This window comes from Hevea brasiliensis, chromosome 14, assembly GCF_030052815.1.
Source record: "Hevea brasiliensis isolate MT/VB/25A 57/8 chromosome 14, ASM3005281v1, whole genome shotgun sequence".
Classification (NCBI taxonomy): domain Eukaryota; kingdom Viridiplantae; phylum Streptophyta; class Magnoliopsida; order Malpighiales; family Euphorbiaceae; genus Hevea; species Hevea brasiliensis.
The window spans coordinates 22,389,865-22,461,953 of record NC_079506.1 but is presented as its reverse complement, the minus strand read 5'-3'; the positions used below and the strand labels follow the sequence as shown (position 1 = coordinate 22,461,953).

Genomic DNA, 72,089 nt, shown 5'->3' with positions numbered 1-72,089 from the left:
CATCCAAAGCAAATGAGACAATCTAAGTAGGAGACCCAAATTTTTGCTGCCAAACCAAAAGATTTCTAGGTGACCAAATGCTCCATGCCACAACACTGAAACGGGCCATAGTAATTGAGTCGAGGGAATCTAGGAAATGCATGAACAAAACATTAAAATGCTCAACATCTTGGGGAATAAAGAACCTAGCACTACCCCAACAGCAAATGGCCTTAGGACAAAACAACAAAGCATGAACAAGATTTTCAAAGTGACCACACCCAAGGCACATCCCATTAACACTAACACCACACTTAGAACAAGCTATCAATAGTTGGAAGGATGTCAAGACAAGCTCTCCAAAGAAAAATTTTCACCTTCGAATCCAAAGCTTCTTCCAATTAGCATGAGACTGATTATTTCTAGAAGTCAAAAAATTATCAACCAAAAGACATGCTCAGACTTCACAGAGTAACAGCCTCTTCTCTCATAATGCCAAATTAATTGATCCTCAACGTTTCAGGCAGATAACGAAACTCAAAATGCTGTCAGCCACATGGTCAACCACCCGAATCCTTCTTGTTAGAAATATTTTCTCATGAAAACTAGTGGATACCATGATTTCCCATGAAAGAATTCAATCTTTTTAAACGTGAAAAAAGAATGCATTTTAAAAAAAATAGAAATCAGATCAAAAATCTCATAATTGTATGGGAATTGAATTACATTTTTTTATTGCATATGATTTATTTTAAATGAAGTCAAAATTTACAAAAAAATTAATTTAATTAATTTCTTTTTTTTTTCAATTTTATATTAGGAAACATAATAAATGAATTTAAAAAATAATTCATTTTTAAAATAAATATAAATTAGGCTAAAAGTTATGTAATTGTCTAATAATTCAATTTCCTTCTTTTCTTTTATATATATATATATATATATATATATATATATATATATAACATAATGACAGATAAAAAGCTAGTTTTACTCAAATTTAAAAAAATAAAATAAAATAATAATAATAATAATAATAATAATAATAACAACCAAAACTTAAAATCTACTAATATTCTTTAACAGAAAAAAAAACTAAAAAAATAAAATAAAAAACAGATAACAAAAAACAGAGTCTGCTAAGCCAAATCCGAAACGGTTCAATTCAATCAGCTTCAAAGCTTTCCCAATAAAAAAAGATAACAACACAGAATCGGCAGGCACTTAGAAAACAAGGGAGAAAACTCTGAATAATTAATCCAGCTTTAATTTTTATATACAGAGAAATTACAGAAGAAGAGAGAAATTTGAAGAAGAAAGAAATCAGGAAATGCTTCCCTTGCCAGGACGATCAGCTACTTTGAGAGTCTTGTCAATTAGCTGTCTCGCTTTCCTGCTTCGGATCTCAACCTTCACACTGGAGCTCTTGTCCATTTTTATGTATGGTTTCTTCGACTTCTTCAGTGCTCTCACCTTCGATTTTATTGACTGCACCAGATTCTCCAGCTGGTTTGCCATCTGGGTTTCTATCTCAAGAAGAAGAAACAACCCCACAAGGAAATAGAATTGGATTTGGGTTTTCTCTATGAATCTTGCATTTCCCTTTCTTTTCTTTGTACTGCTCTGCTTTTGTTACCTTCTCGAGTGGTTTCGCAGATCCTGACTCCGGAGTTTTTATTCACATGAAGGTCAAATTTGGATTCGGTTTCTCTCTTTATTACGATTTTGCCATTTTGCCGTCGGCTGTCTCTTTTGACTTGTTTGGGTTGAGATCCGGTGTGTTGTAGGTGTACCTGTTTCTTGGATATTCACAATAAAAAAAAATTCCCATAATATAAAAATATTTAATTTATTTTTATAAAAAGTCAAATTTATATTAAATATAAATTCTGATATCAGTCATATATATGAAATATTCTAAGTGGGAAATTAACATTTTATATAATTTATTTTTCTTTTATATGTTCAATATAAAATAGATATTTAATTATTTTATATGATTATATTAGAATGAAATTATTTTTTTTTTAATAAGAATGAAATTAAAAATTAAAAACATGCAAAATGCGCTCCCCATGGATCATGGAATACACAATCACATGATTTTGGAGTTATGATACATAATCTACTAAATTAATTAGTTTTATATAATTAAGTGAGAAAATTTAGTTCTTTGTTGTGACTTGTGAATTGTGATATAGCACCAGCTCACCATCAACAAAAACATTGACCAGAAATTTGTAGGGAAATTATTATTAGGCCTTTTTAATTTGTTAAGATTAATTATTTAGTTCTTATTTTTTAAAATTAAATTAAAATGATCTTTGGGTATTTTATAAAATTAAATTAAGATTGTAACGCCCTACTTTAACAAGTCCCACCTCATGGACTTACGAAAAATATACGAGATACATATATATAGGCTCAATTATTAAATAACTTGGATTAACTATTTTAGGCCAATTGATTCAGGGTATGAAAGATATTTGAGTCAGTTGAGCCTGGATTGTTCCTTTTAAATCACTACTTATATTATTCATCCCTATAATTTTTATTATATATATTATTTAGGCCTTTGATAAAGCTAAAATAAGTTCATTAATATTTTGTTTTGCAAAAATCTAATAGTTGAAATTAAAAATTTTGATTTTTTTAAAAAACTAAATATGTTTTATTTGAGTTTTTAAAGAATATAGATTAAATAATTAATTTAATAAATTATAAGAACTTAATAATAATTTATCTAAAATTTTATCTTGAACTAATTTACTATGAATTAAAATTTATAAATAAAATTTATATATTTATATCATAAATTTATAATAACATTTAAGTTGTCATTTAAAAGATAAGTATTATTCTTTTGCACCCATCCTGATTAATTATATTTTGAAAGTAATTTAATATTATTAAATTAAAATTTCTTTACTGAATTAAGATATAATTTTTTTTTTATTCTTTCTTTTGTTTGAAAAAACAAAAAGCAAAGGAACACCAAAGCATTTAAAGAATTTGACTTTGACTTTAAATTATTGGTGCATCCTTTTAGCTTAATAACTAAGTATTTGTTTCAGCAAATCTTTCAATTAAATTTATAAGTCAGATTCAAAAAATATATATATATATATATATTATTAATAGTAACAAGACAAATTTTTCGTTGTCATTTAGTGCAATATTCAATGGTGATCAGTTAGAAAGGAATTTAATTGAATATTAAATGATGATGTCATTGCATAATAATTGATTGCCAAAAGATATGTAATTTAAAAAATATATATATGAAATTTTTTGTATAATAAAATATGTAATTTTTATTAATTCTTAATTATTTTAAATTAACTTGACATTTTATATGATAAAAATCAAAATTTTTAAATTAAAATTTAAAATTTAAATGAAATTTATTTAATTTTAAAAGTTATAATTAAATTATCTAACATTAAAAAATTTAAATAAAATGAAAAACCATTTATTTTATCAATATGCTTAATAAAATTTTATATTTAATTATTTTATATTTATATCTTAAATTATATCCAGATTATTTTAGGCTTTTTTATATATAATTTTAGCTTTTTTTTTAAATAGATTTAAATTAAATTATTTTGAATTATGAATTAATTTAAATTATTTTGAATTATGAATTAATTTAAATTATTTTAAATAAAAAAACTAATAATTTTTAAAAATTATTTTCATTAATTTAATTTTTAAATCATTTAAATTAATCGAATTAATTAAAATAAATTAATTTTAGGTCGAATCATACATACTATTAGATTAACTTTCAATTTCATTAATCATTTACATTGAACAAGTGTATCAAAATAAAAATTATCACACCTATTTTTAATTAATTAAAATCTTATTAAAATTTAAACTTAAAACTCATGATTTTAAAAACAATTATAGTATTACTTCACGAAAACTCAATTGACATTACAATGGCTTACTGAATTTGAGAGTCAAAATATTGATTTGTTGATTCACATTGAAGCATAACTAATTAATAAGAAATTACATTGCAATTTCTTTTTTTTTTTTTTTTATAAAGAAAGCATTGAAGGTATTAACAATTATTTTCTTAATCTTTGTGAAAAATCTTAAAAAATATTTTAAATGACACGAAGAATATTCATAACTAATGGTATAAAAACCAGTTTAGATTGTATAATAAACTAGCATGCCATATACCTATGCATTGCGCATGTTTATACTATTAATAATTTATTTTTAATATGTAAAAATAATAATGTTAATAAAGATATTTTTATATATTTTAAATATTATTTTGATCATACAAATTTAGATATTGTGGAATGAGTTATAATAATAATCAAATTATGATTAAATATTAATAATTTTATTAGGTTGAATTGTAAATTATATTATATCGTTTGCATGTATATTTAAGAATTTCATATATGATGATTTTTTTTATATTGAATATTTTATATATCTATATTATAAATGTGTCATGAAATTTTATGTGCAAATATTATTTTCCTTTACAAAGTAATATATTTATAATTAATGTTTTCAAATGTTTAAAAATAATTATTGTTAATAAATTAAGAAAATGCACATGATCATTTGATTTTAATGTTATTCCCTTTATTTCTTGGTATTTTCTTTTGTTCTATAAATTAGTTTGATTAAATTAGTTTGATTAATCTCATATGAAAATAATCAAATACTTTGAAAATTTATTTGATAATTTAAAAGAGGAAAAAAATATTACAACCATAAATTTATAATTAAAATAATGAGAATTTACCTAAAATGCATTACAATCATTATCTACATTAAATTTTATAGAAAGAAATCAGCAACTCCAGTAACTATAAATTCAAGTAAAATTCATAAAATGAAAATAGCAAGGACCCATGATCCTCACTTTGCAAAAAAGTAAGGAAAGTAAGGAAAATTGAATAGGAGTGAGATAGAGATGTCCATTGACAACAGAGGAAAGAATCTCACCTTTTAGTAAACTATCCCTTATTGGCAAAGCAGATTTTGGAACCCTAGGAACCAATTCTCCTTTCCTCAGATCATGGGTTGCACCCAAGCCTTTTCTGTACTTATCTCATTTCCAATTTCAAATATACATTCACTCCTCAACAACTAAACAAAGCAAAATAAATTATAAATATGAATATATACTGAACTATAAAATGTAAAGTATACTCACTCTCGTGCATCAGGGGAAAGAGAGAAACTGAGAAAATTGCTTAAACAAGACCTTAATTTTTGAGTTTGAAAATCATGAAGTGAATCTAAAATTTCAAACTCATATGCAAATAATTAAATACTTTGGGAATTTAAAGGGAAGAAAAAAGGTTACAAACATTAATTATAAGCATTTTAATTAGTCTTATAAGAAAATACTTAAATATTTTGAGAGTTTAAAAGGAGAAGAAAAAACAGTAAAAACATTGAATTATAATAAAGTTAAAATGGAAATTGATAAGTAATTTGAGAAGCTTAAAGTAGTAAATAAATCAATTATAATTAAAATTCACTTATTTCTCTTAATTAAAAATTAAAAATTACTAAATATGAGTGATAAAATTGCTACTACGGGGATTGCAACATTTATATATTAAAAGCTGAAATGAAAATGGAAGAGTAATTTAAAGAGTTGTCAAGTAATAAAAAAATTAATTTTAATTAAAAATCACTTATTTTTATTAATTAAAAGTTGTTAAATAGGAGTGAAAAAAATCAATCTGGATAATCTCATAGTTATTATTTGACTTTAATATTTTTTAAGTTAAAAAACTACTATATTTTTTTTTAAATATTTTTAACGTGAAAATAATAAATAGAAAATAAATTTAAAAATAAAATGAAATTGACTCATATTAATTATTATACTAATTTTTTATTTATTTGATCTATTTTTTTTTTCTGCAAAAGATAATTAACAAGAGAGAGATGAGATCCTTCCTTTTCTTCCCACAGTTTAAGTTTCCTAAAGAAACCCAATTGCTCATTTTATCTTTCTAGTGGCATCAAGAAGAATCAAATTGCTCAAATAGGTGCATTGTTAAATGCAAAAGAAAATAAGAGCTCAAGGGTAACATCTACTACAAGAAACTCAAGCCTGGTTTTTATATTAAGCTCACTATCATCCAAAATTAGAAAAGATAAAAGATGGAATTCAAAGGGTCCTTCAGCAAATTTATGCTAAAAATATTGAGCACAGAAAGTGGAAATCCAATTTTCATGAGAAAAAAAAAAAACTTGTTTTATCTTTTATCTTTTAAAAATTATTTGGTCCAAAATTATTTATTGTTTTAAGAAGTTTAAAGACTATTAATTGTTTTTTTAATTTTAACCTTATTTTTATTAAATACAATAATTATTTTTATAATTTTCTAAAACTCATCTTATCACCCCTTTCTCTCTCTTAACTAGGTAAGATAAAGGGTAATTTAATAAAATTAAAGAGCATTTTATTATAATTTAGGTGATATAATTATTTTCTTAATTATCACATAAAAATCTTAAACAACAAATAAAGTAGACGGAGAAAATAGTATTTAAAAGATCTAAGTTCGAGTGGACATAATATATCATATTTGTGTAGTCTCAACCATTAAATTTATAATCAATTATTGTATTTGTCCATTTTTATCTATCACATTTAGATTTTATTTTATTTAAAATTATTTATTGCATTTACAAAATTAAGGTGTATTAATTTTTTTTTCAATTTCACTCTTTATCTCTATTAATACTAAATAAATATTTGTATAATTTTCTCAATGAAATAAAAAAATAATTTAATTAATTATTAATTTATTTTATAAAAATAAAAATATTTAATCATTTCTTAATTATCATGTAAAATTTAAATTTCACTTTAGAAATGAACGAAGGAAGTAAATTTTACAATTAAAATAAACCTCTACCACCCATTTTGATTTTTTTTAAAAAAAAAATTAAGGGCATGGATCCCTAGAAGGCCAAAGATATATGGTGAGGAAATGCATGTGCCCACTCTCTTTGAATATGGGAAATGAAGGGTCATTTAAATATGAAAAGTTCTCAAAGGGCAAAGGTCAAGAAAAACAAATGGGGCAAAATAATAATGACTTTTAAGAAGCATGTGCAGCACATAAATGATAATAAATTTACAAATATTTATTCAGAAATGTTAATTGAAGCAGCAGATCACGACTGGCAGATATACAACAAAGCTGAAGGCACCGCAAGACTTGGGGAATCTCCAAGTCAACATGTCTTCATCAAGCTTAATGTTAAAATAATGGAGGCATAGCAAAAGAATATATAATACAAAAATATAAAAATACTTATGATTTTTATATCAATGTTATTAAAATTGTCTTTAAAATTATAAAATTTTAAATTTAAATTATAATTAAAACTATATATATATATATATATATATATATATATATATATATATATATATATATATATATAATGGAAGTCAATTGCTTTAGTATATTATATGCAATTAACTCCATAAAATAAAGGTTGGTATGAAGAAAGATGAAGGCAAAGCCTCTCCCAGTAAGTTCATTTTCTACGATATTCTTATTTATAGTATTAATTATCTCAATTCTAATCTTATTAGAGTCATATTCAATGTAAGAATAACCCTAAAATAGGAGTTTTACTCAACCCAACTCAACTAAAACTTTATCTCAAAAATTTTGGATTAGCTATATGAATTTTCTTTCTCTACTCTAAACGATTTTGGGTTAAATCCTCGGAAATGTGTAATGGTTCTAGGTCATGTTATACTACTCTACTTTAAGTCAGTTTAGGTCTATCCTTTCTTTTCTTTCTATCCTCTAATCTAATTTGCTCTACTTGTCTAACTGGAGCCTCCGTATGTTTACGCTTCACATGACCAAACCACTTCAATCCTATTTATTTATTTATGAATATTTCTCCTATTTAAATTTAAAAAAAAAAATCTCTCTAAATTTCATTAAGATTTTGAGTTATAATTCTAGCACTAGAAGGTAGCATGCAAGTCATTAGATTGGAATGCTGATGCAGTTTAATATTACAGTAGAAATTGACAATTCAAATGAGCTCAAACCTGGAGATTTAAAAAGTCTAAATGTTAGGCAGAGACGGACTTATCATAGTTGAATAATACAATTTTCCAATATTTCAAATTCCAAGTACTAAGCATCTTAATTTCCAAAAATAAGTATTGATGTTTTAGTTTGAAATTTCTTTCCAAGTTCACCATAATTTCCATATTTCTTGCTTGAGCAACTTAACTTTTAGCTAGTTTTGTCAAACTTGATCTTTCAATGGTCTAATTTGCAAGATTGAAAAACTCTCTCTTCCAAATTTTAGTCAGACACAAACATCATAGATATAAATATCTGAGCACTTACCAGTCCAAATATTACTAGGGAAGCATAGTTAGAAAATGAAATTTAAATATGACTAAGTAGTAAGTGTGGTTTATTCACAAATGAAATGCAAATTTATGTTGCAATTGTTCAACTATATATTAGACAGTAATATAACACCAGCATTTTACCAGATGTTCTCCTTAGTTTATTCTCTCTTTTTGTCATTGACCCTTTTTTTTTTTTAATTTCTATCAATGCATAACTCCAGCTTTTTTCACATCAAAAGGAGGATTGGGTTACAGGATTTGTACAGAATGCAAGGTGAGTCCAGTTTCATTTCAAACCGTCTGTTTGGTCTTGGCACAGGCAGGATTATCTAGCCTCTTACCAATAGATTATATTCCGAACCTAGCCAAGTTACTCTAGCTCCTTCAACACGAAGGAGGAATATTTTTCTATTAAGTAAAATTTCTATTATAGTGTTATTCTTAAATTGAGTTAAATTTTTAATTAGATTAGAATTGAAAAGACTAGCACTATAAATAAAACTATAATAAAAAAACTCATTTCGCTTGTTCATTGCAATGGCTTTTAGCTCAAGGAGTAAGAGATTTTTGTCCATTGAGGAAAATGACACTTATCTATTACACTAAGAGGGGCTTTACCATAAAGTGAAGAAAGAACATAGAAGGAATTATTGTCCAGTAATGAAGGGCTCTTGCTGCTCATTGTAGTTCCATAAAATCTTAAGATGGAAAAGGGTATAGAATTCAAGGAATTCATATTCATCGATGAGGGGATACTGTTGTTCATTGCAGTTCCATAAAGGAAAAAAAAAAGTTTCATCTTAAAATGGAAAAAAAGTGTAGAATTCAATGAATTTATATTCATTGATGAGAAGTTATTGCCCACATAGTTGAAGATATTTTTTGTAATACATAATGTAATAGTTAAAATAATAAATATATTAGGTTACGTGTAGAGTAGGATGAGAATGACTAATTAATCTATTTACTATATGTTGGGTATAATTGACATGATAGGTAGTAATTATTAATTTTTTTATTAATAATGGTGGAAGATGAAATGTCTATTAATATAATTTTATGTTAAGAGGGTGAATCATGGAAAATTTTAGTGTTTTGTAAGTTTATTATTTTTTTTAATATACACACTTCTGTGATACTCAATAAAACCATATTATATTATGAAGACTTGAAAATTGAAAAAAATCATCTATATAGAAACCTCTTAAATTTAATTGAAAAAAAAATCTTTCCGGTTCTCCAACTTTTGTTATTGTAACATTTGTTTTTTAATCTATTAAGTGTAAGTTGTCCAAAATCAGCTGTGGAATGCTAATTATTTTGATGCTGAAAAGGCATGATGATAAACTATTAGATTAACTTTCAATTTTATATATCATTTAAGTTGAACATGTATTATAAATGTCACGACCCAACCTATGGGCCGGATCGGCACTAGGACCTGGGCCAGTCTAAAGCCCCCGAGGCCCGTAGTAAGCCTTAACTATTCATTTACCCAACTCTAAGGCCCATTTGGGCCCAATTTCAAGAAAACAAACGGACAGAGTCCGGCCATAAAATGAACTTACCAACGGGGAGTTTTCGACTCACCCGACCTGTAAACACAATATATAGTCAATTGGGGAGCTCAGCTCACCCTCCACATACTCATCAACATAATAATAAATGGGAGCTCAGCTCCCTCATCCAATCCATCAAACATGCATATCATTATACGTTTACAGGTCCAACATGATAATAATATTACAGACCATAATCAAATAAATACTCCTAACACATGCGGAAATTCTAGGAGTAAATAAAATTACACAAATATTGATAGACAACCTGCGAAGGAGAAAAGCAGGTTAACCAAAATAAAATCCTCCTGTAGCCTGAAAAAAATATTGAACAGGAGTGAGCGTTCGACTCAGAGAGTAAAATATCAATTTTAACCATAATCTCTATAACTATCTAAAATTAATGCACCCTGTAGAGTGAAATGCAACATCCACATCATTATCACATCATAACATCAAAAAGGTAATTTGGAGCACTCACGCACCCTGTAGCATCAATCATATCATATGGGAGCTGATCCTATCTGACTCTCTTAAATCCAACTTTGGTGCCTGAAGAACTCAAGCCGGACTTTCGCTTAATAAGCCAAATCGAGGGTCCCAGCGAAGAACTCAAGCCGTGACTACCCCTCGAAGGATCGGGTCCCAGCGAAGAACTCAAGCCGTGACTACCCGTCCTGTCCATAGTCCACACCATATCACACGCACACCAACGCACGCACACTGCTCCAAATTACCGCAACAACATCATGGCACTTTAACAGTTATCAATGCATCATAAATCGTGCCTAGAGTTTAACTACATAAATATATGCATATAAGTGATGCATGGGCAGGCTGAACATATAATAATATCGAAATTACAATTAAAATTAATATTTTACTCACAAACTTGACGACAATCACTGTGGCGGCTGGGCGGAGGAAGAAGGCTGTCCCGGCTCACCTGACAATTATATTACAATTATTTAATACAATCTGACTCAATACAAACAAAGAAAAAGACCCATTACGTCCTAAGTCGTGCCGAAAATCCGGCAGAGTCTCCCCTATACCTAGGACCTACCCAACCTGCAAAAGGGTTCAAAACACACTTCTATACTCACAATCCATATATCCACAACTCAATCATATCACACGGCCCCTCCTGGGCCCATCAAATCAGTCATCCATCACAATACGCAAAATTTCAATTTAGTCCTTATTATTGATCATTTTTGCAAAAACTGCCCAAACAAGCTCTAAAAATTATAAAACTTTGCCCCGCGGTCCTTAGCAATATTACTAAGCTATTGCAAAAAGAATCGTAATTTTCTAAGCTACCACGAATATTTTACGGATTTTTAACCCTATTTAAGTACTAGAAAATTATGTAAAAATAAGGTTCGGGTTTACCTTTGCCGATTCCGACTTTGGGGACGCACTCGGGACGTCTGACAATGGGGGGGTAGCCAAAACCTCGGTCCAATCCGGAGACTTTTCCGGTAACGGGTCTGTCTGGCCCGAAATTTGCAGACCCGGTCAACTGTCGAATTTTCGTGAATCGAGGATACCTACACGAAGCCCATAACACGGGGGTTAGTACATAAATTTTTCAGAATTTTCTAAGCTCATTAAATGCTCGGAAAAACACTGCGAAGTCCCGTGGGACCCACCAAAAAACGGTGTCGGAAAAATTCGAAATTTATGTCGTTGCGAAGCTCTCGACGAGTGGAGCGTGCTGGTAGCCTCGGTTTTCTCGTGGGATTCACGGTTTTCGAGAAATCTAGCCCAAAAGTCGAAATGGGCTAAAATCTTCCCGAGCAAAAATCGGACAAACCGCTAGATGGATTTCGGCGTTCTTGGTGTCTATGGAAAGCTCTCGCCGAGTAGATGATTTTGGACACAAGACCCGGTCCAATTGGTGGCCGGATCGGCCGAATTTGGCCGGGGAAGCTGAATCGACGCGCGTGCGAGGCGTTGCGCGTTTCCATTTGTTTGGCGCCGCTGGCCGGGAGGGTCAAGCGGCGGCGTCCGTCGGTGAGGGCTAGGCGGTGGTGGGTGGGGAGGAGAGAGAAAATGTGAGGAAGAGAGAAGGAGGAAGGAATGCGCGTGGGAGGAAGAAAAAGAGAAGAGGACCGGTCCGATTCAATCGGTCCGATCCGATCCGATTCGATTCGGCCGGTTCGATTCGAAATACAAAATTTTTGAATTTTTACTCTGTCTCGGGACCGAAAACGAGGTCCAAAAATTCTGAAAAAATTTCAGAAAACTCAGAAAAATACGTAGACTCCAAATATATTTTTAGTTTTGCCACGTGGTCTTTAAATTAATTTTTAAAAATCATCAAAGTTTATATTTTCGAAAAATCGAACCCGATTTTTAAAATCCGAAAAATCTCAAAAAAATTCCTAAAATTTAAATAAAATTAAAATACCAAAAATGCTCATAAATTTAATATTTTTGGGGTGTTACATTCTTCCCCCCTTACAGAAAATTCGTCCTCGAATTTTACACAAGGCAGAATAAAGCACATGATTATACATTGAACAAATAAGGGTACTTGCTACGCATGTCCCGTTCTGACTCCCAGGTGCACTCTTCCACTGACTGACTCCTCCACAAAACCTTAACCATAGGGATCTGTTTTGATCTCAGCTGTCTCACTTGGTAGTCCACTATGGCTACAGGCTGCTCCTCAAATGTCAAGTTCTCTTTTAGCTCTATCACATCCGGCTGCAGTACATGAGAAGGATCGGGAATGTATTTCCTGAGCATGGAGATGTGAAACACGGGATGAACGTGAGAGAGGTTGGGTGGTAGCTCCAACCGGTAGGCAACTGCTCCAATTCTATCAGTAACCTCAAAAGGTCCGATATATCGAGGTGCCAACTTGCCCTTCTTTCCAAATCTCATGACTCCCTTCATTGGAGAAACCTTCAGGAATACATAGTCGCCCACTGCAAACTCCACATCCCTTCGCAGGGTGCATAACTCTTACGTCTCATCGAAAGTTGTCTCGATCGTTCCCTGATTAAAGGAACTACCTCTGAAGTGTACTGCACTAGGTCTACATCATGCACCTTCGTTTCCCCCATTTCTGTCCAACACAGAGGAGACCTACACTTTCTTCCATATAATGCCTCATAGGGTGCCATCCCTATGTTGGAGTGGTAACTGTTGTTGTAGGCGAACTCCACCAAAGCTAGCTGCTCATCCCATTGACCTCCAAAATCCAAGACACTCATGCGAAGCATGTCTTCCAGTGTTTGGATTGTCCTTTCGGACTGTCCGTCTGTCTGAGGGTGGAAAGCCGTACTAAAGTTCAACTGTGTGCCAAGTGCTTCCTGCAACTTTCTCCAAAACCGAGAAGTGAACTGGGGCCCTCTGTCAGATATTATGGAAGCCGGAACTCCATGCAATCTGACTATTTTTCGAATGTAGAGCCGGGCATACTGTGCCACAGAGTATGTAGTCTTTACAGGTAAGAAGTGAGCTGATTTGGTTAGACGGTCTACAATTACACGAGGCAACCCAGTCACAAAATCCATAGTGATCATTTCCCACTTCCATTCTGGGATAGGGAGCTCTTGCAGCTTCCCTGACGGTCTCTGGTGTTCAAACTTCACCTTCTGACAAGTCAAGCACTTGGACACAAAGTCTGCTATGTCTCTCTTCATGCCATTCCACCAATAGCTATCCTTCACATCATGGTACATCTTGGTGGAACCTGGGTGGACACTGTACAGTGTGTAGTATGCCTCTCGCATGATTTCATTCCTGAGGTTGTCCACATCGGGCACACATATCCTAGAACCTTGCACTAAGGCGCCATCATTGGCAAATCCAAACTCACCACCTTCACCTTGCTGTACTCTTTCTATAATCTTCATCAATTGTTGGTCTCTGTGCTGGGAAACTCTAACTCTGTCCCTCAAGTCTGGCCTCACTGAAAAGTGAGCCAACAATACTCCCTCATCTGAAAGATCTAGGATTAAACCTTGATCCATCAACTCATGTACCTCCTGAATCAATGGTCTCTTCTCTACTGAAATGTGCGCCAAACTGCCAGAAGATTTTCTGCTCAAGGCATCTGCCACAACATTGGCCTTTCGGTGGTGCTTGGATGGTGCAATCATAGTCTTTCAGAAGCTCCATCCATCTCCTCTGTCTCAAGTTCAAGTCCCTCTGCTGGAAGATGTACTTCAAACTCTTATGGTCGGTGTATATCTCGCACACTTCACCATACAGGTAGTGTCTCTAGATTTTTAGTGCAAAGACTACAGCCGCCATTTCCAAATCATGGGTGGGGTAGTTCTGCTTATGCCTCTTCAGCTGCCTTGAAGCATAAGCCACTACCTTTCCATTCTGCATCAAAACACACCCTAGGCCAACTCTGGAGGCGTCACAATACACGGTGTATCCTTCACCACTCACAGGTAGTGTCAACACAAGGGCAGTGGTTAGACACTCCTTAAGCTTCTGGAAACTCACCTCACAGTCATCTGTCCAAATGAATGGAACATTCTTCTGGTCAACTTAGTTAGGGGAGCCGCTATCCTGGAGAAATCTTGTACAAAACGCCTATAGTAGCCAGCTAAACCCAGATAACTTCGCACCTCAGTGTTGTAGGCCTAAGCCAATCGATTCTGACTTCAATTTTCTTGGGATCCACTTGAATGCCGTCACTAGAAACCACGTGTCCCAAGAATGAGATGCTTTCTAGCCAAAATTCACATTTTGAAAATTTGGCATATAGCTGGTGCTCCCTCAACGTCTGCAACACCATCCTCAAATGCCACACGTGTTCTTCCTCGGTCCGAGAGTATACCAGAATGTCATCTATGAATACGATGACAAAACGGTCCAAAAATGACTTGAACACCCTGTTCATCAAGTCCATGAAGGCTGCTGGTGCATTAGTGAGTCCAAAAGACATCACCAAGAACTCATAATGACCATATCTTGTCCTGAAAGCCGTTTTGGACACGTCCCCATTCCTGATTCTCAACTGATGGTAGCACGATCGCAAGTCTATCTTGGAAAGAATCTAGCCCCTTGGAGATGATCAAACAAATCATCGATCCGAGGAAGTGGATACTTGTTCTTCACAGTCACCTTGTTCAGCTGTCTGTAGTCGATACACAACCTCAATGACCCATCCTTCTTTCTCACAAATAAAACAGGAGCGCCCCAAGGTGAAGTGCTCGGACGTATAAAACCCTTGTCCAAAAGCTCCTGTAGTTGCTCCTTCAGCTCTTTCAATTCTGCTGGTGCCATCCTGTAAAGTGGCATCGATATGGGGTTTGTACCCGGCACAACATCAATGCAAAACTCTATTTCCCTTCCCGGTGGCAACCCCGAAGCTCCTGCAGGAAGACATCCATAAATTCTCGACAACAGAACATTTTCCATGCTGACACCTTCTACAGATGTATCTCTCACCAATGCCAAATACCCTTGGCATCCACGCCTCAACATTTTTCTAGCACTAATTGCTGACACTAAGTTATATGGAGCCACGCTCCTGTCACCGTCAAAGCTAAACTCTTTCACACCAGGTATGTGGAAATACACCTTTTTGTTCCTGCAGTCTAAAGTGGCATAATGAGTTGCCAACCAATCCATTCCCAAAATTACATCAAAATCCATTACTGGTAGATGAACCAAGTCTGCTGGGAGAATCTTTCCATCCACTACTACTGGGCTACCCAGAAAAACCATATCTACATCTATGTTGTCACTAAGTGGGGTAGCTACTGACAAAGGGCACTCTAAAGTTGTAGGGTTTCTACCCAACCTCATGGTAAACACAGGGGAGACAAATGAGTGCGTAGCACCCGAATCTATCAAAACACGAGCCTCATAAGAACAGACCAAAAGAATACCTACCACAACTGCATTGGAAGCCTGAGCATCCTGGTGGGTCAGGGTAAAAACCCGAGCTTGACCCCTACCCTAAGTGGCAGAACCCTGATACTGACCTCTACCTCCTGATCTGCCTCTAAATCCACGTCTCCCTTGTCCTCGGCCCTGTTGGCCACTGAACTGACTGCCTGCCATGTTGGAAGTACCCGGATACAACTGGCGAGGAACATTTGCAACAGAACCCTGTGACCCCATCTGTGGCTCACTGAAAACGGGGCATTCTCTAGCAAAGTGACCGGGTTGGCCACACCTGAAGCATACTCCTGATCCCATCAAACAAGGTCCTGAATGTCCTCTTCCACACTGTGCACAAGGTGCCAAAGAGGATCCTGAACTGGACCAGGCTGTACCCGGTGTGACCACTGCTGGATCCGTACCCTGGTCTGAATCCTCGTGGTCTGTGTCTAAAACCACTCTTCTTGTTCCTACTTCTTCCTCTGTAATTACTCTGGCCACCACTGTCTGGAGTACCCATGGAAGGGACACCTGAGGAACCCTCTGCTCTGTTTTTCTTGGCTCTCCCGCTGTCATCCGCAGCATAGCTAATCTCTATCTGTCTAGCTCGATCAACTACCACGTCAAAAGACTGATCAGACATCATGGCTAGGTTCGCATACCTCCTGTCAAGCCCCCTTAGGAATCTCTTCACCTTCATAGTTTCTGTAGCTACTGCTGCAGGGGCATATCTGCTCAATTCCAGAAATTCTGTAGCATATTCGTCTACAGACCTGCCATTCTGTCTTAAGGCCTCAAAGGCCCACTGCTTCTGATCTCTGAAGCTTTCTGGCACAAACCGATTGATAAAAAGTTCCACAAACTGAGCCCATGTCAAACCCTCCATCCGGGGTAACACGTAGTCATTCATCCATTGTCTAGGCATAGGCCCCATGACATGCTGCATACACTCTATCAATCTTCTATCAGTCAACTGTAATTCTGTTCCTGCCTGTCTGCAGGAATCCAAAAACCGATATGCATCGTCTGACACATCATAGGTACCAGGCACCAACTTCTTGAAATTTATGATCTGTTTGTAAGATTCCTCTCTTGGTGCGGTGGACTGCTGCTGCTGTGAAGGGTGGACCATATACTGTGCCATCATATCGATGGTCCTCTGCAAACCAGCTAGAATAGCTGCCATGGGGTCCATGGGACCCTGTGTCATAAAGGACTGATCCTGTACTGGGGGTGGCTGCTCCTCTACTTGAGCAGCTCTAGGCCTCCTACCCCGCCTCCTCGGGGCAGGCGCCTCATCCTGTGCTGACACCTCGTCAGGCACATCTGGCTCTGGTGCAGTGGCAGCTCTCCTGCTTCTACGCATTTTCCTGAAATTCAGCAGCATTAGCCCACAAAATTCAAAACAACATGTTACACAGCTCTATGGACTCATATTTATACATAATTATTTGAAGCAGAAACTAGAAGCAAAGATGACAATGCAAGACGAATGTGGACCCTATTTTTCCGCATGTGACTCCTAGTAGACTCTTCCCAACACTTAGACAATTTTTCCCTAAGAATCTGGAGCCTAAGCTCTGATACCACATTTGTCACGACCCAACCTATGGGCCGGACCGGCACTAGGACCTGGGCCAGCCTAAAGCCCCCGAGGCCCGTAGTAAGCCTTAACTATTCATTTACCCAACTCTAAGGCCCATTTGGGCCCAATTTCAAGAAAACAAACGGACAGTCCGCCATAAAATGGACTTACCAACGGGGAGTTTTCGACTCACCCGACCTGTAAACACAATATATAGTCAATTGGGGAGCTCAGCTCACCCTCCACATACTCATCAACATAATAATAAATGGGAGCTCAGCTCCCTCATCCAATCCATCAAACATGCATATCATTATACGTTTACAGGTCCAACATGATAATAATATTACAGACCATAATCAAATAAATACTTCTAACACATGCGGAAATTCTAGAAGTAAATAAAATTACACAAATATTGATAGACAACCTGCGAAGGAGAAAAGCAGGTTAACCAAAATAAAATCCTCTGTGCTTTGAAAAAATATTGAGCGAGTGAGCGTTCGACTCAGAGTAAAATATCAATTTTAACCATAATCTCTATAACTATCTAAAACTAATGCACCCTGTAGAGTGAAATGCAACATCCACATCATTATCACATCATAACATCAAAAAGGTAATTTGGAGCACTCACGCACCCTGTAGCATCAATCATATCATATGGGAGCTGATCCCCTATACAGCTCTCTTAAATCCAACCTGGTGCCAGCGAAGAACTCAAGCCGGACTTTCGCTTAATAAGCCAAATCGAGGGTCCTAGCGAAGAACTCAAGCCGTGACTACCCCTCGAAGGATCGGGTCCCAGCGAAGAACTCAAGCCATGACTACCCGTCCTGTCCATAGTCCACACCATATCACACGCACACCAACGCACGCACACTGCTCCAAATTACCGCAACAACATCATGGCACTTTAACAGTTATCAATGCATCATAAATCGTGCCTAGAGTTTAACTACATAAATATATGCATATAAGTGATGCATGGGCAGGCTGAACATATAATAATATTGAAATTACAATTAAAATTAATATTTTACTCACAGACTTGATGACAATCACTGTGGCGGCTGGGCGGAGGAAGAAGGCTGTCCCGGCTCACCTGACAATTATATTACAATTATTTAATACAATCTGACTCAATACAAACAAAGAAAAAGACTCATTACGTCCTAAGTCGTGCCGAAAATCCGGCAGAGTCTCCCCTATACCTAGGACCTACCCAACCTGCAAAAGGGTTCAAAACATACTTATATACTCACAATCCATATATCCACAACTCAATCATATCACACGGCCCCTCCTGGGCCCATCAAATCAGTCATCCATCACAATACGCAAAATTTCAATTTAGTCCTTATTATTGATCATTTTTGCAAAAACTGCCCAAACAAGCTCTAAAAATTATAAAACTTTGCCCCGCGGTCCTTAGCAATATTACTAAGCTATTGCAAAAAGAATCGTAATTTTCTAAGCTACCACGAATATTTTACGGATTTTTAACCCTATTTAAGCACTAGAAAATTACGTAAAAACAAGGTTCGGGTTTACCTTTGCCGATTCCGACTTTGGGGACGCACTCGGGACGTCTGACAATGGGGGGGTAGCCAAAACCTCGGTCCAATCCGGAGACTTTTCCGATAACAGTGCATCGCCCGAAATTTGCGAACTTGGTCAATCGCCGAATTTTCGCGAATCGAGGATACCTACACGAAGCCCATAACACGGGGGTTAGTACATAAATTTTTCAGAATTTTCTAAGCTCATTAAATGCTCGGAAAAATATTGCGAAGTCTCGTGGGACCCACCGAAAAATGGTGTCGGAAAAATTCGAAATTTATGTCGTTGCGAAGCTCTCGACGAGTGGAGCGTGCTGGTAGCCTCGGTTTTCTCGTGGGATTCACGGTTTTCGAGAAATCTAGCCCAAAAGTCAAAATGGGCTAAAATCTTCCCGAGCAAAAATCGGACAAACCGCTAGATGGATTTCTGCGTTCTTGGTGTCTATGGAAAGCTCTCGCCGAGTAGATGATTTTGGACACAAGACCCGGTCCAATTGGTGGCCGGATCGGCGGATTGTTGGCTGAATCGACGCGCAGGGGCGCGTTGCGCCGCTTTCCGTGGCCGCCGGCGGCCGTTTGGGGGAAGTGGCGCGACCGGTCGGAGGCTAGGCGGTGGTGGCCGGCGGCTGGGGGTGGGGAGGAGAGAGAAAACGCGAGGAAGAGAGAAGGAGGAAGGAACGCGCGCGGGAGGAAGAAAAAGAGAAGAGGACCGGTCCGATTCGACCGGTCCGATCCGGTCCAGTTCGATTCGGCCTGTTCGATTCGAAATACAAATTTTTTGAATTTTTACTCTGCCTCGGGACCGAAAACGAGGTCCAAAAATTTCGAAAAAATTCCAGAAAACTCAGAAAAATATGTAGACTCCAAATATATTTTTAGTTTTGCCACGTGGTCTTTAAATTAATTTTTAAAAATCATCAAAGTTTATATTTTCGGAAAATCGAACCCGATTTTTAAAATCCGAAAAATCTCAAAAAAAATTTCCTAAAATTTAAATAAAATTAAAATACCAAAAATGCTCATAAATTTAATATTTTTGGGGTGTTACAATAAATTTCCATATATCAAAATAAAAATGATCACATTTATTTTTAATTAATTAAAATATTTTTAAATTTAAATTTATAAGTCGTAATTCTAAAAAAAATTGAATTATAACTAATTAAAAACAAATTATATTGCATATTTTTTTATGAAGAGATTACTGAAGGTATTAACAACCTTCACGCCATTTCTTAATTTAAATATTTATTTTTCTGGAGAATTAATTCAATACGACAACTCAACTCAACTAAGTCTTTATCTCAAAAATTTATTAAGATCGACTATATAGATTCTCTTTCTCAATGCTTAACGATTTTGGTTAAATCTTCAGAAATGTATAATACTTCTAGGTCATGTTATACTAATTTCCTCCAAGTTAGTTAAGTCTACTCCTTCTTTTCTTTCTATCCTCTAACCCAATGTGCTCTACTTGTCTAACTGAAGCCTCCGTATGTCTACGCTTCACATTACCAAACCACTTCAATCTCTCTTCTCTCAACTTATTCTCAATTGGTACCACTCCTATCTTTTCTCTAATACTCTCATTACGGACTTTATCTAGTCTAGTATGGCCACTCATCCACCTTAATATTCTCATCTCCACAAATCTCATCTTAAACATACATGACTCCTTCATTGCCCAACACTCACTACTATATAATATGGCCGGTCATATGATTGTACGGTAAAATTTTCCTTTCATCTTATTGGGAATCTTGTGATCACATAAAACACATTTGGCACGTCTCCACTTCAACCATCCAGCTTTAATCCTATGACTAACATCCTCCTCATATCCCCCATCTATTTGAAGGATTGAGTCGAGATATTTAAAGTGATTACTTTAGGGCAATACCACTCCATCCAAACTAACTCCTTTCTTATCACCAGTTCGGCCTTCACTGAACTTGTAATGCATGTATTTTGTCTTTGTTCTACTTTACTTAAAGCCCTTTGACTCTAGAGTACTTCTCTAAAGCTTTAGCTTTTTATTGACTCATTCTCACATCTCATCTATCAAAATTATATCATCTGCAAATATTATGCAGCAAGAGATATTCTCTTGTATATATTTCATCAATTCATCTAGAACTAATGTAAAAAAGTAAGAGCTTACAACTGAACCTTAGTGTAATCCAATTGAGATAGGAAAATCTCTTGTGTCCCCTCCCACTGTGTGCACAATAGTAGTTGTTCTTTTCATATATATCTTTCAACACTTGTATGTACTTAATAGATACCTTCTTTTATTCTAACACTTTCTATAAGATATCTCTTGGAATACTATTATAAGCCTTTTTCTAAATTGATAAAAACCATATGTAGATCTTTCTTCACATCTCTATATTTTTCCATCAAGCTTCTAATAAGAAAGATCGCTTTCATAGTTGATTAACTAGGCATGAAGCCGAATTGATTGGGAGAGATCGAAGTATCATGACGTAGTCGATGTTCCATAACTCTCTCCTACAACTTTATAGTATGGCTCATAAGTTTAATTCTCCTATAGTTTGAACAACTCTGTATGTCTCCCTTATTTTTAAAAATAAGTACTAAAATACTCCTCCTCCATTCATCATTCATTTTTTTTGAGTTTAGAATCTTATTAAATAATCTAGTTAATCATGTCATTCCCATATCTCCCAAATACTTCCACACTTCAATTGGTATTCTATTGGGTCCACAAGCTTTACCCACTTTTATTCTCTTAAGTGCTTCCTTTACTTCTGAAGTTCTAATTCTTCTAGTGTAGTTCACATTCTTTTTTATTATTCTGTAGTCTATTTTCATGCTATTACCACTTTGACTATTATTAAAGAGATCATGAAAATAATTCCTCTATCTTTCTTTAATGTTCTCATTTTTTACTGACATTTTTCCTTCTTTATCCTTAATGTACCTAACTTGATTGAGATCTCGACATTTCTTTTGCCTTCTCCTTGCTAATCTATAAATATCTTTCTCCCCTTCTTTAGTTTCAAGTTTTCCATATAACTTTTTAAAGGCCTGTGCTATTGCTTGACTAACAGCCTTTTTTGTCTCTTTCTTTGCTATTTTGTACTGTTCATATGCCTCATTATTATCACACTTAGGTAATTTCTTATATCATTCTCTTTTTCTCTTCATTGCCTTTTGTACTTCCTCATTCCACCACCATCTTTCTTTTGAGGGTGGTCTATATCCTCTAGACTTTCTAAGTACTTTTTTAGCTACTTCTCTAATTTTTGATACTATCTATATCCACATACCATTGGCCTCCACATCTAGCTTCCATGCTTCGGACTCGAGAAGCTCATTTTTAAACTTCATTTGCTTTACTCCTTTGAACTCCCACTACTTTGTTCAAGCGATAATATTTCTTCTAACCTTACTTGAATTGTTCCTAAAGTTGACATCCAATATCACTAACCGATGTTGACTTGCTAAAGTCTCTCCTGTAATAACCTTGCAATCATTGCATAGAGCTCTATTTATCTTCCTGGTTAAGAGGAAATCAATTTGGCTTCTATGTTGTCCACTTTTGAAAGTCACTAAATGCGACTCCTTTTTTATAAAGTAAGTATTTGCTAGTATTAGGTCATACGGCATGAGAAAATTCAAAATGCTTTTCCCCTCCTTATTTCGACTGCCAAAACCAAAACCTCTATGAATATTCTCATAACCTTGCCTATCACTTTCTACATGTCTATTCAAATCTCCTCCAATGAGAACATTCTCTTTATTCGGTATGCTTTACATTAGATCATCCATATCTTTTCAAAACTCTTGTTTACTCTCACTATTAGTCCTATTTGTAGGGCATAAGTACTACCTACATTTTTTGTTTCTCCTTCTAGTACTAGCCTTACTAGTATAATTCTATCTCCTACTCTTTTCACAGCTATTATGGCATCTTTCAATGTCCTGTCTATGATTATACCCACTCCCTTCTTATTTCTCTCCTTTCCGGTAAATCACAATTTGTATCCTAAATTATCCACTTCCTTACTTTTCTCTCCTACTCATTTAGTCTCATGAATACAAGCAATATTCACCCTTCTCCTTTCCAAGGTATCCACAAGCTCCATTAATTTTCTTGTAAGTGATCCAACATTTCAAGTACTAACCTTAATTCTCCTCCTATCCTGTCCCTTCCTAATTGATCTCCTTCTATAATATCTTCTATTGTTCTCTATGCCTATTTTGTGTTCTGTTCCACTATCCATTCTACCGTCTGTTCTACTATCTGTTCTATGGACTAACTTTTTGACCCATACTCGTCCATGATGTGGGAACCCTTTCTCATTTAACACCACACTCGAGCTCCAATGTAGCACGTCGTAAGTAGAGGACGCCCCAACATTTATATCATAAGAATACATATCATGAGATGTGACAAAATTTTTACGCTAGTCGTCACCTATTGCAACCCTCCTTTTTTATCTGGGCTTGGGATCGACTAAGCATAAATTACTTAGGCATAGTTTTTAATTCATTACGACAATTGAAATAAAATTTAATATTTCTTTTCTTATAAAATATGAAAAGAATGTCACATCACTTTGTCCTTTAATTTGTTTAAACACAAAAAGGAGAAGTCCAATTTTCAAAAAAAAAAAAAAAAAAAAAAAAAACAAACTTCCATCCATTTTTATAAATCACTCTTCAAAAGTTATTCACAATAATTATGTCATCTTATTATTTTTCTCCCTCCTAATTAGATAAAATAAAAGATAATTTAATTAAATTATAGATATAATTTAATTATTTTTTTAATTTTCATGTAAAAATCTTAAACAAGAAATAAGAATAGACAAAAGATGAAAGGCATTTTAGAAGCTCTCAAATTTGAGTGAACATATATATCATGTTTGTGCAATCTCAAACATTAAATTTATAATCTACTAAATTTGATTATTAAAATAAATCTCAACCACCCATTTTGATTTTAAAAAAATGAAAGGCCACGGGCTAGCATTTGCATCGTCTCTCCCTGCGCCAAATTGATGGTTTTGAACTCATTAAATTGGCCTTTTTGGGAGAGGGTGATACCCCCTCTCTCCTCACTCAACGGCCTCAAATGGAGAAAAACCCAAGTGCCAAAGAACAGTGTGGGCAGCAGTTTGGAACAGCAACTATCAAGTTTCTTGCGTATGGGTAAACTTACAGCAACATTTTGGCCCACGGTGACCGTAAGAAGCTCTTCCAAATTTTTCATAAATAAGTTATAAATGATGGCATCTAGAGGTGAGCATTCGATTCAAATCGAATCGAATCAAATCAAATCAAATCGAATTAAATTATATATTTTAAAAACCGAACCAAATTGAAATAGATGAAAAATCGAATCGAACCGAACAGCTCTTTTTCAATTCAGTTCGATTCAAATCGATCGATTTTGATTTTTATTAATTTTTAAATTTAGACTTGATTTTTAAGTTATTTGATCTAATTTTAACTTTAGTTTGAACTTAATAAATATTAATCAATGAAATTAAATAATTTATACATATATAATTCATAAATTTCCCATAAAAATAAACCAATTCAAAAATCAATTCAGTTTAATTTGAATATATAAAATTACTATTCAGTTCGGTTCGGTTCGGTTTAATCAATTTTTTTTCTCTTCAAAACCGAACCGAATCGAAATAACCGAAATTTTTTGACATCTCACATGATTGTAATGCAATGTATGATATTAAAGTTTGTTTTATGAAAAAAATTCATGAATGGAGCCAATACTGCATGATTTTTTTTTTCCTTATTTACTTATCAACTCATATATTTTAAGCAAATCCACTCTGTAGTGTATGCTAATGCAATATATCCTCTCATTCAATTATGTGTTCAGCTACAATAATTTTTCCAAAATGATAATAGAAGCAATTTTGTTGAAGGGATGGCTTAATATCCTCGCATTCTAGTGTGATTTTCAGCTCATTATTTTTTTTCATTTAGTGATTTTGATGTATTATAAGATTGAGCTTGGTTGGTGATAGGTATTAGGTGTTGTTGATTGCGAAGAAGCGGCCAACCAAGTTTGTGCCATGAAATTGCAAGGACTTAGTTGGCCACTTCATCGCCTGATCAATAACACCTAAAACCCATCACTAACCAAGCTCAATCTTATAATACATCAAAATTATTATTTGCAAAAAATAATTAGCTAAAGATCACACTAGAAGCTGCGGGAATATTATGGCCTTCAACAAAATTGCAGCACATAGTTGTTGAAGAAAATGATATATTGAAATTCTTTCATTGTGTGCATTAGCTTATGCTTCAAAATGGATTTGCCCAAAGAAAAAAGAAGAATGCATTATAGATTGGCAAAAGGCCTTTTCAGTTGCTCAGACATACTTTTTAACATTGCTCAGACATACTCCATCAAACAGCCAACAAACTTCAAAATTGGAGTTTTATGTCCATTCATGAAAATTTTTTTTTCACAAAACCAACTTCCATATTATAAATTGCATTACAATCTTGTGAGATGCCATCATTTATAACTTGTGTATGACAAATTTGAAAGAGCTTCTTACACTCAACATAGGCCAACAACTTGATGCTTAACCCAAACTTAGCTAAGTTACTCTGGATCCAACAAGCCATATAGAAGCCTCTAAAATTTAAACGAATATATATATATATATATATATATATATATATATATATATATATATATATATATATATATATATATATATTGAGTTCTCCAACTTCTGCTGTAAACACTTTTCTTTTAATCTATTAAGTTTAACTTGTCCAAAATTAGCTCTTAGGTGCTAAAAGTTGAAGGATTCAATAAAGTTTAGAGCTTTCAAATGAGTTATTCATAGTAGAAAATGTAAAATACATGCATGGATGTCTTAAAGGAAATAGTTCATATCAGTGAATAAAATGAAGTGAAGGTCCCAACTCTAGCCTAGTTGGTGATCTTTTGGTCTCACAACAGAGACCTTGCAATCAAATCCCATTTTCAGTTAGGGCATTGTTTTCTTATAATTATTTTCCTTGGCTTGTTGTACATTGATCTTGATAAAGGCTTACAAATCCTACAAGGAGCTTTTGAGACCATGGAAGCAGATGGGATGGGACTGGAAATTTACAACTGCTTTTAGATGGTCAACATTAGAAGTGAAAATTAGAAAAATAGCAAACCCTCCAACATATGATAAAGTTATCACAATAAAAATTGACACGAAAACAAAAGTTAGGTTTCAAATATTGCAATTATTTCTTTCTTTCCATTACTTGCACAGCATAATTTGTTGCCTCCTTACTTGAATCATAAACTAAAGCAAGATATCATCTTCTAGTTCTTATAAGCCATTTCCTTGGTATACATCTGAATCTGACAGATGCTAGGAGCAGTGTAAGATGCAAAATATTTGACAAATCTTACTTGTAAATGTATATAGGCATTGGAAAATTGCTGAGCATCAGACCATAACATCAGAGCTGCCAAAAGGGCCATTGTTGCAGTTTCAACACACAGATGAAGTGGTCCAAGACCAACAGCTGTACCACCAGCTTCCATCATCATATCCACCTCTCTCTGTGAAGTCTGAAGTATTGTAATAATGTAATTTACTTTATTTTCTGAAAGTACAAAAAAATCTTGATTGACAGGAAATTTAAGCTAGAACTACAACATATTGGACATGATATAAAAGTTAAACACTTATTTTATCAAAATATCAGAACTTGGGAATATAATAAACACCAGGGACATCAATTCCACAAAAACAATAGATCTTTGAAATCAATATTTCTCATGAAAAATCTTCATTCTTTTTGTATTTAATCAAGAAAACAGAATATGGATATGTCAGGAATGGCATGCATATAAAATCAAGCAAACACAAACATTTTCTATCACATCTACTCAGACTCATAAAATACTCGACTATAGAACATAATAGACAATTCAATTGGAATATGACTTCAAAAAAGAATTTGTTTGGAATGTGACTTCAGAAAAGAATTTGTTTACATTCTCCACAAGTTTAAACCACTTAATTGGCCTATTGATGTTGCTTCTGCTTATGAAAATTGAGGAGAAACTCGAACCTAACTTGAAATACTACTGAAATGAGGAATATATGAGGCGTTGGACAATCTACTAATTTAGAAGAACAGTAAAAGTTGATTCATCTACTATTGTGCCTACAGTAAGATCCCAAGAGGGAAAGATGGCATAGGGACTCTATGAACATTAATACTGTACTGAACACAAATATAATATGATAATATACGAATACTCCATTATTAAAAAGAATGAGATATGATATTCAAGTAGAGATACAAACAAACAAAAACAACAGCGCATATACATGTCTTCAGTTTTTTGTCTAAAGATTAGATGGTGTTTGTAATTTACAATAATTTGAACGTGCAAAAATGCCATTGATGAAAACATGTGCTAGCCTGTCTATGTTTTACATAGGACCATAATCCTTATATGTAACAAGAAGAAAAACAGTCGAATATGAAACATAATCCTTCTATACTGAGAAAGGAGCATTCTAATGAAGTATCCAATACATGTCCAAGAGCATCACTAGAACCTAAAATTGTAAGATAAAATTTTGAATAGCACTACCTTTGCAGTCAAAGGCATTATCAGTTTGGAAGCTACAACACCTAGAAATTAGATAAAAGTTCTCAAAGTAGCAATAATTGTCTAAGAATGTTCTCAATTTAAAACTCCGTTTGTTTTACAAAAATTATTTTCCTGGAAAACATTTTCCAAGTTTTCTAGCGTTTTGAGCACTCAGAAAAATTAGTCAATAGAAAATATTTTTCCCAATCAAAAGGAAAACTAAATTATTTTTAAGGAAAAAGACTTTCTTTTCTCAGAAGAGGAAGTCATTTTCCTTTTTCTAGACCTTGATAATCTTGTTAAAATGTGTAAATACTTATATATACATCAAATAAACATATACTATTAATTTAACATTGCAACTAAACAACGAAAAATATTTTCATAGAAAATATTTTTTTAGAAAACATTTTCATAGAAAATATTTTTTTAGAAAACATTTTCCATGAAAAATACTTTTATATACAAGTTATTTTCTATAAAACAAACAGAGCATAAGAAAAAACTAAAAGATCCCATTCTAGTTAAATAATCATATACTAAATGGGCAAGATTCCTTGTTCCCAAACTAGTCCTTTCTGCCACAATTCTATATTAGAATACTAAAAAATTATACTTTTACTTACATGGGTAATTATAATCTACAACACCAACTAGACAAAGGTTTTCCTTCCTAATTCCTAATCAGTCCTTCTAAATTAAACTATATTACAAACAATTTCAATAATCGTTAATATCAATAGCATGCTATCAAGAAGACCCATCGATCTTTAACAGTGTTTGGGAAACAAAGTGAGGGAGGAAAGAGAGCGGAGAGAGAAAAATGAGAGGAAATTTCCTTAATTTATCTTTACAACTCTTATTTGGATGGAAGGAACATAAAATCAAGGATTCATCCGTTTCTTTTCTCACCACTCATTTTCCATTTCTCCCCAAATTGGAAAAGATCAAAGGATTTACAAGTTTTGGATATTAATGTGGACTTAGTGTCTAACAAAGTTGAATAGCAAAAAATGATCCATATAGCCTACCCCAATTAGTTTGGAATTAAGGCATCGTTGTTGCTGTTATTGTTATTGTTGTTGTTGTTGTATTTCATTTCATTTGATATTTTCCTCTCTTTCCAAACATACAAATATCACTTTCCTCTCATATTTTCCCCCCACCTATTTTCTTTCCTCTTTACTTGTCATGTTCTCAAATAGAGGGCAAGACAAATATTAAATACCAAGACTGACTGAAAGGAGGATGTTAGATATCAACCCTAATTCAACCTCTGGATGCAGAGACCAAAACAATTCTGGAGAATGGAGAGTATATGAGAAGAGAATTAGACTTAGATGAGATGAGAGTAGAATCAGAGAGAGAGAAGTTCCACTATTGATTCATTAATGGAATGAGTGAATACAGATGAGGATCTTTCCGTTTATACAATAGTTACACAACTGACAGTAACTGATTCAATATTTCAATTATTCCCTAACTTCCTCAACAATATTTTCCTCCAAAACATTCTCTACCTGACCCTCATTCTACCTAACATTATTACTTCTTTTCTTCCTTCTGTAGTATGTAACAATACCCCCTCCCCTCTCCTTCCCTCTCTCCCACCCCCCCAACCAAGACAATCTTGTTGTCCCTAAGAAGATTTAAAATCAGGCAATTGGCTCTGAATAAAGGACTGATATTCCTAGGTAGCTTTTGCCCCAGGCAAATTACCCCATTTAATGAGTCCTTGAAGGACTTGCTGCTGTTGCCTGGTGACAGTTCTTGAAGGACTTTCTTAGGAGCTACAACAACCAGGTCATCTTGAAAAGGTGGCGGATCTTGAATCACAACATTAGCACCCCCCACTTTCCTCTTTAAAAGAGAGACATGAAATAGGATAAATGGATGCTATGGGGGGTAACTTCAATTTGCAGGCAACAGAACCCACCTTAGCTGCCACCTGAAATGGGCTATAAAACCTGGCTGACAACTTGAAATTCTTCCTTAGTGCCACAAATGTCTGTCTACATGGCCGCAATTTGAGGTAAACCTAGTCCCCTGCTTGAAAAGTCCTCTTAGACCTTTTCCTATCAACATACTGCTTCATTCTATTTTGAGCCATTAACAAATTCTCCCTAATTAGCTAAGACATATGCTGTCTATTCTGGACAAAATTAGCAACAGTGGCTACAGTAGTGGTATCCAAGGGCAAGAATGTCAAGGAAGTTGGCTTGTAACCATAGAGAGCATCAAATGGGGACATTTTCAAGGAAGTACAGTGGCTGGTGTTATACCACCATTCTGCTAATGGTAACCATTTTGCCCAAGAATTTGGTTGCTGATAACAGAAGCATCTCAAATACCCTTCCAGGCTCTGATTTAACCTTTTAGACTGACCATTTGATTGAGGATGGTAGGCTGAACTATAAGCTAATTTAGTTCCCAGCAGTTTGGAGAGTTCTTTCCAAGCCAACAATGTACTTCCCATAGCTATAGGCCTCCTAGACAAAGCATCTGCCACCTTATTGTCCACCCCTTTTGTACAAAATTCTATATTGCAAACCCAGTAGATTAGAAACCCCTCTGAATTGCAAGTTGGTATGAAGTCTATGCTCTAACAGGTGCTTGATACTTTCATGATCAATTTTAATTAAAAAAAGCCCTTGTTCCCAGTAGTGTCTCCATTTTGTGACAACAAATGTAATAGCCAATAATTCTCTTTCAAAAATTGATAATGCCTTAGACCTAGGACCAAATGCCTTAGAAATAAAAACACAGTTCCCTTACCTACTCCACTAGCATCAGTCTCTATTATGAAAGGTTTTGTAAAGTTTGGCAAAGCTAGTATAGGAGCTTGAGACATAGCAGCCCTGAGTGTCTCAAAGGCCTATTGAGCCTTGTCATCCCATGTAAAGGCATCATTTTTTAACAAGTCAGTCAGGGGCTTGCTAATTACCCCATAATGAGGAACAAATTTTCTATAGTATCCGGTTAATCCCAAGAAGCTCCTAAGTTCCTTTACTAATTTAGGGCTTGGCCAAGATACCATGGCTTGGATCTTGGCAGGATCAGTTGCCACTCCTTTGCCAGTAATGATGTGCCCCAAATAATCAAACTCATGGTTCCCAAAAGAGCACTTGCTAAGCTTAGCATATAGCCTCTGCTGCTATAGAACCTTAAAAAAATTCTTCTAGGTGCTACAAATGCTCCTCACAAGAAGAACTATGAACTAGGATATCATCAAAAAATACCAAAACAAATTTCCTCAGAAATGGTTAGAAAATGTAGGTCATAAGGGCTTGAAATGTAGCTGGAGCATTTGTTAAACCAAAGGGCATAACAGTAAATTCATAGTGCCCATGATGTATTTCTAAAGGTTGTTTTATGAACATCTGAGGGGTTCATCCTAATTTGGTGGCATACAGCCTTCAAATCAATCTCAGAGAAGATTTAAGCACCATGAAGCTCATCTAGAAGGCCATCAATAATAGGAATGGAGAATTTGTTTTTAATAGTAAGGTCATTTAGCCTTCTATAATCAACACAGAACCTCCATGTACCATCTTTTTTCTTAACAAGCAATACAAGAGAAGCATAGGGGCTAGTGCTAGGCTGTACGACTCCACTTTCCAACATTTCCTCCACAATTTCTCTATTTCAGCCTTTTGGAAGTGGTCTGAAATTAACTAGCTGAGCAGCAAGCAATAAGGGAATAGAGTGATTATGGCTCTTGAAAAGTGGCAACACTTTAGGATCCTCAAAAATACAGTGGAACTTATCCAATATTAACTGTAAACCTGTTGGATAATAGGCAAAGGATGAAGTATTTGCCATGGCAGTACCCTCAACAACACATCCCTGCAGTGTAAAAATCTATAAATAGAATAATGGAGTTTGAAAATCCCCTCCATTTTTATGAGACAACTTTTCACCATCCATACAATTTAGAAGTGTAGGCTGTGGAATAGCATCTGTGATTCCCTGCAATGTAATCATTGCACCAGCCTTATGAAAACTTACTGAATAATTCTCAAAATCAAATAAGATTGGATTAAAAGTCTTCATCCCGTCTACACCTAGTATCCTATCAAAAGTCCCCATATCCAGCAATCTAAAGTTAAAACTGAAAGAATAATGATGAATCTTCTAGTTAAAATCAGGACTGATGCTAGTACTGGAAATTCTTCTTCCATCAGCTACTGTTATTGCAAATGCAATCACATCCACCACAGGCACCTTTAATTCCCTTGCTACTTTCACATCTGAGAAACTATGGGTGCTGCCAGAATAAATTAAGATCAATAACTCCCTGTTCTTATGCATTCCTAACACTCTTATAGTTTTTATCCCTTGTCTACCCTCAATAGCATTGACAGAGAGGATTGTTTCATCTGCTACTCCACTTCCATCCCCTTCCATAACATCATGCCACACTTCTTCTCCTTCATCCACTTCCTGCCCTTGCATTTGAAATGCAATTTCATCATTTTCACAAGATTGAATATCCATCACAGATTTCTGTTGTTTTAAATTGATGACCAGAGAAATACTTTTCTCCACACCTAAAACAAGGTCTTGGTTGCCTGATATTATTGGAATTGGATGCAATATTAGTGTTTGGTTTGGTTGTAGGCTAGTTAACAAAAGCTTGTTTGGTTGTAGACACTGGTTTCTGAGTAGAAATGGGCTGTTTTGGGTCATTATTTTGATTAGAGTTGGGCGGTTTGGGTGCATAAGGGTAATTTTGGGAGGTTGGTGCATATTTGTAAGAAAGAGATGATGATTGAATAAAGGAATTGGTTCTTGCACTGTTTTGGTAGGTTCTGGAAAAGGAATTAGGTTTTTTTGTTAAAATTAAGTAATTGTTCTTGAAATTTGGCTGTTTCAAAGGCATGGGCAAGGGATGTAGATCTCATCATTCTTACCATAGGCCTAGTGTCATCTCTCAATCCTCCAATGAAACTAGAAAGGAAATAGGCTTCTCCCAAACTAGGCATCACCCTCTCCAACCTTATTCTAATATCCTTAAACTTATCCAAATATTCTTCAATAGATCCCTCTTGTCTCATCTTCATAAATTCTTCCACAATATCCTCTAGCCCATCCTCTCCAAATCTTCCACACAATTCCCTTTCAAAATCTTCCCAAGCATGAGATCCATTTCCCTTAATCCAATTATGATACCAAGCATCGGCCCTATTTATTAAAAACAGGCTAGCAATTCCTACCATTTGATCTTTAGGTACTGCATAAAACTCAAAGTATTTGATACATTTCCTAATCCAAGCCCTAGGTTCCTTTCCATCAAATGTAACTAACTTGACTTTCGTCAAGATCTTTGACATACCTTCATTCTCTGCTGTAGATCCAGCACTATTATCACCTTTCTACAGTTGATTTCCATTCTCATTAGGTTTTGGCAAAATTCCCCTTCCTTTGAGAACAGCAGCAACAGATCCAGCTACTTCCTTTTCTCCAGAATTATTTCCCCCACTTTTATCCATCATAACAACTGCAAACAAGGATTGAATCTCCTCCAAGATCTTATCTGCACTCTGCTTAATTTCTCCCTTCAATTCCTCCTTATCCTTCTTTGACACCTCCTGCATAACCCTAATTTGTTCCTCCAATTCCGCTATTTTAGCTGAATTAGTTGAATCCTGAGTAACTACTCCAGATCTGTTCATCATGCGACTGCCAAAATCACAATTACAGATCTGATTCCTTCGTAACCTAGCTTTGATACCAAATTGTTAGGTATCAACCCTAATCCAACCTCTAGATGTAGAGACCGAAACAATTCTAGAGAATAGAAAGCAGATGAGAAGATAATTGGACTTAGATGAGATGAGAGTATTCTAGTGAATAGAAAGTAGATGAGAAGAGAATTAGACTTAGATGATATGAGAGTAGAATCAGAGAGAGAGAGAAAAGTTCCGTTATTGATTCATTAATGGAATGAGTGAATACAGATGAGGATCTTTCCTTTTTTAAAACAGTTACACAACTGACTATAACTGATTCAATTATTCACTCTAACTTCCTCAATAATATTGCCCCCCAAAACATTCTCTACCTGACCCTCATTCTGCCTAACATTATTACTTCTCTTCTTCGTTCTATAGTATGTAACAGAGGATGACCTAAAAACTAAAATGATAATCTTTAACACTAGTTACACATATTTTATGTGTAGAAAATCATTCAAGATGTGAAAATGAGAAGCAGAGATGCAGAAGAAGAAAATTGCAAGAGTAGTCACTAACACATGATGCATACTAAACTCCTCCAGGTCCCACTATTATTAATCCACTTGATACTTTCCTAGACAAGGCCAATACACTAACAAGAGGTGTAGCTTCTGCTGATGCCAGAAAAGCTATGACAGAGCAAGTTATGTAACAAGAAACATGGGTGTTTACTTCAACAAACTATAAATAGATGAATATTAAAACAATGATTTGCACATTCAAGGGAACAGTACATATTATAGCAATCCTTAATCTTTTAGCTAACAAAAAATATTAATGGTATGCATATTCCATGGTTAAGAGTTAAGACCGATAAGACATCAGCCTGGAGATCAGCTGGCCTGACCCAACCCAACCAGCAAAAACCCAGGCAATGGCGAGATATTTTTACTTGAGGCCTTGAGCCTAACCCAACCTGACCTATCCAATATGTGCTTGGCTTTGATTGTTAACTTGGTTCCCTTGATTTTCTAGGTAAAAAATGCTTAGCTAGTCTAGCATGCATCACTTCTATTCATTTTGCATTATAGTTCTATATGAAAGAATAGGTTAAATGTACTTATCTCGTTAATTTCAAGACAGTTGTTATTTGTAGCATAATCCTTTCTAGATCCCTTGATTTGCCAAGGCCTAACAGTATTTAAACACTAATTATGATCACATTCCTTATACATGTGTACTTTCCAAGATAAAAGCTCAATAATTAATAGCTTTATTTATGTTTATGGAATTTATCTAAATCAAAGATTTGGAAATCCTACTGTCATTAAGATGTATAAAGATTCTCTAAACAACCCAGTGCATATTTAGTTCTTATAGTTGATTATTATGCCAATTTTGAGGTATTTTGCTGCGTGAGGTCCTCTATTTCTTCCTCTTTCTTTATCATTAACTACTGCTAAATCCCTAAGGTATTATTTTCCATACGGTGCACAGCAATCAATGCAGAGCCAAAACTTATTCCCATGTAAAATTCTAGCCATTGATACACCATCCAAAACCCTAGAACCCTTTACACTCATTCAGAAATTTCCCTTTGTTAGGTATTCAACAGAATGCTTTAAAACCCTGGATTCTGCTGCTGCCAAGATTTCCTATGAACAGAACCAGTTAGTCCTGCCAGAAAATGGTAGATCTTTTTGCCCTCGAACATCAATGAGAATAAGCCCCAACAGGATGGCTACGTTTCCTTGAATCATAATCCCCTTAAATCTCTAATTAACACACCACAAAGCTAATAAAGATAGGTACGATCAAGCCTTTCCTACTTCAAATAAGATAACAGAGAATCTTTAAAGTGTAAAAAGAAGGGAAGAACAACTCACTAGAGGAAAGAGTCCATCAATTTTGTAGGAGGCTTTAGAATCATTCCATGGAGCCGTTGAGCTAGTATAGAGGTATGCATGAAAGAAAAGAAAAGAAAATGAAGTTGAATGAACAGTTTCAGATTAAAGAGCTATATATGAACTGACATGCATTAAATACTAAAAAATCTAAGAGGTTTATATTAAATTGTGCATGGAGAAATTCACTATATTTATTTTTTACATTATTTAATTAATACTAGAATGACATGTTGTGTACATTTTTTAGTTGCTGCTAGAATTACACGTTCCAATCTGTCCACTCAGTTTTCGGAGATTGATGGAGAGTGATCCATCAACAGTGGGGTCACACTGCAAGCCCCCAGCTCCTGGGAAAAGATAAGTGGTAACCTAGAAATTACAAAAGATTGAGGGCTAAAATAATTTAACTTCAACCATAAAATTTTCATGTATGCATTTAGACATACAATGGATATCTTAACAAGCCAGTCAGCTTGAGCGCCTTTTAGAGTAACTAAAGAGGAAAAGGTTTGATGAAGTGTAAAAGAATCTAACAACTTTTATGAACAAATTGCTCAACAAATGCTGCAAATACATGCCACTTCGCAGTATCAGGAAGAGCTACTGCCAGAAAATCAATTCCAGTACGATCAATTCTCTGAATGCACCCTTCTAACAGACCTCCTTTCCCATTGAAGAGCTCTACCCTTGCATTTCATTAATTGGAAAATTATAAAAATTTTGACTAAATGCATGCATGATATCTTTCTGTGATATTATATGAAATAACTAAATTCTAAAAATTTGAAAATACCATATCCCTATTACAATTTATGAATTTCCATGTCCAATCCATAAAAATGAAAAATTGAACTTAAACTGAATAATTTAAAGCCTGAGTTTCAAACCACTAAAATAATATCATTTGCCAGCCCAAATTAGTTCTTCACATTACATTTTAATAAAATAGCACATAAAACTTTTATTCCAGCATTAAAACATTAAAAAATTTAATTATAATAAGAAAGTATTTAGGCTTAAGATGACAATGTACCACATGAACTTCCAGACCAACAATGCAACTACGCAAGTATACAAAAGAACAAAATTTAAAAGAAGACGAAAGAGAATGAGAAGAAAATAAAGAAAAGCAAAAACAATAAGGGTTACTTAAGCATTTGAACAGCCACCATCCAATCATCCAAACCACAAACATCAAGGCTTCAATGGTATCAGTGGCAGCACGGTCAGAAAGTAATCATCATGGATAAAGAAATCCCACATAAACTAATCCCTTTTAAAATGATGGATGCCATAAAGAAGGATGAAAATTTTGATTTTTTCCCCACTTAAAGCACAATAGTGCTTGATATTAAAAAAAAAAAAAAAAGGAGGATTGAATTAAGAAAGAACATTTAATTGAATGATAGAACTAATAACATATCGGATATAAGCAATAGGAAATATAGTCCTTCATTAAGTCAAGAAAAAAATAGCACACTACTCATGAAGTCAGCCCTATGATAAAGCCAGACAGGGTCCAGATTAGACAAATGTTCTCTTTATTAGCTCCGTGTGTGCACGTGGTTGCGCACGCGCTTGTGTGGGTTTGAGAGAGCAAGAGAGACAGTGCATGATTACTTTTTTCTTTCTTCAAATCAAGGAAAAAAAGGGTAATCGTGTCATTCATTAAGCCACTCCCAGGGTAGCGCCAATAATGTCATAGATACAACAAATCTGATTTTGATAGCGTATATGTGTGCACGTGTGCAAGGAAAAACTCAAAAGCAATAATTATTAAGACACATATAATTCGTGCTCATCCTTAAGACTTTAGTCATATGCCAGAATTCATCATCTTGCACACGGACAACGCCACCCTCCATAGTCATGGAAAATAATAAGAATTCCATACACATTTGAGTCAAGTAAAAATTTATTAATATTTAAAGTAGAAGGTTTGTTATCTTCCACAGAACCTTGGACCCTGTGTTGCTAAGACTCAAGCACAACTAGCTACCAAAAATGCATAAGCATAAGTGTCCAAATTGACAATACAAATGATCTTTGATGACAAGTAAGGGAACTGAAACCGTCAAAAAATAGTACAGACAAAAAGATTGGAATTTTGTATACTATACGGGCTACGTTGGATTATTTAACTTGAAATGGCATGGAAATTTACTTTAATTAAACAAAAACTTAGCATACTTGATTTACCTAACCAATGTTTCGCCATTTCATTGAACTATTTGAGCCCAGCATTGATTAGCAATGGGAAGGTAAACCATGTCCAGTAAATCGATGTTATATAGAGTTTATCAAGTAAAGCTTCCATTTTTCAATAGTGAATATCCCAGCACATCCATCCGACACCATTCCATTCTGCCAATGGCTTTCTCATTGATTCCATAATTGATATTCATATTATCATGATGTGCTTGATTCATGTGGCTTCTAATATGGAGAACACTCCTTGATTTCCTAGCTATGCATTTACATTGACAACCATGCATTAGAAACAAAGTCTGATGCAGTAACCAAAGCTAAAACTCCTTTTTCAGATATAGGTTTTATTTCAACTAGCAATACCAAATTGTGCGATCAAACTCCCACTAGATTTGAAATAGCATAGACCTTTGAATAATTACCAAGAGAACTATGATTTTCTAATTCTTCAAGACAATGAAACCCCTTAATCACCTAATAAAGAAGAAGCCAGCCAAAAAGTTACACATTGAGTACTCAAAATAGCACCATATGCTAAAAGGCCAAAGACATATACCAGAAACAACAAATCCACTCAAAATTCACATTGACTAGAATCAACGCGTACCTTATTCTAAATAATCAATTCCCAATTCAACATATAGCAGTAAACCCAAAATAAAAATGAATTGTGCGTTGAGAGAGAGAGTACTTTGGAAGAAGGAAGAACTTCGGAGAAGAAACGAGGGAGGCTGTCACGGGACTGGTTCAAGTAATCTGATGAAGAACAGAATGCAAGGAGGCTCAAAGGTTTAAGCCACTGACGACTCAAGAACTCAGCAAAACAAGGCGGCTTTAGTAGTAGGATTTGCATTTGCATTTCCCAAAAACCCACCACAAAAATTTCACCCACTTGCATTGTCTTCCGGGTCCATCCAGAGACAGCTCCCACCTGCTCTGTTGGCTTGGGTTTAAAGGTCTACGTGTTTTTTCGTTAACACGACATGTCGTGTAGTGCAGTTTTAAGTATCTGCTCCGTATGTAAGCGGTAAATTACTTGATGAGCAAATGCACCTGTTTTAGGTGCATGATGATGTGCTGAATCTACTGATGTAATTACAACAAACACAATTACAAGCTGAATTGGTACTCTAAATACAATTTATAGATTTCATTTGATTTCGTTCTTTCATCATTCATACAGCCAAAAAGAACCAAAACATAGTATTTGCTAGTTTGCAATACCATATGATCCCCCCATATTCACTAGTGATCACTACAAGGAAGGGATCCTTACATTATATATAAGCCCAAAACCCACAGAATCTACTCTTCTCCTTCATTATCATCATCATCAACTTTCCCATCTCCTTCAAACCCACCTCCCAATTCACATATTATCTCCCAAACCTCCTTCGAAATAGGCACAACAGACAACCTAGGCTGCCTAAACAAAGCAAGACCCTTCAACCCTTCATTGCTCTTCAGTTCCTTCAAGTCCACTGGCCTCCTCATCTCTCCAACTGCCTTAACATCCACCACAACCTCATCATCGGCAGTCTTATAACACTCCTTCACTACAGACACTACACCAACAACGCGACGAGCACTGGCACCAGAGTGGTAGAAGAAGCAGAGGTCATCAAGGTGCATGGCCCTAAGGTTTTTCTGGGCTTGCTTGTTTTTGACGCCATCCCAGTTGGTTATGCCTCCATTGGACGCTTGGTCATCCCATGACCACTCCCCTGGCTCGGTTTTGAGAAGCCAGTACTGATTTTCGTTAACCATTTGCTTGTTTTTCTTACAGGAAGGGTTGCGTTGCCTTTCTGTTTTTGTGGCTCTCAAGCGGCGCTTTCAGCACTTTATAGGGAAGTTGGTGGGATTGGTTTATCCATGACGGTGTGAACAATCCCCTGGAATTTAGGCCCAATCTCATAGCCCAAGAAGAAGAGATATTCACACTATAAGAACATAATTTTTTTTGGGTACGTATCCTAGTCATCATGGTCATGGACATGGAATCACCAAAGAGTCAACAATATGTCACCAGAATGGCAAATGTATAACAAAACTTAGCCAACCCACCACTCGTCATTACATCACAATAATGTTTTTTAAGCCATATTATAAACCATGTAAAATAAAGATGCAGCTATGCAAGTTGAGTTGATATAAAACTAAGTTTATCGACTGATAAATTAAATATTTGTATTTAAATTTATATACTCTATATATATATTTTAATTAATTTTATATATAATTTAACATAAATATTTATTTTAACTGTTATTAAATTTATTTTCATATAAATTAAAGTTTATATCGGATACATCCTAAAATCAACTATAATTATATGCACATTATAAATACATTACTATCAGAATCACTCTAATCGGTTTAATCCCATTGTCTCTCAACTCAATTAAGTTTTTATCTAAAAAATTTAGAGTCGGCTATATGAATTCGCTTTTTCCACTCTAAACGATTTTGGGTTAAATCCTTATAAATATGTAATGCTTCTAGGTCATGTTGTACTACTCTCCTCCAAGTTAATTTAGGTCTACCTCTTTTTTTCTTTCTATCCTCTAATCTAATCTAATATGCTCTACTTGACTAACTGGAGCCTCCGTATGTCTACATTTCACATGGCTAAATCACCTCAATTTCCCTTCTCTCAACTTATCTTCAATTGGCACTACTCCTACCGTTTCTCTAATACTCTCGTTACGGACTTTATCTAGTTTAGTATGGCCATTCATCCACCTTAACATTCTCATCTCTACAACTCTTATCTTAGACGTATACGACTCTTTCAGTGTCCAAAACTTACTACCATATAATATAACCGATCGTATGAAATTTTCATTTCAACTTATTGAGAATATTGCAATCACATAAAACTCTCGTGACACGTCTCCACTTCAACCATCCAGCTTTAATCCTATAACTAACATCCTTCTCACATCCCCCATCTACTTAAAGGACTAAACCTAAATATTTAAAGTTATTAATTTAGGATAATACCACTCTATTTAAACTAACTCCTTATCTATCACCAGTTTGGCCTTCACTGAACTTGTAATACATGTATTCTATCTTCGTTCTACTTAACTTAAAACCCTTTGACTCTAAAGTACTTCTCTAAAACTCTAGCTTTCTATTGACTCCTTCTCGTGTCTATTTTGCCACATGGAGAGTTAGAAAATCATCAAGTGCATCCAACATTGCCCGTGCCTTTCAAACCCTAAAATAACAACATATCACCATGCATCATTAGTTTTTTCATTCATTATTAATATTTATCCAATATCTTCTTTATAATGCAAAAAAAAAAAAAAAATAGTTTAAATTTTAATGTCATTGTGCCACACATATTAACTGTCCTTTTTTTTTTTTTTAAGAAATTGTCAATTTTTTCTCCGTAGCAGATAAGTTGGAAAATAATAAATATGGTATTATCCAACATTAAGTAATGATTATTTAAAACAAATAAAATAAAAACAATGAGATAGATTAAAGGGGTAAGAAAACTGAGAAAGAAAACCCACAAATATGTCCAAAATAAACAACATAAAACCCCAGTAAATCTATACCAGAGACCTGAAATTGATAGTGAAAACTAATGAGAACATAAAACTAATTAAAGCTTTAATTAAATTTCATGGCTTGATTTTCTGGGCATAGATATAATCAATGTGATCTGCTAGTGTTCTTCACATCAAGCACTCTTCTTCCCCTACTTCGTGACACCTCTGTTCAACCTCAACCTTCTCTGCTTGATCAAAATCCTTCAAGAAAAAAAACTAAAAATTTCATGATCTATGCAAAACTTGAAAAACCAAAACGTCGTTATATAAGAGCAAAAATAGAAGTATGTAAATCAAGGAAAATAGAGTACCCTATTTCTGATTTTCGCCGGAGTAACACTGTTGAAGCCAGATCCCATAGGTGAGTGAATGAGTTAACGACCTTGAGAGAAGGTAAGCACCTTGGGCACAATGAAGTATCAAATATTTCAAGCAACTAAAAGCAACCTCACATTCACCATTCTTATGAAGCAATTCCTAAATGTCACAACAAATGTTAGCCAGGGACTACAATTATTCAGATAATTTTACTGCTAAATTGTTCAAATGAATACAAGTCCAAGATTGGTACAAGAAATTATTGCAAAATCATTTTAATTTACAATGTGCAAACACATTAGAAATCCAATATTTACAGACATACTCTTTGCACAAAGGCAGAACATTGACACAATATATAATTAAATAGTGTAATTCATACATATGGGGGCAAAACGGTCCTCCCACCATTTAAAATCTCAAAAGAAAACAACACCTTGCATAAAAGAACAGAATAAGAAAGCCCCCCCATCTACCTCCCACTAACGGAATACATGATCCAGTGCCTGGCAGCAACCACGAGGATTGGCCTTATTTCAGCTTGAGCACATATGGTATGGGGTTCAATGTTCTTTGGTATTCTATAAATAATGGAAAAAATGCAGGGAAAAGGAAGTCATGATCAAGAAGAGAATACTTCAGAATAGAACTATGATTTCATAGTATTATTAATTCTACTCAAACTTTTAAGATGCATATAGCTATTATAAATTGTGGAAGAAGTGGAAATTTGATTAACCAAAAACGATACCATTTCTGCAAACAATTGATCTATGGTAGTATTAAGATTGCCATTCCAGCGCCCTTTGTCATTTACTTCTTCTGTCAGTCGTATTCTCCGTAGCCTTGGTGTGCTCAAGACTCCTTTTGAGAAAACCTGCATCTTGGGGCATTGCCTCAGTATTACTTGCGTCAAAGAAGGGAACTTGAATATGTGCTCTGCAGAGCAAAAGCATACAAGGCTTGGCAAACAATGAATTCCCAAACTTTTTAATTTGCAAAAGATGATATCCTTTTTTGATTCATCTCCTTCATTTGCAACTATTTCTGTCAACCCATCACATCCTTTTATACCTAGTTCTGTGAGTTGCACCAGACTTTTTGCTGCAGAGCATGTAACTAAGCTTGACAATCCACTGCAATTCTCTATATCCAAATTTGTTAGATTTTGGAAAGAAGCAGAGGATGGCGCTAAACTGATCAAATTATCACATCTCTTTACTTTCAAAGTTTCAAGATTTTGAAGCACTTGGTCCAACTGAGAGTGTTGGTTCCAAATGTACTTTAGATCAGGAAGAAGATCCAACTCTAAGTATCGTATCTGTGCAAGAGAACTTGCATGTTTCTCCTTATCAACAAGTCCTTCATAAGGGAACAACTCTTCGAAATGACTACACCATATAAAAAGTTTTTCCATATTGTAGAATAATTGGAGGAGATCAAATGGAAAAATTGCAGATTTGTCATGAAAGTAATTTAGTTGCACAACTTTTAGTTTGTGAAAGAGGTCTGCTGGAAAATGTCCTTCCAAAATCATTTTGGCATGCTTGACTATCAACGATAATATCTCTAAGTTGGGGATGATCTGGAAACCAATCAAACAAAAGAAATAGTTGTGATGCATAGCAACTTAATTGGGTAGACATGTCACAATTAGAAACTTTCTATTGAAAATAAAGTTCATTATGACAAGACTCATGTGCAGATATCCTGCAAAATTTGGGTTAAGGAATACATACCTTATTAGGTGAGAATAGTGGTTGTGGAATTTGAATCTCAAGTTGGCTCTCCATATGTGTTTCTTGCAACCTCTTAGTTTGTGATGCAAAAATCTCCAACCTTTCACATCTAGCAGTCTTTCTAGCAATGAACAGTCTAAGATGTGAACTCCTGAGTAGAAACATTTCAGTTCTTGTAATCTTTGAAGTTCCAAAGACTTTAGTCCAGGAAATACAAATCTAGGAGTTGCTTCTCTTCCTTCTTTCTTTGTAACGAGTTCCTCTACTCCACAACCATCTATATTAAGTGTTTCTAGTTGTGGGAGATTTTTAGCTATTGAAGCTGGGAAGAGAGTTACAAGACTTGGACAATTCCAAACATCCACTGAACGTAGGTTGTCAAACAAGACAAGCAAGTCCTAGAGGATCCTCATTCCATACATGCTTCAAATTTGGGAGGTTTCGTACATCCAGAGTTCTCAATTGATTGGCTACTGTTTCTTTGATATTCATTAGCTCTTGGAAATCAAACACCTCTTGAAGTGAATCACAATTCCTCACAACCAAATCCTCAAGATTTTCAAGGTGTCTTAACAACTTGGATGGAAAAATTTTCAGTAGTTCTTTACAGTATTCCACCTTCAGTACTCTTCTTTTGCAAAAGGAATCTGAATGGAATTCATTGTGCCATATCATCTTCAAATTATCCATATTGAGGATCTTCAATTGCTCCAACTTGGGGACTACAACCTACACAAAATATCATTATTTACTATTATTTGTCCAGCTAATGAGATGCACTAGATGACAATGATGATAAATAGGCTCCCAAAACAAATACAGGTGATAATTTCATTCTATCTCAGTTATGTGGTATTGGATTAAAGGAAAAAACAAGGGGGTGTTTTACAAGGAAAATATAACTATGTAGCAGTTTTCCCTTTTTCATGAACAACTAAATATGTACACCAAGGTTATAATCTTCAAAACAATAAGCTTCACATTGGGAACCAATACAAGGAAAAAGACAAGAAAATATGGAAAATAAAGAGAATACCTTTTCATCAAAGAGAGCAGAGCTTATTGCTTGGAGTTCACTGCTGTCGTTCATGTTTGCACTGTCAGAATTGGAGATAAATGTCATCAACCCAGGGCAATTTTGTATGCACAGTTCTTTTAAGGTAGGGCATTCAATTAAATTATCTGTGCAGAATCGCGTGAGTTTTGGGGAGATATTTGAGCTCCAGGAACTCTAGTTGATGGAGTAACATCTTACTCATTATTTCTTCTTCCAATCTTTCCCTGACCATCACTTCTTCCATCATCTTACAATTGCATATGTCAAGTCTTTTCAGATGCATAACTTTTTTAACCATTGATGACGATAATAGATATTTTAAATTGCCACAGCCATCCACAGTCAAGCTTGTCAAATTCTGAATACAAGAAGACATTTCCAACTGCTGAGCATCCCACATCTTCTCAATGTCAACTGATGACAGTTTCAGATCCTCCAAGTTGGGGAAAACAACCTGTAGTGAGAATGTTTTGTTTCATTAACATTTGCACAGATCACGACCATGCAGAGCAAAATTATGGTGCCCGAATAGGTTATAATAAAATTAATTTTCTCATTAATTAGTTTTTATTATGCAACAAAATAAAGGATAATTACAGTAAAATGAACTCATGCACGTTGTAAAAATAGACAACTAACCTTTGGTTCAACAATTTCATCTGTTGCATTTGGTTCTGCTACCCTCAAAAATGAACAAGTAAATGTGCTTGGGCAGTCAATTACAATAATCTCTTTCAAAGATGAAAGATGCAAAGTACCATTTCTGGAATTGAAATTGATTAAACTTGGCAAAGACACGAGTAATGGAGTTCAATAGAGGATATTTGATCTCATCCATAGTTTCATCCTTCACCACATCTTCTGTGATGATTTCTTCAACCATAGCACAACTTCACTTCTAACTTTTGGAGTTGCACGAGGTCTCAGCAGATGCTAGGTGTAAATATATTTATTAAACTGCCACAATTGTGGATTTTCAGCAGTTTGAGGTTTTTGAGGTTCAAAATACCTTTAGGAACCTCAATCCAGACACGGGTCAACATTGGCAGATCAATCAAGTCCAACTTACTTAACTTGCACAAATGTCCAATGATTCCATTACCATTTGACCATCCCTTACTAAATACTTCTTTCACCGAATCACAATTTCTCACTTCAAGCTCTTCCAAATTATTCAAAAATGGTACTAGATTGGATGGAACAGAACTAGAGGAAAATGAACACTCGTCTACCACCAACCTACTTAAATTGTAGAAGAAGTTGGCCTGAAGTTGTTCATGCCAAACTTCTTTTAATTGGGGAAATTCAGAGAGTCTCAAATACTGTAGGCCACTGAATCCAATCCGCAAGAAGCCCAACAATGTATTAAGCAAAAAATACACAAGAACCTAAATATTCACTGGAAGAAAATGAGCTATTAACAATTAGGAAATAGAGAGATTATATTAAAACCTACCTTTTCTATATACAAATGTTTTATGGAGGTATTAAGGTCTCCAATCCAATGCCATTTATCTCTTCCTTCTGTAAAAAATTCTCTCTTTAGCTTTGGTGTGCTTACGGCTCCTTGAGTGAAAGCCTTCATTTTGGGGCACTGTGTCACAACTACTTATTCCAATGATGGGAATTTGATGGTGCAACTTGCTAATGAGCAGAAGCTGTTGAGGCTTGTTAAACAATAAAGCTTCAGACTTCCCAATTTACTGAAGATAATCTCGCTTTGGGAATGGGATTCATCTCCCTCACTTGACACAATTTCTTCCACCATTTTGCTTTCTCTTACACTCATTTTGGTGAGATTGACCATACTTTTGGCAGTAGAAGATGATATTAAGTTCACCAATCCTGCACATCGCCACACATCCAGAGTCATGAGATTCTGGAAAGAAGCCGAGGATGGTGCCAAATTAGTCAAACCATAGCAAGTCACTATTTCTAGAGTTTGAAGATTCTCAAGAACTTGGCCAGGTTGGCACTCTTGATTCCATATTTTCCTGATATTAGGAAGGAATTCCAATCTTAAGAATCGTATCTGCGAGAGAACTCCTGCGTCCTGACCTTTAATACCATATGAGAGTAGCTCTTTGAAATAGCAACGTCTCAAAACAAGCGTTTCCAAATTCTGGAATTTTTGAAGAAGATGGAATGGAGAATTCAGTGAAGCATCATCAAAATATTGCAGGTGAAGAATCTTTAGCTTCTGAAAGAGGTCTACTGGAAACTGGCCTTGTTGTATCATTGTAATGTCCTTTTGGTTTAGCGTTAATTCCTCCAAGTTGTGAATAATCTGGAAATCATTCAAAGAAAACCCAGTTGAAAATTGATGTTCATCAGCAAATTAAATTTATAGGTATATAGCAGCTTTTATGGTCAGTAATGGAAGAAAAGAGGAAAATACGTTTGGATTAAACTAAAAAAAAAAAGGCCAAATTGATAATGTAGTAAATTAGTGGATAATGTTGGCAAATGGCCACCCAATTAAATTTATTGCTAGAATTGAAACAAATGTTAAGTATCATGTAATAATTGATAAAATATCAAAATTGATTAAAATTGAAAAATGCAACTGTAAAACTTAGTAAGCTAAAAATGTTCTAATGGGATGCTCCAATTAATTTCTATGTACCAAACAACTTGGTCAATAAAGCATGTAACTCTCTTTTCTTCTTTTTTTTTTTTTTTTCCTCCCTTCCTTTTGGGTGCCTAGGAAATTATTAGAAGGGATGATAGGTGCCATGGATTAAACCTTAAACCTCATACACTATGAGATAGATACTCATCCACTAAGCTACTAATCTTCAACTTATACAAAGTTGCAATGGTTTCTATGACCATGCTTATGACATAAAGCAAATTACCACTGCTAGGATGGGCATTACTTGAAGTATAGATGCTAAGACTCAAACCTTTCTAAATGAGAAGAGTGGTTGCAGAACTTGAATCTTCAATTCACTCTTTTGCTTCTCCATGTGTGTTCCTTGCAAGTCCTGAGGTTCTGAAGTAAAAACTTCCAATTTATCACAGCGATGCACACTCAATTTTTCTAGCTGTGTACATTCTATAATGTGCTTCTCTGAGTAAAAACACTTTATTTTTGATCTCCAAAGGCGTAAGGACTTTAGCTGAGAAAAAACAAACTTAGGAGTAGGTGCTGTCTCTATTCTTTCCTCCTTTGCAACAAGTTCCTCCATCCCACAACCATCTATGTCAACTGTCAAGTAACTCAAGTTGTGAGCTATTGAAAATGGGAAAACACTAGTTAAGCTTGGACAAAACCAAACATGCACTTTGTGTAGGTTATGAAAAGAGAGAATGCCATGAGGATCCCCATTCCATAAATGCTTCAACTTTGGGAGGTATTTTACGCCTAGAGTTCTCAATTGAGTGGTTGCCACAGCATTTGTTTCCTTTGCTTTTATCAGTTCTTGGAGATCAAACACCTCTTCCACTAAATTGCTCTTGCTTACAATCAACGATTTGAGATTTTGTAGGAATCTTCTCAACAATTTAGATGGAAAAATTTTCAATAGTTCCTTCATATGTTGTACTTCCAACACTTTTAATGTACAAAAGGAATCTGCTTGGAGTTCATCATACCACATCATCTTCAACTTATGCATGTACAAAATATGCAATTCCTCCAAATTAGGAAAGCAAACCTAAAATATAAATTTCAAGGTGTTAAACATCCTAATTAATTAACTCAAATATTCAAAGGTAAATATGAAGATGAGAAAGATTAATGTGATGCCAAATTCATAGACTTTTGACAAGCCAAAGAAATAAATAATAAAAATAATAAATGAAGGTTAAAATTTAAATGGTAATTTAGAAAATTTTTTAATAATAAACTTTTTGGAGAATAAACACCAGAAAATATATTTTTTTTAAAAAAAGGTCATCACCTTTTCATCAAAGAGAGTTGCACTTGCTTGTCCTGCTCCACTGGTAATTCCCAAATTTTTGGTTATAGAACTAGAGATAAATGTTTGCAGATGAGGGCAATTCTCTATCCATAGCACTCTCATTGAGGGACATTCAATTAAGTTACCAATGCAAAATCTTATAAATTTGGGAAGACCTTTCATCTTAAGAGTGTCTAGCTTAGGAAATAACATTTTGCTCATCATTTCTCCTTCTTCTTTAATGATTACTACTTCCATGGATTTGCAATCACATATCTCAAGCTTTTTGAGTTGTGCAAGGCTTCCAACCATAGAAGATGTAAATAAATAGCTTAAATGCCCACAGCCATCAATGATCAAGGTTGTCAATCTTTCAATGCATGAAGATAATCCTATAAGTTTATTGGGCCATATCTTCCCCACATTAATTGAAGACAATTTCAGATCTGTCAAATTAGGGAATTGAATCTGCAAGCACAATTTTTGTTTCATGAAGAGAACTCCATTATTCTCCAATGTGAAAAATGAGAATGGAAATGAATATAAGGCATGATCATATGAAAGGCTAATTGGCAAAAAAAAATGCAAGAAAATTAATAGAAAAGATAGAAGCAACATACAGAAATGAAAAAGTATGCAGTAACGTAAGAGATAACCAGCAAAAGAGAAACAGGATGTGGAGCAAACCTTTTTGCAGAAAAGCATCAAAAGGAATTCAGCTTCATCCTCAGATACAATTTCATTAGATCTGGAATTAGCTGCTTGTAGCCTGTGTATTCTTTGGGGGCACTTGAGAGCAAAAACTTGTAAAGTGAGGTAGATATTCTAGAGTCAATTTGCATAATTGTGTCAACTTTATTCCTTCATCTCTGACATTGTCATTTTCACTTTCCTCATCAACAATCGTTTCCAAAATTTTGCAGCTGCTTGCATTGATCTCTTCTAGCTGCACAAGCCCTCTAAATATCAAGAACAAAAAGAGATTCTTCAACACATTACAATTTCTCACATTTAACTTTCTTAGATTGCTGAAAGACCCCAGCATGATTGGGCCATGACAGATCTTGTCCAAGCCATTCAGATTGTCCAGAAGCAATGACTCCAGCCTTGGGAAAGCAATGAGTTGGCCCATCCTCATCCCATCAACAACATATTCAATCTCAACACTATTTTGGACACAAAGATGCCCCGGTTGAGGAAAACCTTGCCCATCTAATTCATAAAGGACATTTTTCAGATACTTCAAATCATCTACATATAGATCTTCAGCTCTCATCAGCAAGACTTTTACCTTTTCCAGTTCAATGCTTGTATTGAGCTTGAGTTTCCATATTCTTGAGGTTTTATAATTGCTAGACCAATCCCACTCATTTCCAATGAGTATTGTCCATCTTTCCAACATTTTAGAGAACAAATTTCTGGGAATGATCTTTGCATCGATGATTTTTAAGTCTAGAGAGACTAGGTTTGACAGAAGCTTCAACTCGACCAGATTAGCATTGTTTCTTCGACTATCATGCCCTTCACCCTCCCATTGCACAAAGCTGTTTCCCATATACAAGTCTTCTAATTGGATCAAGCATGAAAGAACGCCTGATGGGATAACTTCAAGTCTTTGACATCTGCTCAAATCCAAAAGTCACAAACGAGTCAATTTCCTTATGTCACTTGGCAGCCGAAAAATACTAGAACCGATCAAGCTAAGAACTTGCAGCTTCTTTAGTTCTCCGATTATAGCTATGTCTTCTAAAACACAGAAATCCAGACACAATGTTTGAAGGTTCTCAAGAAATTGAAGTGAAGAAGGCAGTGGTGACAAATTCATTCGTGTTAGATCCAAGACTTTCACTTCAACCATTCTACTGAATAAATTCTCTGGGATTTTGAGCAAGGGATCATCATTGAGGAATAGAAATAACTTCAGGTTTGGGCATCCAAACACTTGAGGAAGCTCAGGAATTTTGCTATGTCGCAAAGAGATTGATGCGCATTGCTCAAAAAATTCCTTCTCTGGACATTCTTCCAACACAGTGTGATATGCTAGAGTCAAGACAGGATGATGCTTGGCCGCAACTGAGGCTGCAAAGCTGCGAACAACATCATGCATTTTCACCAATTTATCCTGGTCTTCTTCCAGTAACAGACAAGACCTTTTGAGGTCGTTGACAACTTTAAGCATCTATTTCTTGTTGTTTGGAGTGTGGTGCGTTGATTAAATAAGCCCAAACCCATGCTATATTTCAATAAGTCATTAATAGTACAAAGGTGAGATAGTTGTCCACAAAGCAGGAACAAGGACTTTTCTTCTTCTCCTAAAAAGTTGTCACTGAATTCTAGGGCTGAGTAAACTCTAGCTTCAATTCCCAGGTTGTTAAATTTTTTCAGCTCTTCCAATGCATCATTCCATTCAAATAATTCCTTGTTTATCAATGCTGTTGCAACTACTGCAATTAAAACAGGTAGACCTGCACATCTTCTAGCTATTTCAACTGCTATAGGTTTTAATTGGAATCTTTCACACTACCTACCTTCTTTTCAAATAGATGCCATCCATCTTCACCCTCTAAAACTTCAAGCCGGAAATCCCTTTGTGCGCCCATCTCCCAAAGTACATTTTGATTTCTTGAAGTAACCATTATCTTGCATCCTTTATGATCACTGTCAGAAGGAATTCCTATTTCCTCCAGTTTGATTCTTTCCCAAATATCATACAGAATTACAAGAATTTTCTCCCCTTGTTTCAGCCTTGCACATAACCGAGCTGCCCTTACTTCAATGGACTCCACATTAAATTTGAGACTTAGCCGCTCTGCAATTTCTTGTTGAATTCTATTCAGGTCTACATTCTGGGTTACAGATGCCAGAACCACTGCTTCAAAAATCCCATCATCCTTCACTTGTTCAGCAACCTTTTTTGCTAGTGTGGTTTTGCCCACACCGCTCAATCCGTAGACTCCACTCAGATCAACATCAGCATCCTTTAGCGCCTACACAATCCCTTTAAAAACTAAAGTTCTTGATTCAAATGACTCATAATCTTTGGCAGGCCCTAACACTGGAGGGATGCGGTAGGAAATTTTACCAAACTTCCCATCTCCAAGGACCTCAGCAACAACTGTTATCTCCTTGGATGCTTTTCTACCAAGCTGGTGTCGTGTCTTCAAATTAGGACAGCATCCCATGAAGCAGCTCTTGTTGGTTGTGTCATAATCTTGGAGAATTTTGTCAGCCACTTCAATGGCCTCATCCACAGTCGCCATCCACTTGTTTATGATGTTCTCAATTTCTTCCCCATTTCTTCTAGCCTCATCCACACTGTGCTGCACGCTCTCTCTCTCACCTTTCAGCTTCTCAACTTGATCTTTTAGGCTCTGGATGTTGTTATAATAGTTCCATATATAGCTAATTTGGCGCCAAATGGAATCAACCAGCGGTTCAGTAATCTTGGATACAACGGAATCGACGACGACGGATTCCATTTCCTACTTTTCTTTTTTATCAAAAAAGTACAAAGAGAAGAAAGAACAGCTACGAACAAGCAATTAACAGAATGGAACAACATAAGCAAACAACGCAAAAATAGTGCTTTAGGAATCAAATGATAATTGAAAAGCAAAAAGGTTTTCTTTCACAAACCCAAGAGTAAAAAAGAAAGAATTGCTTTTCATAAGAACAAACTAAACAGCAAAACAATTAAAGGAATCAGTTATCATAGAAACCTTGATGCTACCAACAGTGATACTGAAGTCGTCTCCACCACAGATGTGAGATCTCTCGACTTTAATAAATCCCAGAGCCAATTGTACCAAGAGAGAGAGAGAGAGAGAGAGAGAGAGAGAGACACTTATGCGAGCAGGATTACTGATCGCCACAGGTGGCAGCTAGTTTGAATGGCCGAAGCGAGTAGCACTACTACGAGAAATCATGGGAAAAAATTTTGCAGGCAGGCCAACAGGGATTTCTTGTTGCATCCAAAGATGTTCAATCAAACCATAAAGAAAAACTTGATGTTCTTCACACACGGTAAATGTCTCTATCAGTACAGGACTAATCTTCCATCGCTTTACAACATTGACAAAAGGACAGTAATCACAAAACTGCTGTCTTGCTTAAATAATTCATAAATTGGAACATTTGTTTATTCGTAATTTTATCGCAATCTTTTTAATTTTATCACAATTTTCATTTTTTTTAGAAAAATTTATCATTTTACTCATACATCCGAACCAAACTAATTATTTAATTTTATATTTTATTTTTTAAAATTATTTAATTCTTTATCAAATTTTTTATTAGTTAATACTTATTAAATTATTATTTAGTAAAATTAATTATTCAATCTTTATATTTTAAACAATATTATTATTTAGTCTATTTATTTTAATAAAATTAATTAATTCATTCATATATTTTGAAAATATAATATTTTTAAAAATATATTCCTAAATGAAAATTAATATTTTGATATGTGAATGTTAAATCTAAATTTATATTTTCTTCTAATTCTTAAGTATATTCATTCAATTTTTGGCACATCATTTTTATATTTTTTCTTTTGAAAAATAATTTTCTTATATTATCATCTTGATTGCTTAGATATAAAGAGGAATATATTAACTTTATTATATATATCTCTAGTACCAATTTCTATCAAAAGAAGAAAAATAGAGAGAATGATGGAAAAAATGGTGTGAACGCACGGGAAAATGACTATAGAAAGAGAGAAGTAGGAGAGAGAGTTTGGATGTAAAAATATAACACAATGATTAAAGACTTAATGAAATCTAATTATTATATTTTTTAAAATATTGAGGCTAATTAATTAATTTTACTAAAATAGATAAATTAAATAATAGTTTAACTGATACTAAAATCTTTTGACTGATAAAAATTTTGAAGTAGAAACTAAATAATTTAATTAAGAAAAATATAATAAATAAATAATATATTTTTTAAAATATAAGAACTAATTAATTAATTAGTTTCATTAAAATGCATAGAATAAACATTAATTTTTTTCCTTTTTCTCATGTAATTTACATTTTAAAACAAATTAAAAATTGTGAGATGTGAAGCCACTTAGTATCCCAATGATAAAAACAAAAATTCTCAATTTTTATTTTAATCATTAAATAAAATTCTTTTAATTATAAAAATTTTTATTTACTAATTTAAAATTAAAATATAGATTAGTTGAATTTTTTTTTATAAGGAAAAGTTTAATTGGAAGTGCAGAGTCAAGCATATCATCAATAACAAAAATTTTAATTTAATCAGAGAATGCTGATTAATACATATCTTTTTTTATCTTATGACGTGTTTAGTTTAATTGTTGGATACAGTTGATAACTGTCAGCTGATAGTTGTTATTGTTAATTGACAGTTAGTAATTAAAAATAGTTAATTTATGTTAAGTATTTGGTAAAATTATATTTAATTATTATTATTGATATGAAAATAACTAATAAGGGTATATATCATATAATTTATTTTATTATTGAAATAAATATAGTATTATATTATTTTATTATTAAATTAAATTTATAATTATTAATTTAATATATTATATTATTATTATATTATTAAAATAAATATATAATTATTGATTTATTATATTGTATCTTTTATTTTATTATTGAAATATAAAATAATTAAATTCTTTAAAAAATAATTAAATAACTTTAAAAATATAGTTATAAAATAACAATTTAATTATTATTATTGATAAAGGAAAAACTTATAATTAATTTTAAGTTCTTAAATATAAAAAAATTATTTTTTTTTATAATAAATAAATATTTTATATTTTATATTATTAATAAAAAATATTTTAACAAAATTATAATGAGCTAATTAAAATGTTAAAATTATAAATTAAAAAGAAAAAAACATTAATAATATTAATTTTTTAGTTAAATGAAAAATGATAATATGTTTTAAATAAAAAATAAAATAAAATCAGCTATCAGCTGATGAGAAATAACTCTAAAAATAGAGCTGATATAAACTACAGCTGATGACATCGTATTAGTTACCCTTCAGCTATTAACTTTACTTTTTTAAACTTATCAAATATTATAGTTCATCTGTTTTGGTGTCTATCAGCTGCACCAGATAAACCAAATACTCTCTTTTTTTTTTAAATAACTTCTCTTTTAATTTTTCATCTCATTTAAATTTTATATTATGTTACAATAATATATATATATATATATATATATATATATATATATATATATATATATATATATATTATTGCTATGAAAATATCTTTTTTGCAATAAACAAAATAATTATATTTTCATTGTAAAATATAATTGTAAAATCTTATATTTAATTTCTTATAATTAAAATTTTATGAAAATATTTATAATGTAATTAATATTAAAAAAAATTAAGACTTCTAATTATAAATTATATAAACTAAAGTCACATTTTAATTTTTCAATATAATTATAAAATCATGTGTTTAATTTTTTTATAATAAAAAAATCATATAATAAAAAAATTTATGATAATAGTTGTAATTTAATTAATACTAAACCAATATCATAAATCAAAATCAAACTAACCACCTCTAACCTATTGAATTATATTTTAATAACCAAAGCATTAGAAAAATAAGAATAATTTATGCAAATATTATTAAATTAATTTTCATCATATAATAACATAACCTAACTTAATTCAGTAGGTAAAAACATATCACTTATCTAATAAGTATCATGTTCAAATTCCCACTTTCTTAATTTCCTTATTAAAAAAAAATAATCTTCATCTTATAACAATCTATTTGCATATTTTTTATTAGCATTAGTTTTTTCTATATAATTTTTTGTTAATTTTTCATATATGATGTAATAGTATTATAAATATTATATTTTATTATTTAAATTAAAATATTAATTTTAATATTATTTTAATTAATTATATAAAGACAATATTTATTAATTTAAGAATTATTGTTTTATTGGATTATATTTTATGAAAGTTACTTGTTATTTTATTAACATATAATATTAACTTAATTATAAATTTGAATGTAATATAATAAAAAATATAATAATAAATTTTAAAAATATAAATAAGTGAAGATGTTTAAAAAAAATAAATTAATAATAAATGCAAGTTAGCTCATTAAATTAAATTTGTTCAAATTTATTTTTTAATTTTTTAAAATGTTTTATTTATTTATATTTTATTTTTTTATAATTTAAAATAATATTAATTTTGTCACGACCCAACCTATGGGCCGGACCGGCACTAGGACCTGGGCCAGCTTAAAGCCCCCAAGGTCCGTAGTAAGCCTAACTATTCCTCAAATCCATAACCAGGCCCACAATTTAGGCCCAATATGCACATAAAATAATTTAAATTAAACTGTTAAAATTTTATTTCGGGCCAACTTAGCCCAGAAATTATCAGAAACAAAAATTAGGGGAGCCCAGCTCAACCCTGTTACCTCATTTATAACCATTTAAAACTCATAAAATTTTTTTCTTTTCATTTATTAATACGAAAACTTAAATTCATATTGTCCCTGACAAGCTTAATGCTACTACTAGCACATGCGGAGTTCTAAATTACAAATTTGGAGAATAATAATACAATTAAACAATCTTTTCATAACCTGAGAGGAAAGGAACAGGTTATTCTGAAAAATGTCTCCTCCTGTGGCCTGGAAAAATATTGAACAGGAGTGAGCGTTCGACTCAGAGAGTAAAATATCAATTTTAACCATAATCTTTATAATTATCTAAAACTAATGCACCATGTAGAGTGAAATGCAATATCGGCAACAAATTCACATCATAACAGCAAAAAGGTAATTTGGAGCACTCACACACCCTGTAATATCAATCATAATATATGGGAGCTGATCCCCTATACAGCTCTCTTAAATCCAACCTGGTGCCAGCGAAGAACTCAGCTCGGACTTCCACTTAATAACCAAATCAGGGTCCCAGCGAAGAACTCAAGCCGTGTCTACCCCGAAGGACTGGGTCCCAGCGAAGATCTCAAGCCGTGTCTACCCGTCCTATCCATAGTCCACACCACATCACACGCACGCCAACGTACGCACACTGCTCCAAATTACCACAACAACATCCATGGCACTTTAACAGTTATGAATGCAACATAAATCGTGCCTAGTGTTTAACTACATAAATACATATTTATAAGTGATGCATGGGCATGCTTGAACATATAATAATATCGAAATTACAATTAAAATTAATATTTTACTCACAGTACACCGATGACTATTGTGGCTGCTGGACGCAGAAAATAGCTGATCTCGATCACCTAATAATTAAATTATAAATTTATTAGTACTAAGTTAGAATAAAACTCTAAAGAGGCAACAGACAGCTTAATTTATGCCGGAAATCCGGCAGAGTTTTCCCTATACCTGGAACCTACCCAACCTGCAAAAGGGCTCAAACAACACTTTTAAATTCTCAATTCCCACAATCACATCTCATCAATATCACATGGCCCCTCCTGGGCCCTCCAAATCAGACAATACTCAAAATCTTAAAAATTACGTTTTAGTCCCTATAATTGACATTTTTCAAAAATCCACTCAAACAAGCTCTAAAAATTCTAAAATTTTGCCCCGCGGTCCTTAATAATATTATAAGTCTATGGCAAAATGAATTGTAATTTTCTAATCACCCATGAATATTTTATCCAAGAATTTTACTAAATTTTCCAAGTTTTCAACAGCTAACATATTCTTAATTCAACCCAATTTAATATTCACATATTTAAACCTCCATCCTCAAGCTTCAACCAATCATATAAAATTTAAACATCTTAATTTCAAAAAATCTTATATTCTCATATGCTAAAAATCTAACTAAAATCCATCCATATTCTCAAAAATATTCTACAATCACTCAAAAATTCAACTAACACCATAGAATATCTCCAAATAATTTTACTTTCATCATATATTTTTCTTAGAATTTTTCTCCAATTTTTCCTGTTTAAGAAACACTGTATTTATGCTCCACAGACAGCGAAATAATGAAAATAGTCTTACCCGAAGTTTATCTGTGTCTCAAAAATTCCAAAAATTTATGAGGAAGCCTCTGGAAGTTGAATTATCTCCATAGCCCACCGGAGCCACCGCCGGAACCACCGCGCACGGTGGCCGGCCGCCGGTCGCCGGCGACATTTGCCGGATCTGATCATACCACCATGTTCCTCTCCTCTTCCTCAGTCCATATGTGGTCTCGGATCGTCGATCCAACGGTCGGATCGTCGTAGATCTGACGAAAAAGCTTGAAAAACCCGAAACTTCTCTCCTCCATATCTCACTCATCCGACCTCCATTTGCTTCAAAATTGGTATCAAAAGAAAGCTCTCGGAACAAGCTTTCCAACGCCACCGGAATCGCCTCGATCGGACGTCGGATGAAGCCGGAATCGCGCCGGAAAGCCGCTGCCCACTGTGCGCGCGTTTTCTCTCTCTTCTCCCTCTCTTGCCGCCGTTTCTAGTGGTCTGGCTGTCGCCGGAGGGTCGCCGGCCGGTGGGGAGCCGCTTGGGAGGTCACCGGCAGGTCGCCGGCCAGTCACCGGAGAAAGGAAGAAGAAGAAGAGGGGGAGAAGAGGAGAGAAGGGAGAATGAATGGGGGGGGGGGGGGGGTTCCTCCTCCCATTTTTTATTTTTTATTTTTTTTTTTTGTGGTTGTTACATTCTTCCCCCCTTAAGAAAAATTCGTCCTCGAATTTTCGAAAAAAACAAGAGATATGGAAAAGAAGATTATTAGAACAAGCACAATCATTACTCCTCCAACTATGCAGAAATTGATAAAACATTTATTCTTCAAACTCTTCGCATATTATATATGATATTCTATTACTCTCTGATTCTACTATGGTGTCCTATTTGTCATCATCTCTATCTAGAGATGCTCTTATCTCTTGGCTATTCATTGACCATTCTTCTGTCATCTCAGGTATTCATTATAACTCCATTACTCTCGACTTGATATCTGATAACTTTAATTAACTTTGGTGCTTACCTCACTTTTATTACGCCCTAACGTGTCTCTTAATGATTTCAGTCCTCATTCTTTTGTTTTAATAATCTCTGTTTCCCCAGTGGCATAACTTATGTTCCTTATTCCATGGTATCCTATGAGTAGCTTTCCTGTAGCACCTAATCTAGGCATCTTATTCTAAATCTTTACTTATCCTTTGACCTCAATGATTAGCGCCTATGCATCTTGTTCGAGATTTTCACTCTTCTTATGACCTCGGTGATCAATACCTATAAGTCTTCTCACTCCCATGATATTTCAAATTTTTAATCTCCTTTTGTGTCATTACTAAGGTACTTAGACCAACCTCTATCCATCTTATGTGACTAGTCAGGTAGAGTCTCCTCCAGGGGCCAAGTGTATCATTTATCAACATTGGAAAGTAAACTGGGTCCCTCCTTCTAGATAACAAAAGTGTTTATATTTCCTTGACAACTCAATCCAATGCGACTTTATCAATTCTCACTCCTTCTCTGGAATGGAAATATCTAGACTTCTTTCTATAGCTTCTCAGCATGTGGCCTACTTCTGACACATTGGCACTCAGATCGAGGCTCTACTAATCCTTAAATCTATCATCTCATAATAACTTGTTTTAAACATCTCTTAGTGTGTTCCTAGCATACCTATTCCTCCTTATCCTCCTCATTATAACTAGCTATACTGTGCTTTCTTCCTATCCTTTGGATCTTATCCACTTCATTTTCCTATTTCTGCTATTGTTAATATCCTTTCAACCTACTGTACTTATTCCTAAATCTTAATCCTATTTCACCCTTACACCTTTTTCCTTCAAGGATGTTCATCACATCATCAACTTTAACTTTCATCTTATTTCTGAGTCTTATCTGGATTACTAGTTCTATTACTCTAGGAATTCTAACCTTACGATTTACTCCTACCAGCACATTCTTCAGCTTATGTAACACTTGTAGTTAATCATAGAAAATTTTTCTTGTATCCCCTTTTTCCAACTTAACTATCAGAACATTATCATTCCCTACCAGCCTTAGTAGGAAATTGCTTATCCTGAATGGATATGAGCCCTTGAAACTATGAGTTCCATCTGAATTAACACTGTTGTGGGAAATGTGTGCCATGCCTTAATTCTAAACAAAATACTTTATGTGTTCATTCTGCTTAATATAATCACATATACTGCCTATAGCTTTCCAAATTTCAGCCTCAACCTTTTTTTTTTCCATTAGAAACAATTTCATTTATTGAAACTCATCCATAAATAGTACTTCCTCTAGCTCATAGTTTAAAACAGTTGCAAGCCTTGGTAGCTAACTCCATTTGACTCCTGTCACTATTCTGATCGTCCTTTCATACTTAACACTAGGTACGTACTTACTATCATTCTCATATCAGGAAATTATGTATGAATTGATGCCTACCAAACTCTCAATTAACTAGGTCTCCTTGACTCAGTCTCCGTTCCTTATATAACCTTTTAGAACCAAAAGCACAAGCTAAACTTGAAAAGAAAGAAAAATACTCTTATATTCAACTACGCTCGATTGTCAATATAATAATGTTTAACCTATATTTCTTGGTCTTTCTCTTCAAATTTCATCATCTCTTAGCACAATTGTGCTCTACCTATAAGATATCATCTGCATGAACCCTTTACCGTACCATTGTCCTTCCTGCCATAATATTTTTATTTTTATTTTTTTTTATTAACTTTACTTATACTCGACCTATGATTCATATCTATCATCGTTTATATTGTGCCCTTAACTTTTGTTGATTCTTGAAAGATTTCTCTCACTAATAGATTCTTCCAACACTAATTCCACCCTTATCTACGATCATTAATTTGATCCTTGAACTTTCTAATGATTTATTATCACCCATACTTGTCACTTCTCGTTCTACCCCTACTATTGTTCTGTCGTTATTGCTTCACTGCAAAGTGATTCTGTTGATCACACTAAAGATGTTTGCCTAACATTCATAACGAACGTCTAACTACCTTCTCATTATCTCAAAGGTCTAACCTAAAGCCTATGTGTCATTATCTATAATTCTTTCCACTCATCATACCTATTCGATCCCTTAGATTAACTTTTATTCAACTTACTACTTACTAACTTCTTTTTCTCTGCCTAATTAGATAGTCCGCAATACCATCGCACACCTTCTAGCATTTACTCATTATTATTGTATTCCATACCTCCATCACTGTTCTCACTAATGTGGTCCCATTTTGGGTTTTCCATCCTTGTCATTCTCCTTGCCAAGAATAACACTTAGTCTACCCTATATCTTAACTTTGTTCCTTTTGTTACGCGCCCTTCAGGTTGTCCTTTCATTTATTTCCTTTGTCTTACCCAAAATAGAACTTGACTATTCAATCCCTGGTTCCATTTTTCTTCCTAACATGACAGCTGTACTTGCTAAGTATATCTTTTAGAGTCTTTATCGTGTTATCATATGTCTGTGCTACTCAGATTTGGTCCTTTGACCACTCTAGCTAGTACTTCCACTGGCATTTAGATTATATTACATCTGCAATTAATTGTCCAAACTTTTATTGGCCTTCTGTGATTTATCTTCGCTAATTTATTACTCTTAATACTGTTATAATTAGATTATACTATGGTTTTGAACAATACGAAGTTAGAAAGAAACTCAGGAAATTGCAGTCATACCTTTATCGTATGATTTCTATTCTTATCCTTTAGCTTACATAATACCCTTACTACCTCGAGAACTGATTCTGCAGTAATTTTATTTATTTTTATTATTATTATTATTTTCCATGTTTACTCAATTAGCCAAAACTTAAGATTTCGGGCACCCAAACCCGTCATCCAATTCAAAGGATTTACATCCATCGTGATCTGATTATATATGATTCCTATAATGGAACTTGTATCCTCTGCAGGATACCCGAGCCAACTACTCTCTACCACACTCTACAGTCCCATCTGGGGCACTATTCCATAAGTCATCGTTATCAATAATAACCTTTGATCCTTTCTGAAAAGATAGGATTATACCCTAACTTGCTGCAACAAAGGTACTACATTTACCACGTTGCCCAAACCATGTCAAATTAATGACTCTCCTATCATATTGTAGCTCTGTGAATCATCAATTCATAGTTCCGACCTTCCCTAGGTAGTAGGGTTGTACTTTATTCCATACTGATACACACAAGGTATACTATTCTCACTAAGCTCTAAGCAAAATGTTTGTCATACTGCAAAAACGATCCAAAATTCCATGTTGAAGACTAGATGATCTCACTCTATAAGTGTCACCTTTACTTTGCAATTAATCCGAAACCTCTAGTATGATGGCAACTCTTTATGTGACTCTAGCTCATGCTAGGGTAACTGAGTCACTGACTCTAGTTACCACCCAACTGTGACCTCTCGATATTCTAGCTCTAGATCCCTAACCAGGAGTTCCTAACTCCTCTGCAGATATAGAACTCTGTTCTAGCATAACTGTACCAAAACAGAGGCCATCCGTAAACACCCTCATTATGGAGCACCACGGGGATGCACGTAGCTCTACACAATAATCTCATGTCGGTACTGTAATCTGTAGCTTACAGAGCAGACATCGAGAACATTGTATAGTTACTACGATACGTCCTGACAGATTAGGTCTCTTAATCTCTTATCTCTCTTGAATCTTCTATTATCAAAAACTTATTCTAACTGGGTCATTCACTGATGACTGCCAGCAGTGGTATCCTCATCCTTATCTAGGGCAACTATACTTTCAAGACTCACCTTTATGTACTCGTGCCTTGCACGAAATGGGCACACCATTTAAACCCATACAGACAGAAATATAGTATTTATTGGAGTACGTGTCCTCATGACAAACCTCAACATGTCTACTAACTTTATTTCACATTTCTATGTACTCCATGAAAACCAAGACACTAACTGAGATACTCTTATATTTCCCGAGGTATAACGCAGAATCTAGAAATAAAGAATTACAGAAAAAGACGAAACAAAATCCTATACTCCGCATGTAACATCCTAACAAGACTCCTTTTACACTCCCAATTATATTATTTTCCATGAATCTAAAGCCTAAGCTCTGATACCAACTTTGTCACGACCCAACCTATGGGCCGGACCGGCATTAGGACCTAGGCCAGCTTAAAGCCCCCAAGGCCCGTAGTAAGCCTAACTATTCCTCAAATCCATAACCAGGCCCACAATTTAGGCCAAATATGCACATAAAATAATTTAAATTAAACTGTTAAAATTTTATTTCGGGCCAACTTAGCCCAGAAATTATCAGAAACAAAAATTAGGGGAGCCCAGCTCAACCCTGTTACCTCATTTATAACCATTTAAAACTCATAAAATTTTTTTCTTTTCATTTATTAATACGAAAACTTGAATTCATATTGTCCCTAACAGGCTTAATGCTACTACTAGCACATGCGGAGTTCTAAATTACAAATTTGGAGAATAATAATACAATTAAACAATCTTTTCATAACCTGAGAGGAAAGGAACAGGTTATTCTGAAAAATGTCTCCTCCTGTGGCCTGAAAAAATATTGAACAGGAGTGAGCGTTTGACTCAGAGAGTAAAATATCAATTTTAACCATAATCTTTATAACTATCTAAAACTAATGCACCATGTAGAGTGAAATGCAACATCGGCAACAAATTCACATCATAACAGCAAAAAGGTAATTTGGAGCACTCACACACCCTATAATATCAATCATAATATATGGGAGCTGATCCCCTATACAGCTCTCTTAAATCCAACCTGGTGCCAGTGAAGAACTCAGCTCGAACTTCCACTTAATAACCAAATCGGGGTCCCAGCGAAGAACTCAAGCCATGTCTACCCCGAAGGACTGGGTCCCAGTGAAGATCTCAAGCCGTGTCTACCCGTCCTATCCATAGTCCACACCACATCACACGCACGCCAACGCACGCACACTACTCCAAATTACCACAACAACATCCATGTCACTTTAACAATTATGAATGCAACATAAATCGTGCCTAGTGTTTAACTACATAAATACATATTTATAAGTGATGCATGGGCATGCTTGAACATATAATAATATCGAAATTACAATTAAAATTAATATTTTACTCACAGTACACCGATGACTATTGTGGCTGCTGGACGCAGAAAATAGCTGATCTCGATCACCTAATAATTAAATTATAAATTTATTAGTACTAAGTTAGAATAAAACTCTAAAGAGGCAACAGACAGCTTAATTTATGCCGGAAATCCGGCAGAGTTTCCCCTATACCTGGAACCTACCCAACCTACAAAAGGGCTCAAACAACACTTCTAAATTCTCAATTCCCACAATCACATCTCATCAATATCACATGGCCCCTCCTGGGCCCTCCAAATCAGACAATACTCAAAATCTTAAAAATTACATTTTAGTCCCTATAATTGACATTTTTCAAAAATCTACTCAAACAAGCTCTAAAAATTCTAAAATTTTGCCCCGCGGTCCTTAATAATATTATAAGGCTATGGCAAAATGAATTGTAATTTTCTAATCACCTATGAATATTTTATCCAAGAATTTTACTAAATTTCCCAAGTTTTCAACAGCTAACATATTCTTAATTCAACCCAATTTAATATTCACATATTTAAACCTCCATCCTCAAGCTTCAACCAATCATATAAAATTTAAACATCTTAATTTCAAAAAATCTTATATTCCCATATGCTAAAAATCTAACTAAAATCCATCCATATTCTCAAAAATATTCTACAATCACTCAAAAATTCAACTAACATCATAGAATATCTCCAAATAATTTTACTTTCATCATATATTTTTCTTAGAATTTTTCTCCAATTTTTCCTGTTTAAGAAACACTGTATTTATGCTCCACAGACAACGAAATAATGAAAATAGTCTTACCCGAAGTTTATGTGTCTCAAAAATTTCAAAAATTTATGAGGAAGCCTCTGGAAGTTGAATCATCTCCATAGCCCACCGGAGCCATCGTCGGAACAACCGCGCATGGTGGCCGGCCGCCGGTCGCCGGCGACATTTGCCGGATCTGATCATACCACCATGTTCCTCTCCTCTTCCTCAGTCCATATATGGTCTCGGATCGTCGATCCAACGGTCGGATCGTCGTAGATCTGACGAAAAAGCTTAAAAAACCCGAAACTTTTCTCATTCATATCTCACTCATCCGACCTCCATTTGCTTCAAAATTGGTATCAAAAGAAAGCTCTCGGAACAAGCTTTCCAACGCCATCGGAATCGCCTCGATCGGACGTCGGATGAAGCCGGAATCGCGCCGGAAAGCCGCTGCCCACTGTGCGCGCGTTTTCTCTCTCTTCTCCCTCTCTTGCCGCCGTTTCTGGTGGTCTGGCTCGCCGGAGGGTCACCGGCCGGTGGGGAGCCGCTTGGGAGGTCGCCGGCAGGTCGCCGGTCGGTCACCGGAGAAAGGAAGAAGAAGAAGAGGGGGAGAAGAGGAGAGAAGGGAGAATGAACGGCCGGGGGGGGGGGGGTTCCTTCTCCCGTTTTTGAATATATATATATTTTTTTTAAAAGGCTGCTGTGACAGTGGGAAACCCACTGTCACACGCCAAATCCCATCATTCAATTTTTTTTTTTTTTTTTTTTTTGTGGTTGTTACAAATTTGCATAATGAGATTTTAGAGTTTAATGTATTATCATTAAAAAAATTTTATTTAATATCTTAAAATTTTATATTGTCATATTATAAAATACAAATAATTTTAAAATATATTTAATAAATTAAATAAATATTTTTTAATTATAGATTATATTATATATGTTATAAATACATTATAGATTGAAATATAAATATAAATTTAATCATGTATTTTTAATTATTTCATAATAATTATATTATTAATGCTCTCAAGTAGTGAAATTCATTTTTTTCCTTTTTTTTTAATATCTTCCTCTTCTTTTTATTATTTCGAAAAATTTAAAATATAACAATTTAAAATTAATATTGAGAGGAACATAACTTCTCACATAAATATATTTAAAAATAAGCTGAATACATATTTTCACTTATAAACTTTATTAAAAAAATGTTATGACATCTTTAACTTTTAAAATGTTCTATGACACACCCCAATTTCTGTAAACATCCCATAATGCACCTCAGCTTCTATAAAAATGGAATTAAAATATCCTTCGAATCCTAATCAGTAAATTATCATGTTAGCAGATTGAAAAATATTTTAATTTCACTCTTACAGATGTTAAGATGTATTATAGGACATTTACAGGAATTGAGATATGTCATGGGATATTTTAAAAGTTTAAAATGTCACAAGATTTTTTTTTTTTTTTAAGTTTAAGGGTAAAAAGTATATTTAGCCTTTAAAATATAATTAGATTTTCTAATCTTTAAAGCAAGTGCAACATTTATAATTTATAAATATTTTTATTTATATGAATAAATAAATTTTATTATATAAAAAGGTTTAAATTATTCAACAAATAAATTAGATTTTTTTTTTAATTTATCAAGGTGATAATTTCTAATAAAATAAATTTTATTTTATAAAAAACAAACTTACAGTAAAAATGCTCATAATTAATTTACTATTTAAAATTTTTAGTGTATAAATTTTTTCACGTTAAGACATATTTCTTTTTCATTATATTAAAATTTCATTAAATTATTTCCAAAAACTTCAAGATAAACATCTTGCATAGGCAATATATAATTTTTTTTAAACCATTTAATAGATGGGAATAAACCTGAGTTTTGACATTCATCTACAAATCTCATGATACATAATGCATCTTTATTATTTTTAATTTATAATTATTTTATAAATTTATAATTTTTAATCTAAAATATAAAAATATTTAATTTTATAATATAATTATAAACATTATTAGAGAATTTATAATAATATTTAAATTATATTGTAAAAAATAAGTTATATTAATATTTTATTAGAAAATGTAATTTTCTAATCCTAATCAAATACAATCATGAAATTTTCAAATTTGCTCTCTCCAAAACTCAAAGTTGATAATTTGTGAATAATCATTATTCTATTTTTTTTTTTAAACAATGTACAATAATATATATTAAAATAACGTCAATGTAAAAATAGCAGGAAAATTAGAATTCTTATTTGGAATGAATGACTTATTAAAATTATAAGTATATTACAATTGCATGTTTAACTAACAAACACTGAAATTATATAAAATTATAATTGCAAAAAACTTTTATTACTAATTATAAATTATTAAAAATTAATATTGTAATTTTTTTTATTAAAGACATTTTTATCCATTTAGAAGTTCCTCATCTCATTTATATATTTATATATATATTTTTTTAAAATTGTATTGCATATTTTTTATACTTATTTTATGTATTCATAATTTAATATTTTTATATATTATTTTTATTAATTTTTTATATGATAATAATATTGTTATAATATATTAATTATTATTATGATAATATAATAATTTATCATTTTTTATTATATATATGTTGCATGTATATTTAATGTTTTCAGATTAAGTTAATGAAAATAAAAGTATATTAATGAGAATAAGAAATTGTAGAGATAAAATTTATAATAAAAAATTTATTATTGTAATATAATTTTATAATTATAAGTGTTTTATAAATATATAAATTTAACTATTTATTATTTTGTTAGTTTATAAGTTTTGAGTTTATCAAGACTGATTAGTTTTTATCATTTTATAATTTTTATAAAATATATATAATTAAAGTAAAAAATTTAAACGTTTTTCAATACTATTTAAGAGTTTATATACATAATAGTAAAATGAATTCAATTTAATATAATTTTATATAATATTAATTTTTTTTTATTTCTAGTTATTTTTAATTTAATTTTTTTTAATTTTATTTGACAAAATTAATTATGCACATTTATATCAATAATATTAATATTATTAATTTTTATTTGATATATAATATTTTATATAATTTTATAATTTTTATGATATGAAGAAAAACTTTAAAAATAAGATTAAAAAATATATTAATACTAATAAATTATTCATAAATAATAAATTAATAATTAAAATATTATTTTTTATAAAAAAAATAAAAATTCGATGCTAATAAAATAAAAAATATTGACTTTAATATATTATTTTTTAAATTGAAATAATTATAATAGAAAACATATAGATAATTATAAAAATATTTTATCAAACTAAATTATAACGTATTTTTAAATTAAATTCTTTATAATTATTTTTTTAAAAGTAAATTTCAAATTTTAATAAAAGAAATTGTTAAATCTAAATAAATAAAATATTTTATTAAATGATGTAATACTTATATTAATATAAAAATTATTTTTTTAATTAAATTATCAATTTATATTTATATTTAAATATAAATTATTAAATTAAAATAATAATTTTATAATTAAAGTATGATTTTTAATTTTTTTATATGTATTTACTATTTACTAAATTAAAAATAATATTTTTTTATATATATGTACATTAACATTTTTAAAATTTTAATAAGATATTATTTTCAAATAAAAAAAAATCAATATTATAAGTTATGACCATCTTATTAATTATATTAATTTTATAATTAAATTCAAACTTAATACATTCAATTAATTATTAATTTTTAAATAAAATATGATTATTTCTTTAAATATTTTTTCTCATATATATAATTTATTTTTTTATACTTTGTACATAATTATATTTTATTTAAAAATTTTAAATTTATATAATTTTAATATATATATTACATACTAATTAAATATTTTTTTATAAATCAACGACTATGATTTTCTTTTTTCCGTTATTGAAAATATATATATATATATATATATATATATATATATAACTTATCAATTAGTAGTATTTACACAAGACTTATAAATTCAATTTTAATTAGAGCTAATTTATATATTAATGCAATAAATAAGAATTTTAAAAATATATCTATAGTCAAGAAAAATATAAATTCATTTTATATGAAATATTTTTTTAATAAATTTATAAAAAATTAAATTAAATGAAAATTTTAAAAATACTAATAAAAGAATTCATATATTTAGCTAATAAAAATTAATTTATTTTTTTATTTTTCTACATAAATTTAAATATAATTATATTAAAATAAATTTACGCAAATAATTATATGTTAAAGATATAAATTTATTATGATTCATTAAAAAAGTGATTTATATAAATAAAATATATTTCTATTTTTGTAAATAATATAAATCATAAAGGTATTTTTATAAAATTTTATTTAATATTATATTATAATAAAAATTTATTTAAGTAGACTTTAAATACAAGTAAGACTAAGAATTTTAAATTAATATAAACTCTAAAGTTATATAAAAAAACTAAATTTTACATCTTGAAAATTTTAAATTTATTTAAGCTTTGAAATTAAATTAAATATTAAAAAATATAATTATAAATACTATAAATAATAATAAAAGGTAATTTAGTTAAAGCTAACATTTTTCTCTGCTTCACATATTTATATATTTTATATATTATATAGATATGTAGATTATAGATATTATATTTATATTTCCTTTTAATTTACTATTTATTTTTTTTATATTTTTACAGTTTCTTTTATAAATATTTTAAATAAATTAAATGTAAATATAAGCAACACTATGTAATTATATTTTTATTCAATTAAATAATGTAATGGTAATAACTACACCCACTTATGAAGAAAGACTATATCAAAATCAAGTCATTGTAAAGCATTAAAAATTATATAAATATAAGTAAATAATTATAAATAGGGTTTACTTCAATTAGAATCATTTTTAAGATTATAAAATCTCAAATTTAAATTTTAATTAAAAATTTTAAAAAAAAAACACAAGTTGATATACACATAGAGAATACAATTGCCAAGCGAAAATAATAGGCGCAAAAATTGATGGGCAGCAGCTGCACGATACGCCATCATGTGGACCACTAAAATTAGTAGTCACAACACAAACGTTCCACATATCACAGTTCTACCTCCCACTACTCTCCACTCTGCGTGCTTAATTGGTATTGAGATTAGAAAGTCGAAATAAAAAAATTATTTTAAAAAAATTATTTATTATTTTAATATTTTTATAATTAAAATTTATTAAATTTAATTTTTAATTATTTTTTAATATTTTGTAATTTATATATTAAAAAAAAAAGTGATTTTCATGGCAACTCAACAACAATATCTATGAAGATACGTGTAAATGAGCAATAGAGACAAATTTCCATTATTGTAATGAAAATTTCTTGTAATAAATTTCAATTTTGCAAATACTCTCGCTCATTTACATTGAAATTTTATTTGTGTAATTTCAGTTTGAGAAATTGTTCTCTCACATCCTCATCATCTGCAAAGCTATTGAGGATTTAAATATATATATATACATGGTATAATTTTATAATTGAAATTTATTTTTCCTCATTTCATCAAATCTCAAGAGTAAAATTTAAAAATTATAATTTTCTACAAATATACCTAATAAATTTATAATAATTAACAGACATATAAACCAACAAATAAAATAGTAATAAATATAAAATAAATTCATATGTCTCATAATATAAGATTTCTAAATGCATAAAAGTTTAAATATTAAAAAATTAGTACAAATATAAATATCTTATATAGTTATACAGACATATTAATAATGAATAGATTGAAAGCTAGTTTGTGATTTCTATCTTCTCCTCCAGTAATGGTACTTAGTTATTTCACATTTGGACACTTCTAATTTTTTTAATTAATTAATGGTACTTATTAGGTGTAATAAGTTCTATTAATCATATTTGTGATCAAAGTTTCAAAGTTAATAATTTTAGCATGTGACTATATAAAAATATGAATGATTGAGATGGAATATTTTGATAAGGATATTTTAGTCAATTTAATTTTGAGTGATTTCAATCTAATTTTAATTTCAATTTAAAATGGTCTAATTTAAATTGGATTGTGATTTCAAATTGGCCTACGGCCGATTGGATTGCTAAGCGTAGTAATGGGGTGTCTGTTTAACATTGCGTTTAGAGGGCTGGAATTATTTTTCTGAATAAAAGTATAATTTTATATGATATTAAAAAAATTATTTTTAAAAAATTTTATTATTTTAGTGTTCTTAAGATAAAAACTTATCAAAATTATTTTTTAATACTCTCTAATTAGTATATTAAAAAAGTGATTTTCTCAATAATAATTTCAACAGCAATGCCAAATAGGCATAGAGTCTCTCTCCCAAAGAATCTATCCAAGGTTTTTCTATAATCTAAAGTTTGCCTTTCAAAAATAATAATAATGATGATGATAAGGCAAAGAATTTTACAATTTCTCTGATTAAAACAGATTTTAAAAAAATTACTATTAGAAAAACTATATAACAATATATATAAGACCTTTTTAATAACAACTGGACATTAAAAAGCCAAGCAATTCTCTGAAAACTTAGATGTTGTACTCACTTTTCTTATCATAAGGCTCTATTTTTACGAGAGTGAACGAGGGATAAATAAAAAATAAGAAGAAATAAATAATTTATGTACCTATTTAAAAAGAGATAAATTAATAAAAGTAAATAAGGGTAAGTTTATTCTTTCTTATCATTTAAATCTCAATTTTTCTTACACCCCAAAGTGGAATGTAAGGAGCAGAAAAATAGAAGTGTTATGACTATTTTATTTTTTTACACCGTTAAATTTATCTTTGCTTTACTTTTTTCCAAATAAAAAAAATATAAATTACTTCTCTTTAAATTTTTCTCTTCCCAAATATGAAATTTTTTTATTGTAATTATTTTACCTTTTACCTCCTTAATCTTCCTTTATATTTTGTATTATTTACCCTCCTCTTTCTCCATTCAAACATAACCTAAGATTATCTCTCAGTTTAAAATTATATTTATTTAATTTATTATTTTTATTGAATTGAAAAAAACCTCACATTTGATACAAAATTGACAGTTAGATCAAATGCATCAAATGGGATTTTAGATCTTTAATTACAAATGGGGCAATCTCCAAATAAAATAAGTGGATGAATGTGGTGCAACGTTTCATAAAATAGCAATGTGATTAAAATTCTATTGAAAATCCATTCGGCAAACTACAAAGGAAAATTCAAAATTTCAATTTAAAGTTGTGGTCTCAACAAATACCAACAGCCTAATCTCACACTAAACACTACTCACTAATACCAACAAGTGTTGGATGCTGGGTGCAATGTGTCATGGGGGCCTCACGTGGGTAGATATTGTCCGCTTTGGGTCTCAGCCCGCACGGTTTTGTTCCTGGGCCGAGCCTCTGTCCAACCCAAAACACGTCTACCCAAGCAAAGCCACCCCCTTCATATTAGCCCAGTCATTCCCCCATACTTGGCCGATGTGGGATTGAGTCACCTCTGTGACATCTCCCCCACCCGATCCTGCAACGATCTCGTTGCAGTCCGGCCACCCTGCCTACACCTTTGTGCGCTTGGCGTGAGTCGACCAAGATGGATTGGCTCTGATACCAAATGTCATGGGGGCCTCACGTGGGTAGATATTGTCCGCTTTGGGCCTCAGCCCGCACGGTTTTGTTCCTGGGCCGAGCCTCTGCCCAACCCAAAACGCATCTACCCAAGTAAGGCCACCCCCTTCATATTAGCCCAGTCACTCCCCCATACTTGGCCGATGTGGGATTGAGTCACCTCTGTGACACAATGGACCCCCTCACAAGATGACACCTAAATGCTACATTTCAAACTGAAATATTGTGAGTAAATAGTGCACTAAAAATTAATATATCAGATATATCTTATAATTTTCCGACAATAAAAATGGGGAATAAGATAAAGGAAAAAAAGTGAGAAAAAAAAATTATTTTTCTTATTTTTTAAAATTTTATTTTATGTAAAACCTTATTTATAATTAAAAATAATCAAATTATAAATTTAATTTCAGATTAGCAATATTATAGGGCGTTAGAAGGAAGAATCTTACTTTGCTACCAAAAAAATCCTATACGAAAGAGGATATCAACAACGAAATTTCGTTTGTCAAAAATTCGTCGCTGAAGCTTCCAACA

The 72,089-nt window shown here is 32.9% G+C and overlaps 3 protein-coding genes and 1 pseudogene across 4 annotated transcripts; all 4 read right to left on the bottom strand.

Annotated features, from left to right (window-relative positions):
• Window positions 1–26,167: 26,167 nt before the first annotated feature.
• On the bottom strand, window positions 26,168–38,384 carry LOC110650508 (uncharacterized). Its single transcript, XM_021805501.2, has 2 exons — window positions 38,062–38,384; window positions 26,168–26,539 (listed from the first exon to the last, which is right to left on the bottom strand). Exons 1-2 carry the CDS (start codon window positions 38,266–38,268, stop codon window positions 26,288–26,290), a joined length of 459 nt encoding a protein of 152 aa, XP_021661193.2. The 5' UTR covers window positions 38,269–38,384; the 3' UTR covers window positions 26,168–26,287.
• A 108-nt stretch (window positions 38,385–38,492) lies between these two features.
• On the bottom strand, window positions 38,493–39,202 carry LOC110649224 (uncharacterized). Its single transcript, XM_021803705.2, has one exon. The coding sequence runs from the start codon at window positions 39,135–39,137 to the stop codon at window positions 38,676–38,678; it is 462 nt and encodes a 153-aa protein (XP_021659397.2). The 5' UTR covers window positions 39,138–39,202; the 3' UTR covers window positions 38,493–38,675.
• Window positions 39,203–41,432: 2,230 nt separating this feature from the next.
• Window positions 41,433–45,144, bottom strand: LOC110649219 (uncharacterized). Of its 2 annotated transcripts, XM_021803702.2 has the most exons (5): window positions 44,690–45,144; window positions 44,030–44,504; window positions 42,994–43,722; window positions 42,006–42,839; window positions 41,433–41,835 (listed from the first exon to the last, which is right to left on the bottom strand). In XM_021803702.2, exons 3-5 carry the CDS (start codon window positions 43,156–43,158, stop codon window positions 41,818–41,820), a joined length of 1,017 nt encoding a protein of 338 aa, XP_021659394.2. In that variant the 5' UTR covers window positions 43,159–43,722; window positions 44,030–44,504; window positions 44,690–45,144; the 3' UTR covers window positions 41,433–41,817. The 2 variants fall into 2 exon arrangements, with proteins under 2 accessions (XP_021659394.2, XP_057990793.1); XM_058134810.1 differs by having other exon boundaries at window positions 41,433–42,839.
• Window positions 45,145–45,370: 226 nt separating this feature from the next.
• Window positions 45,371–52,020, bottom strand: LOC110649220 (probable disease resistance protein At4g27220; annotated as a pseudogene).
• Between the last annotated feature and the right edge of the window lie 20,069 nt (window positions 52,021–72,089).

Bases quoted from the DNA above. Each gene is read 5' to 3' on its own strand.
- LOC110650508 (XM_021805501.2), bottom strand. From the start codon at position 38,268: ATGCAAGTGGGTGAAATTTTTGTGGTGGGTTTTTGGGAAATGCAAATG. The intron at 26,540-38,061 runs GTACTCTCTCTC...ACAATACTTCAG, and splicing joins AAGTTCTTCCTTCTTCCAAA to ACTTCACAGAGAGAGGTGGA.
- LOC110649224 (XM_021803705.2), bottom strand. From the start codon at position 39,137: ATGGTTAACGAAAATCAGTACTGGCTTCTCAAAACCGAGCCAGGGGAG.
- LOC110649219 (XM_058134810.1), bottom strand. From the start codon at position 43,158: ATGTTTCTACTCAGGAGTTCACATCTTAGACTGTTCATTGCTAGAAAG. The intron at 42,840-42,993 runs GTATGTATTCCT...ATTGGTTTCCAG, and splicing joins CACTATTCTCACCTAATAAG to ATCATCCCCAACTTAGAGAT.